Raw genomic sequence first — 64943 nt, 5'->3', positions numbered from 1 at the left:
AGGATCAGCAGAGCCTTGAGCCCAGCTGTCGTCTGTGCCCCAATTCTGGGCTCCGTCTCTCACCTCTGGCTGAGACACCGCATCTTTCCAGAGGTGGCTTTTCCTCCTGCTCACTGGCTAGCCCACCCTGAGGTCTGCTAGCGGTTTCCTCGTGCACATTTGGCTAGGGGAAAATACAACAAAAATACAATAAAATGGTGTATTGAAACGTATGTTACGATGGAGTTTAGAAAGTCTTCTCTGATAAGAGAAAACAGTTTTAGTAGGAAATGTTGAAGATATAAAATCCCTTAGTTTCTCTCAAAGTTTAAACACCGTTTTAAATTTTTTAAAACCCTCCTATCTGTAGCAAATGGCTTCTTACTAGAATGATGTGGTGAAATATCCTGTTTCAGAGCAAAAGGATTTCTAAGAGTGGTTTCCCAGTACCGGATTTTTGCTGAAATCACGGGTTTTCCAGCGCAGCTCACGGTGCTTGCTTTGGTTCTGTGGAAAGTGCAGGCACACGGAATAAGCAACAGGGAGAAGAGAAAAGTCATGGGGCAGAAACTTAATGTTTAAGCTGCTGAAATACAGAGCCTAGCTTTTGCTGTTTGTTGCCTGTCTGTTTTACCTTCTAATTACTTCTTGTCTTTACAGAACACTTTCAACGTGCTGGAAATCTATAATGACCAGGTAATGAGGTCGCTTTGCTTCCGTATTAACAAATCTTAGTTTTCTGTGTACACTGATTTCTTTTTTGCTCATTGTAATTTGAAAATCATCCTTTATGCTCTCTTAACGTGACCCTTCTGGGCATGTTGGCTGAAGTGTGTGGGTGCTGCCTGGACCTAAGAGCATCGTTTTATGTAAACGCCGTGTTCTTTACATAAAGCGAGGCAGTATTATAAAACAAGTAGTTTTGTTTCCTGTAATCTGAGATTACTGTTGGTCCTGTGCACCAGATGTTGCATTCCTAAATAAGATGGAACCCCCACAGGGTCCTCTTTGTCTCGGGTGAATTAACTGTATACTCCAGCACCTTTGAAGAGGTATTTTTTCTTAAAGCAAGTACTATCAAATGAAAGATGGAAGAATACAAATAGAAAACGTGCACGTGTGAAAATGTTGACTGTAAATGCTGACAGTCTTCAAACAGCTTATCTGAGTTTCTTCAAATGCTAACTTTCTTACTGTTTTGAACAAATTTAAGGACAGATTCTTCAACTGTTACTTGTACCAATACCATCGACGTGGTTTTGAGGGTTTTTTTTAAGTTGGTGCTAGCGTAAGGCAGAGTTACCAGGATTTGAGCACCTTCAGTATTCACTTTGACAAAACCCACCTCTGTCTTCTCATCTGTCTGTCTCTCTTTCTCCTAAATTGCTAACCTGCTAAAAAGAGTTAGTTTATAGCCAGATTGCTAAGACACTAGGATTCTTCTTTTATGTTTAAGGACTTTATGGTCATCTTTTCCATGTTAATCCCTATCTCATTTTTGGTAGGGTTTAAAACTAATTTTAAAAACCTCCTTCAAAACCCAATGGCAGGTAATACGTTTGATACGCTCACAGACTGCAGCCGAGACTCCAGCAGACCTCTGTTACGAAGGAACTCTGTCAACCTGACGATACGCTGAAAGGCACACTTTCATAGTTTTTCCCGCTCTGGTCTCGGTGCCAATTGCGGTCAGGTGCTGGGCAAAATGAGAAGAGATACCAGCTCAAAGTGACTGACAGCTGAGGAGGAAGGAAAGGGTGAATGTGCCAATAAGGGAGGGCAGCATATTAAGAGCTTATTCTGTATTCTTATTAACGCACGGCGTATATTTTGACAGCTAAGTTATGTGACGGAGGTAGCTCTTTTTCCTGAGAATTCTGTGTCTCTCTCGTGTGCGTGACTTAATTCAGCTTCTTTCCTTCCCTTTCTCTCCCGGCAATGCAGCACAGAGTTGAAACGTAGAGCGTACAGATGACCCCTGCTGCCAGGCGTTGGTTGTCTCTGCTTCCCGATGCCGGATCCCAGCGACAGTGCCACACAGAGCTATTCCTTCCTGCCCAGGAGCAGTTTGCTTCCCGGCCACTTCCCCAGTCCCTCGTCTCCTTCTGCAAGAGGAGGTTCCCTCTCTCCTCCTGGCCTTTCTGGGGCTCAGAACTGAAAACGGCCCTCTTTGCAGTCCTTCCAGACAGGCTTTCGCTGGGACTCCAGCACTAATTATTCCTTCTTATTCCAGCTCCCCTGAAAAGAGCTCAGGCACTTAGATGTCTGCTGTCCCAACGCGGTTCATGGCTCAGTGACCGCGTGGCTGCAGCTGCCTGGCTACGAGGAGATACCAGGAGCAGAAGACTGAACGTTTCCCGCACCAGTTCAGTCCTGCAAAGAGCTGAATTGCTTTCACGTGCCGATGAACGCAGCCCCCTTGTTGTGTCTGAATTAGGACTCCATCTGACCCGGAGATGAGGCCCATGTGAACCAAGACCCCCAGAAGCCCTGTCTGGGGTGGGCGCTCCCTGACAGCGGCTGCTCTCCCCTTACTGCCTGCTGGCCAGCTGGTGCTCTGCTCTATTAAGGCATCTTAGCAGCACCGCTGCATTTCTGCCTGGCGATACAGGAGTAGTACTTAATATCTGTGACTTGGGATTTTTTTTCAAAGGTGTTCTGTTTGGTTTTTTTCTCCACAGACACATTGCTTTTAGAAACTTGAGAAGAAAAGAAGACAGCTCTGCCTTTGAGAAATGGTCCCTGTCCTCATGTGCAGCACTGGCGTGGGCACATCCAGTTGCTCAGAGTCAGTTCCCTTATCAAGTGATGATCAAGACAAAAGCCCAAACCCAGTGTAAGTAAGGCTATTGCAGGCAGGAGGGAGAAGAGTTTCTGCTGGCTGGGAATGAGTGGCGGATCCGGAGCACACAGGCCACGTGGGAGTCCCGTCCGGAGGAAGCCTGGAAGGAGTGGGAGCACCAGTACGTTGCTGTGGCTCAGGCGAGTTTCCCAGTAACGGGCATTGCGGCCAGATCCATGAACCTCTGGTCTTCTGAGTCTGATGTTTTCCCCTTTTTGTCATCTTTAAGATTTGTTACTCACGCCCCTCTCTGCCCTTCCTTAATAAACCGTGACTCCAGGTCTGGAACTTCTGCCAACAGAAAGGAAGCGTGGCGTCAGTCTTTCAGATCTAATAATTGCTTCCTGATCATGTTTGATAAAATGATGGGGGTTTGATAAAAATTAGGGACTTAATTCTGTCGGGAATGCTGAGCCCTGTGTGGGGTGTATGGCTAACCGGGGTCGTTGAGGTGCTCCCTCTGGATGGTTGTATCGGTCTTGGCTGGCAGCTGGCACAGGCGTTTGGGCACACAGTACCGTACCCTGTTCTGCTGAGGACAGCTTCTTGTTCACCTGCTGCATCAACTGGTTTTCCTGCATTGATCTGCCTGGGGTTTGCTTTGTTAAGACAGTGAAACGAACATAATCAGGCTTCTGTTAATTTTGTGCCTTCTACCTAGGAAGCTGTCGGATACAGTTTTAGAGAACTAATGGTGACAAGGCTTTGCTGGTGTGGTATTGCTTGACTTGTGTGGTGGAGAGAAGCCTTAAATTGGCAGGAGAGAGTCACCAACAAGCCGGGCCTGTTGCACGTGTTGCAAATGCATTTGCAGTTGGGCTTGTCAGGTTGCTCTTTGTCAAAGTATGTTTCAGAATGAGATACGCAAAAGCCGCCTGGACACGGTCGTGGGCAGCCTGCTGTAGGTGACCCTGCCTGAGCAGGGGGGCTGGACCAGAGGACCTCCAGTGATTCTGGAAGGCCTTTCTCTTCATTGTGATGCTGGGATTCTGGAATTCGTGCTGGGATTCTGGAATTCGTGCTGGGAGAGGCGAGCGGTGTGGTGTGCTGGGAGTGCCTTGCTCACCACTGTCTCCCTGTGCTGGGAAGGCTGCGTGTATGTTCTGTCCTGAGACACTCAGCGCCTACGTCTGTCTGTCCAGGTGCACCGAGCAAGGTAAAAAAGAGCGTAAGGTCAGAAGTGCCTTTGGGAACTGCTGCGAGCTTCGCCACGGTAGACGGGGACTGCAACTCTTGAAGGGAAGTATAGTCGTGTTGGGGAATAACCGCAGGAGGTAGCTGGGTAAAGTGGCTCCAGCGTCAAGTTCTGATCTGTGTTGGTTTTGTTTGTTTTTTCATGGAGAGGGATGTCACATCTGTGGTCTGCATCAGACACAGGGTCTTCGCTGTTGGGGGCTGTTGGGGTAGAGAGCTGAAATTCTTTCCTCGTCTCACCTTCTGCTGTAGCTTTGTGCTTGTGGAGCATCTGCACAAACTCGGCAAGACAATCTGTAGGCTGCACTTGAGTGAAAAAAGGCCGATTGTAGGATTCTGGTACAGACCGTCTCTGTCACGCTGGTGGCTTTTTAGACTACAGCTTAGGGCTTGGATGAAATGTAGGGTTTTTGCCTAAACCGCCGGGAGCGGGGAGGCTTTCTGCCTAAGCGGGAAAGACCTGACCCGGTGGTACTCCCTAAATCACCTGCTCACTCACTCGCTAAATCCTCTTTCTGCAGGAGTAAAATCCGGCAAAGTGCAAATTCACTGAACCTGACGACTACGAGAGTGCAGAAAGTGACTTTTCCATCTGCTGCTCCTCCAGTGCTTGTGAGTTGCTTCCTGTTTCTCTGGGGAAAATGTCATGGAACCAGTCACGAACAACAATTCAAAAATTGGTATAACTTTTATAAACCCTTTTATAACCCTTCCCTGAAATCACTTTAGCTTCCACCTCTGGCGGAATGAAAGAACGACGCCTGTCAGCTGCAGCCTTTCCCAGAGAGCTAGGGAGTCTCTCCGTGCAAGAGGGAGTTAAAAGTTGCCTTAAAAGATGCCTGACTGTGTCCTGGGTGGTGTCCTTTCTAAAAGTGAAGGGGTTTTTAGCCCTCCCTGCAAACTGAGTGTGCCGTTTCACCCGGGTATGAGCTAGCAGCCCGGGCTGACTGCCACAAAAAGGAGATGGACAAATTCCCTCTCCTTCTTCCCGATGCGTGGTCCTGCCTCCTTCCTTGTGCCACCTCTTATGCTTGCTGGTTGTCTCTGCAAGGCAGTTGAGCTCTCGAAGCTGGTGGAACACCACCTGCTTTTCTGGGTGAGTTTCCTGCCTGCTCAGGGAGTGAACTTGGCTCCTAAAGTGCTCTAAGGCACTGTTAAGGCAGTGCGAGGTGAGCCACAGGAGTACGGTAGTAGAACAAAGGAGCAGATGGAGAGATGGGAGGCGGCGGCAAGTCCTCTCTTTTGGTGGCAGGGAAGTCAGCATGTTTTGTGAAACCATCTCTTCAGCTGCGGCTGGCCATATTTTTAGCTTTTTCGTCAGTAAGCCCATTGCATTGTTGGCCCTTGAAACGGATTTTCAGGTACTACCGTCAGTCAAAACTGACGTCCCTGAACCCTGACTTGGCTGAATGTGATTCTGCTTGAACATGTAATTTCTCCATGTTTATTCTTCTTGGAGCTTTTTAATGCAAAAATCTATCCTCAGCCTGTGACTCGTGGTACGCTCCTTTCTTTGGAAATAGTTTGGAAGTCGTAAGTACCTAAGGTGAAGACCAATGGTAATTTTGGCTGCTAGAAGACAACTGACAATAAGTAACAAAGGGTAAAGTACGAAATCAAGGGAAAGGACAAATGGAAAGTTGTACCTGTTACTGAGAAGCTTTTTAAAATCTGATTTTTCTCAGCTCCCATCTTCCTAACCTGTGTGAGTAGACTTGAACTCAGTGTATTGGGCTTTTTCCTGTTATTTCTCTGTGGATACGTCTGGGTCACTTTTTGTTGGTGATCTCACAGGCATCAGAAAAGCAAAGGATTCTCCTTCTGCTCTGCCGGGAGAGCAAAAAGTCTCCCGAGTGCCATTATTTGCAAGGAAAAGAGCTAGAGGTGATGTCTAGGGGATTTTTCACTGCATACTGATGAAACTTCTGTCACTCTCAAGAATAGTTCTGGCTGACGTGAGTCTAGTTGTGCAATTTTTTCCTGTATTTACAGCGAAGAATGCGAGACCTAACAGCTGAGGTAACGAGCAGTCTGCTGCAGTTTCCAGAGGTGACTCTTCAGGCACTTGGGGAAGATGAGGGAACCCTCGGCTCTGTGCTGTGCGGGAGGTTTTCTGGAGGTGAGCATTTTCCTTTAAATTTGGTCTCGGTACAAAGCTGTTCTTGCCTGGAGGCTACCTGAAGCCTCAGGTCATCGTATCAGCTGTGTCAGGTTGGTGCTGTTAAGAGGCATCCTGTTTAGAGAGAGAGAACAAAAAGGGTGCTTCAGCGATGACAAATGCTAATATTAAAACGTGAGTATAGTTAAACTTTGAAGTGGACTTTCCAGGTGATGTGACAGTAGAGCTGGGTGCCTATCTGGAGGTCTAGGCTTCTGTTAAGACCAGGTGGAATCTATCTACCTGAGTGTAAATGCAGGAATTGAGCTCATACTTCCTTTGGGCTGGCAGTAGTTCAGTGAAACAAAATGCCTTCGATTCTTCCTCTACGCTCTAAGACTTGTATTCCCATATGCGTTTAGATCATTTCTAGCAAAACCAAGGCGAATATGGTATAAAGGCTGTCGATCAGGACCTTGTCATCTTTATCGCAAACAACCCAGATTCTTCGGTGCGGGAATGACAAGTAGAAATGCAAAATAACAAGGTGGTTAATTTTAGGAGGGATTGCTTGGGGATTTCAACGGGTGATTTTGAATCATTGACTAGAATGAGGTAGGTCGGTCTTCCTCTGCTAGGTACGTTTATTGAAGGAAAGGGGCAGGCACTGTGATTTTTTTTCAGCTGTTTTCAGTCTTCCGTTGGACATTTGCTTCAGTCCTCTTTCTTTTCTCTCACAGGGAGAAACGGCCTGGCGTGGTTGGCACGTGGTCCTCACCTTGAGGTGGTGAACTGTGTGACAGGAGAGCGGCTCTCTGCGTACCGTTTCAGTGGAGTCAATGAACAGCCTCCCACTGTTCGTGTGGTGAAGGAGTTTTCCTGGGAGAAGAGAACTGGACTGCTGGTTGGGTTGGAAGACGCAGAGGGAAGTGTTCTCTGTCTGTACGACCTTGGACTCTCAAGAGTGGTTAAAGCAGTTGTTCTTCCCGGGAGGGTAGGTACTTTTTAATTGGAGAAACGAAGCTTTGATGTTGTTAGGTGCTGCGTAGGCCTGTTTTAGGACAAGCTTTGGAGCGTCTCTTTGTAGGAGGTATTTTTTCTATCGTGCGTTAACATCCTGTCACTTGAGAGTATCCAGTCAAGATGGTGTTGCTGTAAAATCTTGGGCTTAATGTGCCATTATTGTTGGAGTTTACTGAGAGTAAAACAAGTTTTCTGGTTTTATTGTAGAGCACAGAGTTACCTGATTCTCTCCTTCCGCAAAAAGGCATTGAAAAGCACCTTTGTTTGGCCCTAATTGCTTGATTTCCATCAGAAATACCGTCTTTAAAATGGCTCAGAATTCCATAGTTGTGCTGTAAATGACTTCGACACATTGCCTTGAATCTCAGCCTAGCAAGCAGGCTGAGGAGAACACATTTTTCTGTTGACTTAGGAGAGGAAAAAAGAGCCTCTAGTGAGTTATCTGACAGATTGTTGGGAGGTCACCTTTCAGCCTGCAGTCCTTGAATCTCTGCTCTCTGACTAGTGTGTTTGTGTAGATGGGACACACTGGTGTAATGTTGCTGATGTTTTCTGTCTTCTGTAACCCAGAAACTCAAATGATGTGTGTCCCCTAGCCTCTTATCTTAATGTAAACAAGAATCGGTGGCAGTCAATAGAACATCAAGATTCATTTTTATCATCTTAGAATCTGCAACAACTAACTAACTAACTTCTTAGCCAGCTTTCCATCAGGTGCTTTGGTTTGACTTGCTAGAATACAGGTGGAGTTTTGTTTGTTTGTAATGCTACAGTGTGATGACTAGTAGTAAGCATTCGTATTGGGGTGACTGAGAGAGAGAAATACGTGCAGCTTTAGCGCAGGAGTCTTTGTGTGCTCGTGTCTCTGCTCTAGCAGTCAGTGTTGTCCTGGGATGTGCTGCAACGTGTGCTGAAAGGTCTGTCTTCGCCTTGTGAGACAGTTGCGTGCAGACTGCTGGGCACGTGAGAGAGCAGTGTGCGCTTCCTCCTTTAGGTGGAGTCACCTTTTTATCTGAGAAGCTGCTGCTTTAGGCTGGCTTTTAACATTTTTCTCAACATTCGTGAAAGCGCTGGTGTGCATTTAAAGCTTCTTTTCCTTTATGTGGTTGTTACTTTTCTTCTAAATGCGGACTAGTGTGAATTTTACTAAGCTGGTCTCTCCCTTCAACGCTTTCTAAATACGTTTCGCTCCCATGGAAATGGTGTGTCTCCCATGCAACTTGGCCGCTGCCTCGTCTGACTCTCGAGCCCTGATTTATCCTAACGCCCGTTTGTCAAAGAAGGCATAGACTGTATCGCGGTGCTGGTGGGCTGTGAGCGGTGGGAGACCTCGATGTAGTTGTGTTTGTCTGTCTTAAGCCCCTTGAATACGATAAAGTTTCTTGCGTATAACTGATTTTCTGTGTTTTCCTCCAGTTAATTACTGCGAAGTAGGAAATGGAAATTGCTAAGCTGTACTAATAGAATGCCCCATGTAAGTTGAAGTTAAGTCACTTACCCGCAGGAAATCTAGTAAATGGAAGGCAGTAACAGGTTTTTGTACGGGGCTTTTTTGTCTTTGTCTCTTTTCTTGATCTAATTGCAAACAATGCTTTGATGCTCCTGTATTTACTTTTTCTATTGAGCTTGTCAAAGAGCTCAAATAGTAACTTGTAGTTTTCCTGTAGGTAACCGCTATAGAACCCATAGCGAATCACGGAGGACCCAGCGTGAGCACTCAGCACCTCCATCAGAGTCTGCGATGGCTCTTTGGGGTGGCAGCAGTGGCTACAGATGCTGGCCATCTGCTTCTGGTTGACCTTAGTTTGGATGATTGCTCCTGCACTCAGAATGATATCGAAGCATTGGGTAAGCCTGCAGTTTTTCCACATGAATTTAAACGCAAGAAAACTTCTGTCTTCTAACGAAACAGTATGCATCCCACTTTGAAGACCCTTGTGTCAGACATTTCTGACGACTGGTTACAGGTGGCAGTTTGACATCGTATAGTCCTGACCTGATTAAACCTGGGAGCGTCTGACTGCTCCTCGCAGTGTTGTAAATGCCCCCTCCCACCAAGATCCCTGTGCCACTATGATTCTTGCCAGAGAGGTGTAGGAATTTTGCCACGTGAGCCGGTGCGGCCGCCTGGTAGGAAGTTGTGTTGGAGGAGCCCTGTTTCCCGGGAATGCTCTTCTGCTTGTGTTAATTGACTTGGGGCAAATTTTGGGCTTGTTTTTTAAAATAAACCCCACTTACCAACACCCATGCATTTGGATGAATGAAATCTCGAATAGGTGTACTCAGATTGCATACACCGTTTTGGCTATTACAACAGCAGCTTCAGAAATTGGTGCCACTTCAAACACGAGGTGCCACTTCAAACAGTTTCATCACGAGGCCCAAACTCCTGCTTTTCAGAGTCCAGGAAAAATTTGTCTATGAAAGTTACGCTTTTACCTAGCTTTCAAACGTGAGTGAGAATACTTGTCTGATCCGAGAGTTCTTATGTTCTTTGAAGACATAAGTAATGGAAATGGCAAAAAAAAGTGTTGCATAAATGGCTATTTTGCCTGGCACGGTAGCATTAGATGATAGGGGTTGTCACGTCAGTGCCTAAAATGCAGCCTAAATGGCATAACGTATTCATTTATTGCTTGGTTTTGTGTGTGTAGATCTAGAAGTTGTCACTAAAAATCCTGCTGAAGTTGCACAAAGAAGAGAAACTGTGACCAGCGAAGGGAGACATCTCTGTTTTCAACTACAAAATGCTTCCGGAACAGCAGTATCAGCCCTGTGCTACGTAAGCAGAAGCAACCAGCTCGTTGTGGGTTTCTCGGATGGCTACCTGTCGCTCTGGAATATGAAAACTTTGAAGAGAGAGTAAGTAGGCCTTTACACTTGGCCATGCCTGGAGGTGTGGGGCTCTCGATTTGTTGCTTAAGGAAGTATGTGGATGTAAAGAGAACTTTTTCAGGGACTGACATGAGTATGAGTATAATCTTGGCACGTTCAGAAATCCTCTTCTGACGTAACTTTTCAGTCATACCTGGATCAAGTGGTCCGCCTTCTCCCCAGTGGACTAGGATTGTTTTCCTTATTGTGCCTGTGGATTGAGGAATTGTGGGAAGCATGCTTCCTGGGGTTTTCAGAACCGGTTACTGCAACTGGGGCATCCATTGAAAGGCTGAAGTATGTCAGTGATGTGATTTTGGTGCCGATATTCTCTAAAGTGTCCAGGGTGAAACTAGTGAGACATGAAAACTCAATTGCTGACCTGTGCCTGAAAAATGTATTCTTTCCTGCACGTCAGCTTTGGCCGAAAGAGCAATCTCACCTGAGATATTTGGCTAACTTCTGGTCGGGATTCCCTTCAGCAGATCAGCACTGACTCCCCAGAAGCTGTTGGATGCATAAATAGACAGTGGAGGAATAATTAGGTGGCAAGAGTAGAGTGTGGAGGTACAAATAAGGTTCAGAAGTCAGGAAGAACAATGCTTGACGTAGTCCAAGAAACGAGAAACTACCTGTGTTTGGGCCACTAGGCTCACCTTTTGTTTTCTTTTTCGTTTTGCTTTTTTTTTCCCCTAAACCTGTAGGCACCACTCTCAGCTTGAAGGAGGGAGGATTCCTGTCTATGCTGTCACTTTTCAAGAGCCTGAGAATGATCCTCGCAATTGTTGCTACTTGTGGGCTGTTCAGTCTACGCAGGAAAGGTGAATAAAAACTTTGACTATCAGCCACTGAATTAATTCTTTTTTTTTTAAGGATATTTGTTCCCATACAGTTGAACATGTGTATTTGTTGTGTGTCTGCGATTCTTTCCGGTACGGAGGGTGTTAAACTTAGAATGCAATTTTTACAGGATTTACCAGACGTGAAGAGGGACCTACTAGTTCCTGCCTTCTGTCAGAAGGCAAAGCAACAGTGGCCATATTCTTCTGCTCGCATTCTCAAATGGTTTGCTTTTGTTCCTCGATGACCGCTTCATCATTTGTTTGATAGTCACACCGTGGTATTAAAATACCACTAGGAGCAGTTGAGGCTGCAGATCTAGAACACCAGACGTGCCCACACAACAGCCTGCCGCCCCTAAAGGCGGCGGTGACAGTATTGCCGATGGCCTTGTGCCAGCGTCAGCAGTCTGTGGAGCCTTGGTGAGGCAGTGCAGCTCCCCGGGCAGAAGACGATTCAGCAGAAAAGCCAATGGGTTCCTGCTGTTCTGCTGAATCAAATCGGACTTGGAAGGGTGCAGAGTGTGCAAGAGGGGGAGGGGAACTTTGGTGGTAAGGGAAGGGCAGAGAGATCTCTCTCTCTGCATCAGCAAGCGATTCCATCAGCTCAGCTGTTGGTAGAGTGGCAGTCTTTTAAAATTTGACTTCAAAGCAGTTTTGATGGAGAACTCTTCATTGTGAAGAACTATTTCCAACAATTCTTAGTCCATACAACATATTACAGCTTTCCAATTGTACGGTTGGCTTTTGCCCCTGAAGCTGTTAGTGTCAAAACGCCCTCCTTCATGTTTCAGTGGCTAAATGTGGCCGATGATCATGTTTTGGGAAGAGGTGGTGTTCTTTTCAGCAGGAGCATGCTATTAAGAAAACGTCTAGGTCTACTAACACGACGATGAGGACTATCAAGCAGCTTTGTAACCAAATCTCATAATTTATCCCTTTTTCAGTGAAGGTGATGTGGTGAGTTTACACCTGCAGCAGTTAGCGTTTGGTGACAGAAAACGCGTGGCCTCAGGACAAGTCATGTATGAGGTAAGAGGTGCATGCGTGGGAAAAGCAGACAATAGTAATTTTCTCTAAGGGAGTATCAGTTGAGTTACAGGGGTGAGATTTACCATCAACCTTCAGAGCTGGCTGAAAAAATAATCATGTTTTGCTGAGTCTTCTTGGGCACGGCCTTTGTCCATACCTTTTGGAAAGAAGGCGTACCATTTTATACTGCAGTGTCGTGTGTTCCAGCTAGATCCATCTGCAAAGAGCCCGTATAAATGAAATTCCTGAAGAGGACGCGGCTTTTGCAAATAAAATTATTCTGAAATACCAAACGAATGGCATGTAGGAAGAGAAGACTGGGCCTTGAATCGCTTGGTTTAACCAAGCTTCGGACTTGAAGAAGCTTCTGTCTCTCTCCCTTTCTTAAAATACAGTCATACTCTAGTCTTTGCTGATCTTCAGTTTTATATTCTTGGTTTCCCTTAGAGCTTTGTCAGCCGGACTTTTCACATGAAATGCACCTACAGTGTCTCTTCAGTGTTGATCCTGACACTTAGTAGCTGTAAAGATAACTCGTTCTTCTTTTTGGCTGGGTGACCTATTCAATCTACTCTTAAAGCCAGGAAAATATGTAATTTGGTCAGAAGAGTGTACCTAAATGTTAGATCTGGCTCCAAGGAGGATGCGTTCAAAATACAGATGTGAGGTATCCTTGTATCTCAGATAGCTAACAGAGACAAGGCGCATCTGTTAGATGTGTAATTCCATTCAGTTGTACGCCTGGAAGTCTTCCAAAATCTTTTTGAGGGGACAGTAATCTTAGTTCAGAGCAAGTCTTTCCTCCTGATTTGGTACTTTCTCTTGCATATTCTCAATAGCTATGGAACGAAACAGGGGTGACTCTTGTATCGTGGTACTCTGGTTTTTGTAGGGACTGTGCCTTTTGATTTTTTTGGATTAATTTAGATTTTGAGTGTTTTGCTTATGTGTAGGAAAGGTGCTTCCTCATTTGGCACTGTTGCTTTTGCATAGATAGAGGTTAGGTGTTTGGAAAAGGTGGTGTTTCTTTAAAATGCATTATCTGTCACGGTGACCAAGTAGAAGGATCTTCCAGGGATTCATCGCGTGCTGGATGCTATCTCTTTATCTTTGTTGATGTGCGGGACCTGTGCTCCACAGCGGATACTTTTAGTCTCAGAACACTTCCTTGTAGTCACAGATTGGTTAGTACTACATGACTGTCTGCCTGCATGGCTGTCTGAGTCAAGTTTCTTGTCCATCTTCAGGGGTAGAAAATTTAAGTGTCTCCCTTTTGCTAGGCCAAGTTTGAGTAAAGAAGGAGGAATCTACTGTTGATCCTTGTTCATTGGATAGAGTTCACAGGAGCTCAAAAGACTTTTTCAATACAGCAGTGCTTTTTGTTCCAGGAATTAGGTTTGAGGCTATGAAGCAGTGCCTCTTTGACTGTGTGTCATGGTAAGAGTCACAAATAGGACTTATGGAACATGTGGTACTGTGTTTTTCTATATGCGTGTCAAACTCTCGTCTCCATTGCCTTCAAGGCTGGTTTAAGTCTGCTTAAGTAATTAAACAGAAAGGTATGTTTAAGTAATGCTTCCAAAGACCTTTTTTGTACTGTCGCAGCAGTTGCTAAATCTGGTGCATCAAATCACGATCGTAGAGCGCATCTTTACCCTCGTTCTGCACAATGCTTGCGGATGGGCAGAGTATACACTCTCTACTTTGATATCAGAGTTTGAGCAGTGCATCTCGTTTGAAAACTTGTTTTTGTGTTTTGCTAGTCAATGGAGTCATTACTTAACATCTCCCATACAATGGAGTTCCTTAGAATGACTTTGCCCGGCGTGGAAAGTTTAAAATGCACTGCTTTGCTTCAGAAGCATTTTCTTTTTAGTTATGAAAGACTTTTTTTAATTATTTAATTTTTCTTTTTAGACAACCTTCATATTTATTTGTAACACTTCCTGGAATCATTAAGAGAAAGCTCGCCTCTTCTCAGATTAGGTGAATTAGATGTATCCTATGAGATCATACGGGAATGTGTGGTCTCATGCCAGTTCGTTTCAGAGCTCTGCAAGTTTAGGAAACCTGGGTAGAATGTGGCGTTATCAGTTTATGGGTTGTGTGGGTTGGGTTTCTTTTTCCCTCTTTTTTTTTTAATTATAGAGCTGCTATTTGTCCCCAGTACACCCATTCATGTGTTGTATGGTAGACAGTTTGAATGAATGCTGTATTTGGAAAGACGGTATTTCACTTCATGCTTACTTAAAAAATGGCACTATCAGAGGTTCAACACAATCGTGCCGGGGTTTCTGTGTATCTCAAAATTAGTTTGTTTACTGTGTAGTAATTTGTGATGCTAAAAGCCTTGGCCACGTGCACCCCGTGTCCTTTCTGGTTTTCCCTTTTGCTGTTGGCTGTGCTTGGTGAAGGAGCTGAGGGATATTTCACCCGTTAGTCTCTGACAAGATGAGAGGAGGAGCTGTCATAGCTTACGTGGCTTGAAAGAAGATTGCTAATCAGTATGAAGTTCTCACAGTAACTAGAGAGGGGTGCACGGTCACTCTGGTGGTGTGCCCATAGAAAATACCTCTTGACAGCTTTAGCTGCTGGGGCTTCTCTAACTTCATCAGTTCTGCAATCAAGACATGGAGCAAAGAGCTTTGCATGCATGTGTGTTGCATCATTTTAGAGATCTCTTTGTAGCGATATATTTATTTTTATAAAGAACATTCTTGGATGTCGCAAGGAATTCTGCAAAACATGTTTAGATCTGAAGAATGTTAGGGAAATTCTAAATTTTGAAAAAGTGCAAAGCCTTTACAGCCAAACTTACCCGTTACGATTTGACACTGCATTCTCTTGCATGTCAGGCGTAGTTTCTATTTACCATCAGAAATAGGCTCATGCGAAATACACAGTATAATAAGCCTATTCTGTTAGACTGTCTTTCATGTTTAGCCATAATGTATGTTTTTATCTTAGAATGACCTTTGCTCTCTTCTCTGATTTTTTTCCCCCAGGGTTTGCAATACTGTGGCGAAAAGTTCAGTTTAGATCTCACGGGTGGAGTCTTTCCCTTGAGAGGCCAGATGAGTACTAAATTAATCAGCTGCCAGACTGTCGAAAAATTCCGCAGCGACGTTGACGGAGAGGATAGCGTAAATGAAGGTTTGTTCTGATGTCCGTGTTTGGTGATTTTAAAAGAAGTGCTTTTGGAACCTAAGCAACGAATGCTGTTCTGTCCCCACAGTCTGAAAGTCTTGCCTATCTGCATAGACTAGATTGTTGGGATTATTTACGAAGAAAAAATGGATGCTTAAGTTATGTGGGACTTCTTTAAGGGAAAAAGTGGGTTTTATTTTATGCTTGCTGACATGCTATCGCGATGTATGGTGGGGCCGTTTGTATGATGACGGTCAGTCGTTTTACTCCTCCAGCTGCCATCTTTGAACAAGAAGTTCAAACTCTCCATTGCTTAGGAATGTTACCAGAATTTTTTCCCTTCTTCAAACCGATGTCCGCCTCTGCATCCAGATGGTAGCCCGTCACAAGTGCTGTTCCCCAGGGCACTGCACTGGGGCCACTTCTCTTTAGTATCTTGACCAGTGATCTGGACGAGGGGACAAGAAAAAGGGGCAGTGTGACTGAAACCTATCACAGAGATGTTTGCTATTCCGTAATTACTGTAATCACTCTTAGGAAGTGTTGTGTTTCACGAGTGACAGAAGAGAATGAAGCCAAAATAGAAAGTGGTGTTTTAAAACTATCGGATCTATCGTATTTTCTACAAGTCAGAAACAACGTCTTGTCTTTTACAGTCACGTCTCCTGACACCAGTGTCTCAGTCTTCAGTTGGCAAGTGAATACGTACGGTCAGGGAAAACCATCTACTTACCTGGGTGTATTTGACATTAATCGCTGGTATTCTGCTCAAATGCCAGATTCGCTAAGGTAGATTTTTCTTCAGTAGTTTTCCATATGCCTGCCAATAATTCATTTGAATGTCGGCATTTAGCTTACGCGCTTGTTTTCTTTAAGGCCGGAAGAATTCCCTCATGAGTGCCCCTATTTTGCACTGTGGTCGCTGGATACCGTAGCGAGCGTGACTTCTCCGAAGCTCCTTTTGGATATTCTGGTCCATGAGCGGAGTCTAAGTCGGGGAGTTCCTCCTTCTTATCCACCACCTGAGCGGTTTTTTCATCCGGGCAACTATAACTTTGGTAGGTATTTCACTGCTTTTGAGAGTGATAAGCTTAAAATGAGGTCAAATGCCATTCATTGGTTCTCTTGTTCAGTCATTGTTTGTCATTCAAAACCCAACCCAAACCAAAAAAACACCCAGTCCCCCCCAAACCCAACTCTGATCACGTTGTACTGACAAGGTATTTAGTATTGTGAAACATATCTGACAGCCGGCTGAGTTTTGGTGCTTTTGTAATGTAGCCGGTGAAGTGGTGCTGGTTATAGCCTGAAATGACTGTGAACTGAAGCTCAAAGCACTCAGTTATATGTTTCTAGATACCGGTGTGTAAAAAATGTAAACTGGTCATGCCATAACTGTGAGAGTACGGAAGGTTGTCAAACGTTCCCTGTTTCTGCAGATGGTACGTGCTTGCTGACCTCCGGAGTCGTTCACATGACTTGCACCGGCTTCCAGAAGGAGGTGATCTTTTACTGTATCTTTATTGTGAGTGGCAGGAGATGTAGCTTTTCAAAGTTTTCTGTTGCACTGCTTTCCGTGTTAGGGACCGTTTCATGCTCATCCTGCCCGTCCACACGCATAGTTGCAATTGTATCCTGTCGCCAGCTGTATGCAAATGGTAATGTTTTAGGTCCCCTCTTGGGACTGTACAACTGCCGTTCATAGAATCATAGAATCATAGAATTGTTGAGGTTGGAAGGGACCTTTAAGATCATCGAGTCCAACCTTTAGCCTACCCTGACAAGAGCCACTTCTAAACCATGTCCCTCAGTGCCCCATCTACCCTTTTTTTAAACACCTCCAGAGATGGTGAATCCACCACCTCCCTGGGCAGCCTATTCCAATGTTTAATAACCCTTTCAGTGAAAAAATGTCTCCTAATATCTAATCTAAACCTCCCCTGACGTAACTTGAACCCGTTTCCCCTCGTCCTATCACTTGTCACCAGGGAGAAGAGGTCAGCCCCCATCTCTCTACAACCTCCTTTCAGGTAGTTGTAGAGGGTGATAAGGTCTCCCCTCAGCCTCCTCTTTTCCAGGCTAAACAACCCCAGCTCCCTCAGTCGTTCTTCATAAGGTTTGTCCTCCAGGGCCCTCACCAGCTTTGTAGCCCTTCTCTGGACACACTCCAACACCTCAATGGCCCTCTTGTAGCGAGGGGCCCAAAACTGAACGCAGTACTCGAGGTGGGGCCTCACCAGTGCCGAGTACAGGGGGATGATCACTTCCCTAGTCCGGCTCACCACACTATTCCTGATACAGGCTAGGATGCTGTTGTCCTTCTTGGCCACCTGGGCACAGTGCTGGCTCATATTCAGCCGGCTGTCAACCAACACTCCCAAGTCCTTTTCTGTCGAGCTGCGTTCAAACCATTCTGCCCCAATCCTGTAGCGCTGCATGGGGTTGTTGTGACCCAAGTGCAGGACCCGGCACTTGGCCTTGTTGAACCTCATACCATTGGTCTCAGCCCATCGGTCCAGCCTGTCCAGATCCCTCTGCAGAGCCAACCTACCCTCAAGCAGATCAACACGCCCGCCCAGTTTAGTGTCATCTGCGAACTTACTGAGGGTGCATTCAATCCCTTCATCCAGATCATTGATAAAGATATTAAAGAGAAACGGCCCCAGCACCGAACCCTGGGGGACACCACTTGTGACTGGACACCAACTGGATTTAACTCCATTTACCACCACTCTCTGGGCACGGCCATCCAGCCAGTTTTTTACCCAGCGAAGAGTACACCTGTCCAGGCCATGAGCAGCCAGTTTCTCCAGGAGAATGCTGTGGGAAACAGTATCAAAAGCTTTGCAAAAATCCAAGTAGATAACATCCACAGCTTTTCCCTCATCCACTAAGTGGGTCACCTTATCATAGAAGGATATTAGGTTTGATAGGCATGACCTGCCCTTCACAAACCCATGCTGACTGGGCCTGATCACCCTGTTCTCCTGCATGTGCCGTGTAATGGCACTGAGGAGGATCTGTTCCATGACCTTCCCAGGCACCGAGGTCAGACTGACTGGCCTGTAGTTCCCCGGATCCTCCTTCCGGCCCTTCTTGTGGATGGGTGTCACATTTGCTAACCTCCAGTCAGCTGGGACCTCCCCGGTTGTACAGGACTGCTCATAAATGATACCAAGTGGCCTGGCGAGCACCTCCGCCAGCTCTTTCAATACCCTTGGGTGGATCCCATCCGGCCCCATAGATTTGTGCACCTCCGGGTGCTGAAGCAGGTCCCTCACCATTTCCCTTTGGATTAGAGGGGCTTCATTCTGCTCCCAATCCCTGTCTTCTAGTTCAGGGGTCTGGGTGCTCAGGGAACAACTGGTCCTACTGCTGAAGACTGAGGCAAAGACTTCAATAAGTACCTCAGCCTTTTCCTCATGCTTGGTCACTATGTTGCCGGCCCCATCTACTAGAGGACAGAGATAATCCTTAGTCCTCTTCCTACTGCTAATATATTTATAGAAGCTTTTTTTGTTGTCCTTGACAACAGAAGCCAGGTTTAGCTCCAGCTGGGCTTTGGCCCTCCTGATTTTTTCCCTACATAGCTTAACTACCTCTTTGTAGTCGTCTTGAGTGGCCTGTCCTTCCTTCCAGAGGCCATAGATCCTCTTTTTTTCCCGAAGTTGCAACACTAGCTCCCTGTTTAGCCAGGCCGGCCTTTTTCCCCGACGGCTTGTCTTCTGGCACATGGGGACAGCCTGCTCCTGCGCATTGTCTCCTCTTGAAGCACGATCGGGGATTGAATGTCTAGAAAGGAATGCAACGTTGCTCCAGGAGCAAGAACAAAACCACTGCAGAAGGCGGGGAAAGGTGTTACTTCTTTATTGCCCCTCAGTCGAACTGCCTGCATAGTCTTGAGTTAGAGTTTTGATCCCCAATTCTCTTGAAAAAGGAGGGAATGGAGAAAATGAAAAATCACATAACTGTTTGAGGAATGAAAATTTTGTTTTCTCCCAAAACTCGGCCAAATTATAACTTCCGAGCCGCAGCACAGATTGTGACAGATAATTTTGAGTGAAGTTTCAGCTCACTAAATGTTTCCAACATGAATCGGCTTCCATACGAATAGGCATAGAAAGGATCTTCCAAAGCGTGAAGTTGCATGTTAGCTTAGCTTATATAGAATGTATTTTGTGTCAGTGTTGAGGGAAAGAGCAAGGCCTGTGTATAGACAGAGAAGGTAGAAAAGACTTAATTACGCAGATTGCTAACCTAAAGCATCTTAGTGGTTCAGGCTGTCTGACGGTGTCAGTGAACATTTAGATTCTTCCTTTTAGAGGTTATCCAGAAGCGTAGTGACGGAATAACAATGCTGTCTTAATCTGTGGTTTTCGATCGATGTTTCAGACCTTGAATTTTTTGAAGAAATCTGGTCCTTCAATATGGGAAGCCATTCAGGAGAGCTACAATAGGTGTCTTGTAGCTGGCTTGCTGTCTCCAAGACCAGTTGATGTCCAGCCATCCAGTTTGAGTCAGGTGAGTGCCTATGAGGGAATCAAGGGGGAAATACATCCATCTGGTCTGACAGGGCTGGAGGGGCTACAAGACACGATACTCCAATTTGAAATACAGGTGTTGACCTGAGCTAGCAGAAGTAACCGTATCCTTAGATCCAAAGTAGTGACTTTGACTGGGAACAGCCCTAAGAGATCTGTCTTTAGAGACCCCTCTCTTAATTCGGTGCCACACACAGATGCGCACAAGGAAGCGTGCAGTCAGTGCTGGTCATGCCCAACATAACGCATGTGTCCCCCAGAGTAACCCCCATCCCTGTCAGTTTCTCAAAGCAGTGGTTCAGTGCAGTAGCCGACAATGGGGGCGTCTCACTGGGATGCGAGCTCTTGCAGACGTCGGCTTGCTGCACTGTCACTGTACGTGATCATTTGCTTCCAAGGAAGTGGGCTGTGGTAAAGGATTACTGCTGTCAGCTCTCCCTGGCAATTTCTTCACGGCTTGCCCTCGTTTTCCCTTCATCGGTAGGCTTTTCTGCATCCTCTCCGGGCGGATCTTCACCTCTGTAGCCTCTGCCTTGTGCTGCAGTAGCCCAATTTGCTGCTCTGAGACTGCCCTCTTGCAGCTGCAACACCTTAATCACCTTTATCTCATGACACTCGCTACCTTCTATGTGCTTTATGCCACCACAGTGACTTCACTCCCCCTGCCATAGGTTTTCCGTTTGCAATGCACCAACCTTTCCCTGGAGCAATCAGCAGGAAGGGGAGAGCAGCCTTCCCGCTGCCCTCCTCTTCCTGTCTCCTGCATTCGTCACCACATTTGTGGACGTGTGTTAGGACATGAACGCTTCTGCACAGTGTGGTAGCTCAAAGACATTTCTTGGCAAGCTGGCCAATGGTGTGTTTCCTTGTCTGAAACCAGTTTTCAGAAAAAGATGGCAATATCACATGTGTGTTCTACATGTGTAGAAGTCGCTTTGAATGTCATGATTTTGCCTAGAGGGGAAAGATACTTTTGAATGTGTTTAAAAAAACCCACCCAACCAACCAAATCCCATCCCAAAAACCAAAGTAAAAACTTATGAAGGGTCCTCTCACCTGAGAGAAGTACGAGAACACCAGCTGAGATAAGCTACTACTTAGTATCGCGCGTCTGTGCATACCTGTGATTTATCCTTGTAAGGATTACCACTACACTATAATACAGTATTTGAAGAGCCTAACATTTAAGCCATTAGGATGTAAATGTTTCGCTTCTTTTCTGTCACGTTACAAAATTCCAACGTACTGTTTTGGGTGTCAGAACTGCTTCATGTCTTCATGGTCTAGAAAGCTGCTTGGCCGTAGCTTCACTGTTTCCATGCAAACGTTGCACAGTTGTGTTTGTCCTGTCCCCTTCCTGCGTTCCTGATGGCAAACTTATCTGCACAGATGTGTAACGCGTATTAGCAGAGGATGTTTCTGGACGTAGTAAGTCGGAACTCAGTACGTGAAGACTGTAATGCAGAGGCACGCGAAGAAAGATTAGAATTAGGCTGCAGTAAGTTGAAATGTCAGAGGAGAAGTGTGTTAATGTGTTCCTCAGAGCAGTGGGCAGTCCAGCCTGTGGCTGGAATTAAGAGAAAGGACGTGGCATTCCTGGCCTGTGTCCTGATTGACTTTGTGATGTCTGAATGAGTATACAGTTAGAAAGAAACATTTACTGTTGATGGTTCACATGGTGCAAGTAGGTAAGATTCTCATTTGAGTTTGTCTGTTACGTTTAGGAGGAGCAGCTGGAAGCAGTATTGTCAGCTGCTGTCCAGACAGGTTCTGTGGGACTTCTGACTGGATGCATTAAACATTGGATATCTGAAGGTAATACTTGGAACGTTGTTTTTTTACGTGGTACCTCTTTGAGTTGGAGCCTGTTGATTCATTTCTTTTTTGTTCTCTTTGTTTACAGAGCAGCCAAGGTCTGCTGGTAATTTACGGTTTGTTCTTGAGTGGACATGGAACCAAGTGATCTCTACAAAGGAAGAATTTGACCAAATCTGTGAGTACTAGTGTAGTCATTCTGCAAACCTAAAGTCGTTCTTTCTGATTGAGCTTCCTCAGTAATACGCCGCTATAGGATATTGCACGCGGTCCTTGAAGTGCGCCTTGAAACTCTGGAATTGCTCTGTCGGCTAACGATTTAATATTTATTCTTGAAAAGGTGTTCCGCTGTTTGATGGCTCTTGCAACTTCATTGACCCCCAGACATTACGGTCTCTCCAGCGCTGCCAGTTGCTTTTGAGCAACCTTAGCACGGTCTTAAACTGTTTTCTCACAGAAGCACAAGAGCTTACTGGAAAAGGTTTGTAGTAGTGCTACAAAATCTTTGGTATGTTTTATTAAGATTTGGAATTGTGGCAACATGGGCTTTTGTTGTTTTTGAGGATTGGAAGACAGTCATATTTAGCTGGGAGAAGGGGCTTAAAGCTGAGCGCTTGGGACCACCACAAAACACGCATGGAGTTCAGGGCAACAGTTTATGGTGGAGCTCATGCAAGGGGGTGGGGGAGGCTACATCCAGAGAGAAGCTTTGTAGGCAACTGGGCTGAAATTACAGCAACCGAATGTGGTATTGCTGAAAATTATTCCTTTGAGTTCTTCGCTAGCAAGTTCTAGTTGCATGCAGACACCGTGTTGCAAATTGCTAAACAATACGAAGGAAGCGTAAACGAGTAACATGCAAAGTAAGTTACTTGAGTTTCTACAGCTTTTTCTCTTAGAAATGGTTCTTGGCCTATTGAGAAAAGAAAAGAATATCCCTTTGCTATCAGAAGAATCTCTGCTACGTGAGAAACAGATGTCTTATTCCTGCGTGCATTTAGTAGTTCAGGCTTTGGGGTTTTGTTTTTTTTTTATTTTAGCCTTTAGTGAGTTTAGTTCTTTATAGGGGTTGCTTTTTGTTTTGGTGGTGATAGTGGGTTTTTTCTTCAAATAAGAAAGCGATACAGCATGAAAAACGCAAAGAGAAAGATTTCTAATGTGCTATTTTTATACTTTTGGTTTAGTAGGATGAAGGGAGTTTTGTGAAAATGAACAGAATTGCATAACGCTAATCATCTCCTGCCTTTTTTCAGGTTTTGCAGACGTGACAAATAAGCAAGCGGTAACCGGCCTCATTTCTTTGTATGCACGAGTGGTCATCTGGTTCTGTCGATCCGGTCTCCTTCCAGAGGGTTTAGGTAAGCGTGACCTGTCATACGTTTGTAGCAAGGCGACCATCCAGTGAGTGACTCCCACGAACGCATGCTTAGCCATGTTTTTGTAACGGTTTCGTCAGGAAGAAGTCGTGCTGGTTCAGTGGCAGGGTGTGCTGAAGTTCTGTGGGTGAAGTTGAGATTTTGCCTGGTTGTCAAGTACACGGCGTAGAATGAGGCAGGCAGTTTCTTTCCTGGGTGGATTTTAGGAATAGCAATGGACCCCTGACGTCACGGCGCTGCTTGTGTCCACAGCTTGAACTACTTGAGATTTTAAACAAAGTACTATTAAACAACAAGTACCGGAATGCTTGTTTTTACAGTGAGAGCATTACCTGCATGTTTTGAACTTTCTATCAGTTGCTTGAGGAGAAAGTACACCTTGGAAATCCTTCTTTAGTTGGATGGATTAGAAATTCCATTGCCAGCCTTAATTGTCTCACAAACAATTGTTTTAAACAATGGTTTTAAAACCATTCCCTTTGAGAACTGGGTGGTTTTTTTTATAGTGAACTTCAGCTTACCCTACATGTTGTGAATGCTGCGTGAACTGTAACCTTGAAACGGCACTTGGGGCAAGAAGGAATTGAGTCTTGTCTCTTAGAGTTCTTTTAGCAAAGGCAGAAAGAGGATTGGCTTCTTTCAGAGTTGGAGGCTTCTTGATGCTTAGCTTGTACGATCTTCTGTCTCTTTAGGCAAAAATTTTCGTTTACAAGTGTGATATGACTGCTTTAACTTGCTTCTACTTTGTTGCCTGTAGATGACGATACGTGTTTGTCAAGACCTTTCTACAATTATCCTCTGATTGAGAGCTACTATACTGGTCAGCAACAGAAACTTGAGCGTTTATCAAGGTAAGAGCTAGAGGAAGACTCTAGAACACTTCCATGGCAAATTCAGAAGTGGAAGGGAATGGCTTTTATCTCAACAGTTGCATGGGCTATGCGTAATGCCGCTGCCAGCAATACTCTTGACTTCAGTGACACGTGTGTTCTGTTGAACAGAGAGGTTACTTTCCTGTGTTAAAACGGTGCTATCTACCTCTGCTTAGTACCACTGGTTGGTATCATCATTTTTCGGGAGTCTACTTTATTCATTGGCTAATGTGTATAATTTCTGACTACTGAAAAAGGCCATGTGATTAGGACAGGATCAGTCACCTCCAGTTCAGCAAAGCAGGGTGTTCACAGAACAATTGTTTTGGAAGCAGAAGAAAGCGTGTTTTTTAACAAACAATCATCTCCGTCCTTGACTGGTAATAGAGGGTCATAACTGTATTGGCCTAAGTCCCCTTCTCCCAAGTACGTGGTGTGATTTCGTAAGATGGTTGGAGTTACATGGAGTTGGCACGCCTCGCACTCTGCTGGCTGTCGGATAGAAGTCACTTGCTAACGTCAGCTCTCTTTCCTGGACTAGCTGCCTAGCACATAGGCGGCATGCCTTGGATTAGCCGATAATAGGTTTTTCTTTGGAAATTGTACTGAAAACTGAATAAAGAGCTGACCAAGCTTTGGCGATGGCACTGTGACCAAGAGGCTGCAAGGTGAGTTAAGGTGGAAGCTGCAGGGTAAGAGGTATTGACTTCAAAGTTCATCTTCCTTGGCTTACTTCTCAAGTAACTTACATACAGGCTCGTGTGTTCCTTCGAAGCACAGAGCCTCTAGTGTCCTTTTTCTGCTTTGTGCCATCGGGAGATGAAAGGGCAGGGCTGCAGTCAGCAGAAGACTGGAGGAAAGCCGTTACACCGGGAGGCTGGAATTAGTGTTTAACTCTGTCCAAATCCTTGCTACCTTTTGTTCCAGAGGAAAATGGGACTCGGACTGCTTGATGGTTGATGGAATGGTTTCCCAGTTAGGAGACCAAGTGGAGAAGCTGTGGCGGAGAGATGCAGGAGGAACTGGGAAATACCCGCCTGCCAGTTTGCATGTGAGTGTCCTGTTCACTGAGAACAACAACAAACGGCCGCCCTCCCCGCCAAACCCCACCCAAAAGCCAATGATTTAGGGAAGACAGGCGTTTTTCAGAACTTTTAATTTTTCATTTCAGGCACTGCTGGATCTCTATTTGATAGAAAGCATTGAAGAAAACTGCAAACACGCAATTGTATCCTTTCTAGTTATTTTTATTACACCTCCAGGGGATGCACATAAATGTTCTTCAGTGTTGGTCGCCGACCTGTTTCGTAACATTTGTCCTTAGTTTTTCTCCAAATTTAAACACCGTTTAAAATTTTCTAAAACACCCATGATGGGTTATAAAACAATTTCTGTTTCAGAGCAAAAGGATTTCTAAGAGTGGTTTACCAGTACCGGATTTTTGCTGAAATCACGGGTTTTGCAGCGCAGCTCACGGTGCTTGCTTTGGTTCCGTTGAAAGTGCAGGCACACGGAATAAGCAACAGGGAGAAGAGAAAAGTCATGGGGCAGAAACTTAATTTTTAAGCTGCTGAAATACACAGCCTTGCTTTTGCTGTTTGTTGCCTAACCCGCGAGGGGAGCCTAGAGAGCAAGGGGCTTAGAAACGCTTATAGCCCAGAGCTGTCTTGTTAGATGATGTCCCTAAAAACGGACGTCAGAAAGAGAAAATGACGCTACCAATGAGTGACCCGCATACTGGTTTAAATCCAGTTTTAATCATTCGGAGCTGAGCTGTACTGTAAGGATGCCACAATTTACACTGTTTTATAGACGCTGGACATGAGGGAAAAACCCAGCTGTGGAATTTATTTGCTGTAATAATTGAGCGTTGGATGCTCCAATGTTTTGAATGTATTTTCTGCTTCCTACCACTTTTATATTCTTACTTCATTATGTTTTTCTAAAGGTAATGTGATAAACTTTTGGTCTTACAAACTGATTAGCCTTAATGAGATACCTGATGTCAGACAATTTACTTGCTGCTGGATATCAAGCGTTCCTTTCCGAGTGAGACAGAGACTTCAGTCGACTCCTTTGCAACTGCCTTTGGCATGCCTTGGGGACTTGTTAAGCTTGTTGAAGGTTTTTGGCTTCTAGATCACAATGATTACGAAGTAAGTATGGTAGAGTTGAGTTAGAGATACATGGCAGTACAAAGCTATAATCTAGAAAATGATTTTAAAACCCGATCTCTAACTTGTACAGAATTCACTGGCCCTGCTCTTTCATCCCGCTACAATCAAAACCGCGTCATGGCAGCACAAGAGAATTATTCAGTCCCTCCTGTGCCAAGGGGAGCATGGGCAAGCCCTCAGATACATCCAGCTGATGAGGCCACCCACGGCAAGCAGCGGGGAAGTGCAGCTTCTCCTCACTGTGTTGCTCTCCAATAGGTAAAGAAATATACCCCACCATTTTGTCACGCAAATCTTGTGAAAATGGAGAACAAAGAATAGAAATCATCATCCCCTAAGTTTCCTTTAAACTTTGAGTACAAGACTCTTGGGGCATCTCTTTGGTTATGCTATTAACATGCCTTTACGTGTGAAACATTAATTACAGGTGCATGGTGGAGGCTTGGGGTCTGTTGCACCAACATGCCGCTCAGGCAAACTTAGAAGACCTCTTAAAACACATGTACGAAATGTGCCGGGAGATGGGCCTGATGGAAGACTTGCTGAAGCTGCCCTTCACAGACACCGAACAAGTAAGTGGGAGCAAGGAAAAATGTTCATTGTCTCTTTGAAAAGAGAAAAGGCAGAGCCATAACAGATTTTTGGAATGATTTTTTTTTTCTCATAGGAGTGTTTGGAGAAGTTTTTAAGGACCAGTGCTGGTGTTCAGAATCAAGAATTCCTTTTAGTCTACCATCTGCAGCGTGCCAACTACATTGCAGCACTGGAGCTGAATCAATCCATGAATGTCAATCTTATGGTAAGCGTGAACTTGTGTTCTGGATTTGTGACGCGTTTGCTGTTTTCTGGAATCATAGTTTTCCAGTGACTCAAACTTCTAAGGTGGTTTGGAAGTCGTAGGTCCTGCATTTGAAAACTGTCATGCGGCCAGGTGGTGTGCGTAGGTCGCTTTTTCTTGCTTGTTTTAATCTTCACATCATGTTGTCCAGGGTAATTTCCAGTTGTCCCATATATTCAGGGCACTGGCGTTTCAGGAAGAACAAGGGAAAGCCTGCTATGTAGTAAGTCGTTAGCAAATTGCAGGTGATATCAGAAAATTGCAGGTGATAACAGGCGTATCAGAAGAAGGTTCTGCAGAGTGCCAGCATTGTTTTAACTTCAAGTTGTAGGCTCTGTTGCTATTCCAGTCTTCCTTCCACTTTGCTAAAAGTACCAGGTGAAATCGGTGTGTGCGGATGGGTAGAACTTGCCGCTGTTCTGTGCAGTGGAGGTGTTTTCCCACACCCGTAGAGGAAATCTGCTCACTAATGCGAAATAGCACGGAGAGGTCTGTGCAATGAACTTCTTGTAATGAGTTAAGCTTTTGCTTTCCGCTTTTCCTTCATCAGAACGACGGCGATCATCGCTTGACCGACAGAGCAGTTGCCAGAAATTCTCTATTAGCCCAATATGGCAAGATCCTTCCACGAATTGAAAGGCAGCTGGCCGTAGAGAGAGCCAAGCTTTACCATTTGCCTGCACTGGCCTCAAGAGAAGGTAACTTGTAGCGGGGGGAAATAGAGGGGAGAATTCCCTGTCACTTGGATGACACCAGGCTGAAATTTTCCCCCTCTTGCTTTCCAGTCTCAAGACCAAAGCCATTAACTCCAGTAAGAAAACAAGCTAAAGCAGGAAATGTGCGTCGAAGACCAAATTTTCTGGCGAAAATATTGTCCAGAATTAAAGAATCCTGGGCAGGAATGAAGGAGAAAACCGGTTTCTCACAAGGTGGATTTTAAAGATGCTGTCGTTTTTATAGCTGCTAAACGTGCTGTTTCTTCAGCAGGATGTTTCTAAAATTGAGGATGTTTCTAAAATGGGACCTGTTGAGATCCAAACAGGAGAGCAAGCAGTTGGGTTTCAACAGCACCCGCCAGTCCCTCACTAGAGACAGGAACAAGAAGAGACCTTAGATGCATTCACTTATTCAGCTCGTCTCGGCTTTGGGATTTAGGACAACACTGTAGAGAAGACGGGGCTGGACTTGGGAATACGCAAATCCCTCATGGGAGTCAATGGAAAATTTGGGTTGGGAAGAAGGCAGCAGGTCACAAAGCTTCCGCAGTCATTCCCGTAGCAGTGCAGTGAAGGTGTTTCTGCTTTCGTTATAACTGGTGGGTACTGATGTAGATGTAAGCGCCTGGTTTTGGCTTGTGGGCCCTCACTGAATTTAGGACAAACTGCTTACTGCTTTCTTGTTCGTAGATTTGTAAGCATAAAAGGAAAGTTTACGCAGACTAGTATTTCTTGACTTTAGTTTTGAAGCATGGCGTGTTGCTAATAATACATCGCTTTAGCAAGTTTTGACGAGGCGGGAGGCAAGAAAATAAGCTGATTCTATGGAGACTGCTGTTGAGGGGCTGCTTCCTTCTGCCGTTGTTGGCTAGCACTGCAACTTAGAGGGCTGGGCAAAGGTCTTTACACGTGGATTCAATTATCCCGACCATCCGAGTCCCTGGAAATAAGTAACGGTTACTGCTTTTGTTCTCACCGTAAAACCCCGAGTATCTTCACGTGGATCTAGAAGGAACGAATAGTTGCTCAGCACAGGGAACGGGAAAAGACGAGGTGGAGCTATTTAGAATATACTGTGTTGTCTCAGGCAGTCCAAGCGGTTCCTTGAAGTGCAGGGTTGAGCTGTCGGATGTGAGGGCTGGCCAGTTTGACAAAGTGTTGCCGACTGGAACTTTCAGCTTTTCTCTCATCGCTGCCTTTTACCCTGTTAGATGCAGAGTGGGTCGCCGTGTGGGCATTTGTCGTCAGTGCAGGAAGTACTGCAATGGGATGATTTCTGCCAGTTGTGGCTACAGCTCGCATTGTAAAACTGCTCACTTTGTCCAGGAGTGGTGGCAAATCGTAGTCAGGAACAGAAATACCAGAAACGGGGCACGCGATGGCGTACACTGAACACTCTCTTCTCCGTCCCTTAAACACAGAGGCTGTCATCGGTAGCAGAGAGTACACTGTATGTTTCTGACTTTACACCCAGCAGTGATCTGAAAGGAAAAGCGGCATTTCACTGTCCTCAGTTTCATCTGTGTGAGTGTGAAGTCAGTCTGTTTGGTAATGACTATTGCATTAACAGGCTTTTTTTTAACTGTAGGTGGTGGAAGATAGTGCGCTTAAGTCACCAACCTCAGAAGCAGCACCGGCAACGCCAGGATAAAGTGAAGGACATCCGTCGGGCGATCGTCCATACAGCTAGGATTCTCCAGAGTCATAGTCAGCATGTTGTTTGACTGTCAATAAACATTGTTGAATGTGATGCAGCTGAAGGAGACGGAGAGCTTTTTACACCTCAGAGTAATTTTCAGAGACAAGCGTTGTAATAAGGAATGCTCCCCAGCCCTCCTCCTCTCGCTTAGCTTTTGTAGCTGAGCAGACGGCAGAGGGTATGGAACATCCCTTTGGTCAGTTTGGGTCAGCTGTCCTGGCTACGTGCCCTCCCAGGATCTTGTCTTTTTTCCTCCTGAGTCCTTTCTCAGACCCAGCCTTCGCACCGCACCCCTAGCAGCTCGCCTCTGCATCTCCGGGATGATCAGTTCGCCCTCCTCTACGAGCAAAGGAACCCAGAATATCTTCCAGGAAGGAGAACTCGAACCCCACGTGGACTGATGGAGTAAGGTGGGCTGTAGTTAGTGATTTTTCCAGTTAAAGGCTTTACAGACCGTGATTACACTTGCAGTTTTATAGAGTTTGCTCAAACTGCTTACGTTGAGAACTGGAACTGCAAATCAGAATGGCAGACTTGCATTTGGTCTTAAACGGCTATGTTAGGCCTTCTGTAACGTCACCTGCCTGCCTGCAGGAACACTCGGAATTAGGAGAATTTGAGATTTGAGGTTTGTGCGGTGACGTCATCCTGGGAGCTTCGTCCAGTTTTGTATGGACTGTATCTATTTCATTCTTTCCCTTTTTATTTTATTATTAGGATTTCATGAAAGCAGTTTAGTTTCTCCTAAGCTCGTAAATCTCTCTCTACCTCTCCTCCTCCTCTCCGTGTACGAGAGGTTGGGGGGGAGCATCTGTCGCCGGCCATTGGCCAATTCGGCCAAAACCACGACAGATTTATTGGCGCCCGACGTGGGGCACGAACGCAGCTCTGATAGATTGCCTGAATAGTTTGAATTCCAGCTTGTTCAGGGAGAACAGAGAGTTCACAGCATGTCGGTCTTACGTGAAATCTGGTATCGTGCCTTTAGAGAGCTTTGTATGAAGTTAATGGATGCAGTGGGGTTTAAGCGGTCAAATATATTGCATGGCCTGTTTCTCGTTTGTGTTTGGACGCGGTGGTCTAAGCGTGCCACGTTGGCGTGGGTTTGCCTTCAGAGGTATAAAATAATTGCTTGGATAACGGTTCTGCCTGCCTATCTTGGGCATGTCGTGATGGAGGCTTTTCCTAATTACACTTTCGGGATGGATTCTTTTCCTCATTACGCTCTTGGTCGTACCTGGGGAAAGTTGACTTTGCCCTTCGGTGATGATGCCAAAGCGACAGTAACAGAATCGGGATGAGAAACCTTCGGGCCGTTTCGAGAGTGAAGGTTACTTTCATTCGTACGTGATCCTGTTGTCGGTTTTCCCGAGTGTGTTGCAGGGCTGGTTTATTGTTAAATATCGGTGCAGGAGTGAGTATGATGTGACATGTGATGTTGCTACTCAGACCCCGGGGCCAAAGCCGAAGACAGCAGAAACTCGGGCAGCCCTGCCACCGAAAGCTGCAGTAGGAATTCAGACAACCCCCCCACGGAAAGCTACAGCAGAAACTCAAACAACTCAGGTGACTGCCCAAGCCGCAACACAGGCACAAACAACGCCACCGGCCCCGACACCAGCCCGAGCGGCATCGGCTGCCCCCCACCGGCCCCGGCATCGGCCAGGCCCACGGCGGCTGCGCCGCCCAGAGGCCCCGGCGAAAGCCACGCCTCCGCCCATACAGGCCAAAGCCACGGCCCGGCCGTAGGGACACCGCCGCCAGCGGCATGGGCTGCCCCCACACGGGCCCCGGCAAACGCCACGGCTCCGGCCCGGAGGCGGTGGAGAAAATGACTAAGACAATAGCTGAGCAAAATGAGAAAAGTGCGAAACTTCTTCATGAAATGCTTGAAAAAGTGTCTGAGAAGGGGAAAGAATCCCACTCTTCCCCTGAACAGAGCCAGCTTGCAGTCATTAAGAAACAGCGGTAGCGATTCAGCTTTTGGCCACCTCACTTGCTCTTCCTCCCTTGGCGGTACAGTTCTGCTCTGACTTTGCGAGCCTGTCCAGCTTGCTGGTCTCCTGGGCACCGTTTTCCCCACTTCACGGTTCAGTTTTCTATTGGAACCAGAAGAGGGAGGGGCTAGGAAAGGCCAAGTGGGTGCTACTCTTTGCAATGATGGCGTGCTCTCCTGTCATTCCACCTTACGAAACCACGCTCTTACGGTCTTTAGTTCCCCATAGAAGGCAGGAGTGGGTCAGACGACGAGTAAAGAGAACGTCTTGTTTCTGGCCGTGTTTTCCGGTTCCTTCTGGAAAACCGTCTGGGGAGAGTTGCCTCTTAAAATCAGGGCGTGGGGGCGCTCAAAAAGCTCACGCGAATACTGAGTGAGAATGCTTGGGACAGTCTGGTAAGGAACGAAAGCAAAAGGAAGCTTGTTTCTCTATGTTTTCTGCCTTGACCCTATCTTCAAAGAAGCCCATAAATAATTCTTTGGCATCGATTTTGTAATTCCAACATTGCAAAACGTTTTCCTCTACTGAATACTGTTGGTAATCAAAAAATCAATTTGATACTTCTCTTTCTTTTCAGGACCACAAGAAAAGGAGGCTCTTGGTCACCTCCACCGGTGGAAATAAAATTCGTCTCTCCTTTTGGAAGTGCACTGGATAAAGCCATGGATCGTATTGCAAGAATATGCCCGGTGTGCAAATATGTCTGAGGATAACCGAGCAGTTTAATCCCCCATCAGAACTTCCCCTCGTGGAACACTACTCTCAGGCTTGTTATTTCAATAAAATTGTTTGCTGCAATTTCATCAGTTCCCGTGTAACCACTCGTAAATAGCTTTGTTGTTGATTTCTGGTGGGGAAAACAAGCTACGGGCAGAAACCAATCCATAGGGTCTCACGAGTCATTTACTTCTCCGTAGTCTTCCTGGTACAGAACAGGTTTCTTTTTGGCATTGGTGAACTTAATACTGCGAAGCTTAAAGCTTGATGCCGGTGTCTGCCAAGTAGCGAAGGGTTGTTACAAATCTGCTGAGCCGGGGCTTCGTCCTTCCTGGCGGCAGGAGCCCGGCCTGGTGCACCCCAGACCTGGGGGTGTCTCTGTCCCAGACCCTTGGATGCGGCTGCTGCTTTCCCGTTTGCAGGTCAGGCCAGTAGCAAGGCTGAGGGTGCACCACACACATGCACGACAGCAACGCGGCTGGCTACGCAGGCTGCCAGAGACGGGGCCGTGCCTTTACCACCTGCCATCTTGCACTGGGGCAGCTCCCAGAAAGCCGCCTCTCTGGCTTGTTGCAGTTGAAGCTCACGAGTGACACCAGAGGCATGCTGTCACTCTGCAGGTTCCCCCACGCAGCCACATTTGCAGAGCCCCAGAGGATCAGCAGAGCCTTGAGCCCAGCTGTCGTCTGTGCCCCAACTCTGGGCTCCGTCTCTGACCTCTGGCTGAGACACCGCATCTTTCCAGAGATGGCTTTTCCTCCTGCTCACTGGCTAGCCCACCCTGAGGTCTGCTAGCGGTTTCCTCGTGCACATTTGGCTAGGGGAAAATACAACAAAAATACAATAAAATGGTGTATTGAAACGTATGTTACGATGGAGTTTAGAAAGTCTTCTCTGGTAAGAGAAAACAGTTTTAGTAGGAAATGTTGAAGATATAAAATCCCTTAGTTTCTCTTAAAATTTAAACACCGTTTTAAATTTTTTAAAACCCTCCTATCTGTAGCAAATGGCTTCTTACTAGAATGATGTGGTGAAATATCCTGTTTCAGAGCAAAAGGATTTCTAAGAGTGGTTTCCCAGTACCGGATTTTTGCTGAAATCACGGGTTTTCCAGCGCAGCTCACGGTGCTTGCTTTGGTTCTGTTGAAAGTGCAGGCACACGGAATAAGCAACAGGGAGAAGAGAAAAGTCATGGGGCAGAAACTTAATGTTTAAGCTGCTGAAATACAGAGCCTAGCTTTTGCTGTTTGTTGCCTGTCTGTTTTACCTTCTAATTACTTCTTGTCTTTACAGAACACTTTCAACGTGCTGGAAATCTATAATGACCAGGTAATGAGGTCGCTTTGCTTCCGTATTAACAAATCTTAGTTTTCTGTGTACATTGATTTCTTTTTTGCTCATTGTAATTTGAAAATCATCCTTTATGCTCTCTTAACGTGACCCTTCTGGGCATGTTGGCTGAAGTGTGTGGGTGCTGCCTGGACCTAAGAGCATCGTTTTGCTGCTTGAGCCACCCGGCTGCTCTGCCGTAACACTGGCCAAGCTGTTTCATCTCTTGTAGTACATTCCTTCTTTCTCTTTTCTGGGTTGTCCTCCTTTTTTGAAGAAAAAAGGGGGTTAAGAAGGAAGATCCGAGGGCTGGAGCACCTCTCCTATGAAGACAGGCTGAGAGAGTTGGGGTTCTTCAGCCTGCAGAAGAGAAGGCTCTGGGGAGATCTTATAGCAGCCTTCCAGTACCTAAAGGGGGCCTACAGGAAGGATGGGGAGGGACTCTTTATCAGGGAGTGTAGCGATAGGATGAGGGGTAACGGTTTACAGCTGAAGGAGGGTAGATTTAGATGAGATATCAGGCAGAAATTCTTTACTGTCAGGGTGGTGAGGCACTGGAACAGGTTGCCCAGGGAAGCTGTGGATGCCCCTTCCCTGGAAGCGTTCAAGGCCAGGCTGGATGGGGCTTTGAGCAGCCTGGCCTAGTGGGAGGTGTCCCTGCCCAGGGCAGGGGGGTTGGAACTACATGATCTTTAAGGTCCCTTCCAACCCAAACCATTCTATGATTCTAAAAGATTCGTAGCACTATTAATGCATCACTCAAATGGAGACCATTTCTGTTTTCAGAACAGAAACGTGGCTGACACAAAATCGATCTCTCGCTTTCTACGTTAGAGATTGAAACCCCGCTTCTTTTGCAAGAGTTCTCTGCATATTTGGAAAAATTTAACTAAATAGAGATAAATGCAGCTATAAAACTATAAGCACCTGTTTTATATAAACGCCGTGTTGTTTACATAAAGCGAGGCAGTATTATAAAACAAGTAGTTTTGTTTCCTGTAATCCGCGATTACTGTTGGTCCTGTGCACCAGATGTTGCATTCCTAAATAAGATGAAACCCCCACAGGGTCCTCTTTGTCTCGGGTGAATTAACTGTATACTCCAGCACCTTTGAAGAGGTATTTTTTCTTAAAGCAAGTACTATCAAATGAAAGATGGAAGAATACAAATAGAAAACGTGCACGTGTGAAAATGTTGACTGTAAATGCTGACAGTCTTCAAACAGCTTACCTGAGTTTCTTCAAATGCTAACTTTCTTACTGTTTTGAACAAATTTAAGGACAGATTCTTCAACTGTTACTTGTACCAATACCATCGACGTGGTTTTGAGGGTTTTTTTTACATTGGTGCTAGCGTAAGGCAGAGTTACCAGGATTTGAGCACCTTCAGTATTCACTTTGACAAAACCCACCTCTGTCTTCTCATCTGTCTGTCTCTCTTTCTCCTAAATTGCTAACCTGCTAAAAAGAGTTAGTTTATAGCCAGATTGCTAAGACACTAGGATTCTTCTTTTATGTTTAAGGACTTTATGGTCATCTTTTCCATGTTAATCCCTATCTCATTTTTGGTAGGGTTTAAAACTAATTTTAAAAACCTCCTTCAAAACCCAATGGCAGGTAATACGTTTGATACGCTCACAGACTGCAGCCGAGACTCCAGCAGACCTCTGTTACGAAGGAACTCTGTCAACCTGACGATACGCTGAAAGGCACACTTTCATAGTTTTTCCCGCTCTGGTCTCGGTGCCAATTGCGGTCAGGTGCTGGGCAAAATGAGAAGAGATACCAGCTCAAAGTGACTGACAGCTGAGGAGGAAGGAAAGGGTGAATGTGCCAATAAGGGAGGGCAGCATATTAAGAGCTTATTCTGTATTCTTATTAACGCACGGCGTATATTTTGACAGCTAAGTTATGTGACGGAGGTAGCTCTTTTTCCTGAGAATTCTGGGTCTCTCTCGTGTGCGTGACTTAATTCAGCTTCTTTCCTTCCCTTTCTCTCCCGGCAATGCAGCACAGAGTTGAAACGTAGAGCGTACAGATGACCCCTGCTGCCAGGCGTTGGTTGTCTCTGCTTCCCGATGCCGGATCCCAGCGACAGTGCCACACAGAGCTATTCCTTCCTGCCCAGGAGCAGTTTGCTTCCCGGCCACTTCCCCAGTCCCTCGTCTCCTTCTGCAAGAGGAGGTTCCCTCTCTCCTCCTGGCCTTTCTGGGGCTCAGAACTGAAAACGGCCCTCTTTGCAGTCCTTCCAGACAGGCTTTCGCTGGGACTCCAGCACTAATTATTCCTTCTTATTCCAGCTCCCCTGAAAAGAGCTCAGGCACTTAGATGTCTGCTGTCCCAACGCGGTTCATGGCTCCGTGACCGCGTGGCTGCAGCTGCCTGGCTACGAGGAGATATCAGGAGCAGAAGATTGAACGTTTCCCGCACCAGTTCAGTCCTGCAAAGAGCTGAATTGCTTTCACGTGCCGATGAACGCAGCCCCCTTGTTGTGTCTGAATTAGGACTCCATCTGACCCGGAGATGAGGCCCATGTGAACCAAGACCCCCAGAAGCCTTGTCTGGGGTGGGCGCTCCCTGACAGCGGCTGCTCTCCCCTTACTGCCTGCTGGCCAGCTGGTGCTCTGCTCTATTAAGGCATCTTAGCAGCACCGCTGCATTTCTGCCTGGCGATACAGGAGTAGTACTTAATATCTGTGACTTGGGATTTTTTTTCAAAGGTGTTCTGTTTGTTTTTTTTCTCCACAGACACATTGCTTTTAAAAACTTGAGAAGAAAAGAAGACAGCTCTGCCTTTGAGAAATGGTCCCTGTCCTCATGTGCAGCACTGGCGTGGGCACATCCAGTTGCTCAGAGTCAGTTCCCTTATCAAGTGCTGATCAAGACAAAAGCCCAAACCCAGTGTAAGTAAGGCTATTGCAGGCAGGAGGGAGAAGAGTTTCTGCTGGCTGGGAATGAGTGGCGGATCCGGAGCACACAGGCCACGTGGGAGTCCCGTCCGGAGGAAGCCTGGAAGGAGTGGGAGCACCAGTACGTTGCTGTGGCTCAGGCGAGTTTCCCAGTAACGGGCATTGCGGCCAGATCCATGAACCTCTGGTCTTCTGAGTCTGATGTTTTCCCCTTTTTGTCATCTTTAAGATTTGTTACTCACGCCCCTCTCTGCCCTTCCTTAATAAACCGTGACTCCAGGTCTGGAACTTCTGCCAATAGAAAGGAAGCGTGGCGTCAGTCTTTCAGATCTAATAATTGCTTCCTGATCATGTTTGATAAAATGATGGGGGTTTGATAAAAATTAGGGACTTAATTCTGTCGGGAATGCTGAGCCCTGTGTGGGGTGTATGGCTAACCGGGGTCGTTGAGGTGCTCCCTCTGGATGGTTGTATCGGTCTTGGCTGGCAGCTGGCACAGGCGTTTGGGCACACAGTACCGTACCCTGTTCTGCTGAGGACAGCTTCTTGTTCACCTGCTGCATCAACTGGTTTTCCTGCATTGATCTGCCTGGGGTTTGCTTTGTTAAGACAGTGAAACGAACATAATCAGGCTTCTGTTAATTTTGTGCCTTCTACCTAGGAAGCTGTCGGATACAGTTTTAGAGAACTAATGGTGACAAGGCTTTGCTGGTGTGGTATTGCTTGACTTGTGTGGTGGAGAGAAGCCTTAAATTGGCAGGAGAGAGTCACCAACAAGCCGGGCCTGTTGCACGTGTTGCAAATGCATTTGCAGTTGGGCTTGTCAGGTTGCTCTTTGTCAAAGTATGTTTCAGAATGAGATACGCAAAAGCCGCCTGGACACGGTCGTGGGCAGCCTGCTGTAGGTGACCCTGCCTGAGCAGGGGGGCTGGACCAGAGGACCTCCAGTGATTCTGGAAGGCCTTTCTCTTCATTGTGATGCTGGGATTCTGGAATTGGTGCTGGGATTCTGGAATTCGTGCTGGGAGAGGCGAGCGGTGTGGTGTGCTGGGAGTGCCTTGCTCACCACTGTCTCCCTGTGCTGGGAAGGCTGCGTGTATGTTCTGTCCTGAGACACTCAGCGCCTACGTCTGTCTGTCCAGGTGCACCGAGCAAGGTAAAAAAGAGCGTAAGTTCAGAAGTGCCTTTGGGAACTGCTGCGAGCTTCGCCACGGTAGACGGGGACTGCAACTCTTGAAGGGAAGTATAGTCGTGTTGGGGAATAACCGCAGGAGGTAGCTGGGTAAAGTGGCTCCAGCGTCAAGTTCTGATCTGTGTTGGTTTTGTTTGTTTTTTCATGGAGAGGGATGTCACATCTGTGGTCTGCATCAGACACAGGGTCTTCGCTGTTGGGGGCTGTTGGGGTAGAGAGCTGAAATGCTTTCCTCGTCTCACCTTCTGCTGTAGCTTTGTGCTTGTGGAGCATCTGCACAAACTCGGCAAGACAATCTGTAGGCTGCACTTGAGTGAAATAAGGCCGATTGTAGGATTCTGGTACAGACCGTCTCTGTCACGCTGGTGGCTTTTTAGACTACAGCTTAGGGCTTGGATGAAATGTAGGGTTTTTGCCTAAACCGCCGGGAGCGGGGAGGCTTTCTGCCTAAGCGGGAAAGACCTGACCCGGTGGTACTCCCTAAATCACCTGCTCACTCACTCGCTAAATCCTCTTTCTGCAGGAGTAAAATCCGGCAAAGTGCAAATTCACTGAACCTGACGACTACGAGAGTGCAGAAAGTGACTTTTCCATCTGCTGCTCCTCCAGTGCTTGTGAGTTGCTTCCTGTTTCTCTGGGGAAAATGTCATGGAACCAGTCACTAACAACAATTCAAAAATTGGTATAACTTTTATAAATTATTGTAATTCTGTAGTTGTGTCCTTGAGCTGTTTTTTAACAAAGTGGCAGCTGTTTTTCTCAAAAGAACTCAGTTTTTCCTCCATTTCTTCTTCTTCTTTGGCTTCTTCTTCCCACTCTTTGTCCCGTTTCCTTAGAAAATGTCGTCTGAACAGCGTCACACAATGCTGTCCGTTCTCTGATCGCCAAGTAACCCTTCCCTGAAATCACTTTAGCTTCCACCTCTGGCGGAATGAAAGAACGACGCCTGTCAGCTGCAGCCTTTCCCAGAGAGCTAGGGAGTCTCTCCGTGCAAGAGGGAGTTAAAAGTTGCCTTAAAAGATGCCTGACTGTGTCCTGGGTGGTGTCCTTTCTAAAAGTGAAGGGGTTTTTAGCCCTCCCTGCAAACTGAGTGTGCCGTTTCACCCGGGTATGAGCTAGCAGCCCGGGCTGACTGCCACAAAAAGGAGATGGACAAATTCCCTCTCCTTCTTCCCGATGCGTGGTCCTGCCTCCTTCCTTGTGCCACCTCTTATGCTTGCTGGTTGTCTCTGCAAGGCAGTTGAGCTCTCGAAGCTGGTGGAACACCACCTGCTTTTCTGGGTGAGTTTCCTGCCTGCTCAGGGAGTGAACTTGGCTCCTAAAGTGCTCTAAGGCACTGTTAAGGCAGTGCGAGGTGAGCCACAGGAGTACGGTAGTAGAACAAAGGAGCAGATGGAGAGATGGGAGGCGGCGGCAAGTCCTCTCTTTTGGTGGCAGGGAAGTCAGCATGTTTTGTGAAACCATCTCTTCAGCTGCGGCTGGCCATATTTTTAGCTTTTTCGTCAGTAAGCCCATTGCATTGTTGGCCCTTGAAACGGATTTTCAGGTACTACCGTCAGTCAAAACTGACGTCCCTGAACCCTGACTTGGCTGAATGTGATTCTGCTTGAACATGTAATTTCTCCATGTTTATTCTTCTTGGAGCTTTTTAATGCAAAAATCTATCCTCAGCCTGTGACTCGTGGTACGCTCCTTTCTTTGGAAATAGTTTGGAAGTCATAAGTACCTAAGGTGAAGGCCAATGGTAATTTTGGCTGCTAGAAGACAACTGACAATAAGTAACAAAGGGTAAAGTACGAAATCAAGGGAAAGGACAAATGGAAAGTTGTACCTGTTACTGAGAAGCTTTTTAAAATCTGATTTTTCACAGCTCCCATCTTCCTAACCTGTGTGAGTAGACTTGAACTCAGTGTATTGGGCTTTTTCCTGTTATTTCTCTGTGGATACGTCTGGGTCACTTTTTGTTGGTGATCTCACAGGCATCAGAAAAGCAAAGGATTCTCCTTTTGCTCTGCCGGGAGAGCAAAAAGTCTCCCGAGTGCCATTATTTGCAAGGAAAAGAGCTAGAGGTGATGTCTAGGGGATTTTTCACTGCATACTGATGAAACTTCTGTCACTCTCAAGAATATTTCTGGCTGACGTGAGTCTAGTTGTGCAATTTTTTCCTGTATTTACAGCGAAGAATGCAAGACCTAACAGCTGAGGTAACGAGCAGTCTGCTGCAGTTTCCAGAGGTGACTCTTCAGGCACTTGGGGAAGATGAGGGAACCCTCGGCTCTGTGCTGTGCGGGAGGTTTTCTGGAGGTGAGCATTTTCCTTTAAATTTGGTCTCGGTATAAAGCTGTTCTTGCCTGGAGGCTACCTGAAGCCTCAGGTCATCGTATCAGCTGTGTCAGGTTGGTGCTGTTAAGAGGCATCCTGTTTAGAGAGAGAGAACAAAAAGGGTGCTTCAGCGATGACAAATGCTAATATTAAAACGTGAGTATAGTTAAACTTTGAAGTGGACTTTCCAGGTGATGTGACAGTAGAGCTGGGTGCCTATCTGGAGGTCTAGGCTTCTGTTAAGACCAGGTGGAATCTATCTACCTGAGTGTAAATGCAGGAATTGAGCTCATACTTCCTTTGGGCTGGCAGTAGTTCAGTGAAACAAAATGCCTTCGATTCTTCCTCTACGCTCTAAGACTTGTATTCCCATATGCGTTTAGATCATTTCTAGCAAAACCAAGGCGAATATGGTATAAAGGCTGTCGATCAGGACCTTGTCATCTTTATCCCAAACAACCCAGATTCTTCGGTGCGGGAATGACAAGTACAAATGCAAAATAACAAGGTGGTTAATTTTAGGAGGGATTGCTTGGGGATTTCAACGGGTGATTTTGAATCATTGACTAGAATGAGGTAGGTCGGTCTTCCTCTGCTAGGTACGTTTATTGAAGGAAAGGGGCAGGCACTGTGATTTTTTTTCAGCTGTTTTCAGTCTTCCGTTGGACATTTGCTTCAGTCCTCTTTCTTTTCTCTCACAGGGAGAAACGGCCTGGCGTGGTTGGCACGTGGTCCTCACCTTGAGGTGGTGAACTGTGTGACAGGAGAGCGGCTCTCTGCGTACCGTTTCAGTGGAGTCAATGAACAGCCTCCCACTGTTCGTGTGGTGAAGGAGTTTTCCTGGGAGAAGAGAACTGGACTGCTGGTTGGGTTGGAAGACGCAGAGGGAAGTGTTCTCTGTCTGTACGACCTTGGACTCTCAAGAGTGGTTAAAGCAGTTGTTCTTCCCGGGAGGGTAGGTACCTTTTAATTGGAGAAACGAAGCTTTGATGTTGTTAGGTGCTGCGTAGGCCTGTTTTAGGACAAGCTTTGGAGCGTCTCTTTGTAGGAGGTATTTTTTCTATCGTGCGTTAACATCCTGTCACTTGAGAGTATCCAGTCAAGACGGTGTTGCTGTAAAATCTTGGGCTTAATGTGCCATTATTGTTGGAGTTTACTGAGAGTAAAACAAGTTTTCTGGTTTTATTGTAGAGCACAGAGTTACCCGATTCTCTCCTTCCACAAAAAGGCCTTGAAAAGCACCTTTTTTTGGCCCTAATTGCTTGATTTCCATCAGAAATACCGTCTTTAAAATGGCTCAGAATTCCATAGTTGTGCTGTAAGTGGCTTCGACACATTGCCTTGAATCTCAGCCTAGCAAGCAGGCTGAGGAGAACACATTTTTCTGTTGACTTAGGAGAGGAAAAAAGAGCCTCTAGTGAGTTATCTGACAGATTGTTGGGAGGTCACCTTTCAGCCTGCAGTCCTTGAATCTCTGCTCTCTGACTAGTGTGTTTGTGTAGATGGGACACACTGGTGTAATGTTGCTGATGTTTTCTGTCTTCTGTAACCCAGAAACTCAAATGATGTGTGTCCCCTAGCCTCATTATCTTAATGTAAACAAGAATCGGTGGCAGTCAATAGAAGATCAAGATTCATTTTTATCATCTTAGAATCTGCAACAACTAACTAACTAACTTCTTAGCCAGCTTTCCATCAGCTGCTTTGGTTTGACTTGCTAGAATACAGGTGGAGTTTTGTTTGTTTGTAATGCTACAGTGTGATGACTAGTAGTAAGCATTCGTATTGGGGTGACTGAGAGAGAGAAATACGTGCAGCTTTAGCGCAGGAGTCTTTGTGTGCTCGTGTCTCTGCTCTAGCAGTCAGTGTTGTCCTGGGATGTGCTGCAACGTGTGCTGAAAGGTCTGTCTTCGCCTTGTGAGACAGTTGCGTGCAGACTGCTGGGCACGTGAGAGAGCAGTGTGCGCTTCCTCCTTTAGGTGGAGTCACCTTTTTATCTGAGAAGCTGCTGCTTTAGGCTGGCTTTTAACATTTTTCTCAACATTCGTGAAAGCGCTGGTGTGCATTTAAAGCTTCTTTTCCTTTATGTGGTTGTTACTTTTCTTCTAAATGCGGACTAGTGTGAATTTTACTAAGCTGGTCTCTCCCTTCAACGCTTTCTAAATACGTTTCGCTCCCATGGAAATGGTGTGTCTCCCATGCAACTTGGCCGCTGCCTCGTCTGACTCTCGAGCCCTGATTTATCCTAACGCCCGTTTGTCAAAGAAGGCATAGACTGTATCGCGGTGCTGGTGGGCTGTGAGCGGTGGGAGACCTCGATGTAGTTGTGTTTGTCTGTCTTAAGCCCCTTGAATACGATAAAGTTTCTTGCGTATAACTGATTTTCTGTGTTTTCCTCCAGTTAATTACTGCGAAGTAGGAAATGGAAATTGCTAAGCTGTACTAATAGAATGCCCCATGTAAGTTGAAGTTAAGTCACTTACCCGCAGGAAATCTAGTAAATGGAAGGCAGTAACAGGTTTTTGTACGGGGCTTTTTTGTCTTTGTCTCTTTTCTTGATCTAATTGCAAACAATGCTTTGATGCTCCTGTATTTACTTTTTCTATTGAGCTTGTCAAAGAGCTCAAATAGTAACTTGTAGTTTTCCTGTAGGTAACCGCTATAGAACCCATAGCGAATCACGGAGGACCCAGCGTGAGCACTCAGCACCTCCATCAGAGTCTGCGATGGCTCTTTGGGGTGGCAGCAGTGGCTACAGATGCTGGCCATCTGCTTCTGGTTGACCTTAGTTTGGATGATTGCTCCTGCACTCAGAACGATATCGAAGCATTGGGTAAGCCTGCAGTTTTTCCACATGAATTTAAACGCAAGAAAACTTCTGTCTTCTAACGAAACAGTATGCATCCCACTTTGAAGACCCTTGTGTCAGACATTTCTGACGACTGGTTACAGGTGGCAGTTTGACATCGTATAGTCCTGACCTGATTAAACCTGGGAGCGTCTGACTGCTCCTCGCAGTGTTGTAAATGCCCCCTCCCGCCAAGATCCCTGTGCCACTATGATTCTTGCCAGAGAGGTGTAGGAATTTTGCCACGTGAGCCGGTGCGGCCGCCTGGTAGGAAGTTGTGTTGGAGGAGCCCTGTTTCCCGGGAATGCTCTTCTGCTTGTGTTAATTGACTTGGGGCAAATTTTGGGCTTGTTTTTTAAAATAAACCCCACTTACCAACACCCATGCATTTGGATGAATGAAATCTCGAATAGGTGTACTCAGATTGCATACACCGTTTTGGCTATTACAACAGCAGCTTCAGCAATTGGTGCCACTTCAAACAGTTTCATCACGAGGCACAAACTCCTGATTTTCAGAGTCCAGGAAGAATTTGTCTATGAAGGTTACGCTTTTACCTAGCTTTCAAACGTGAGTGAGAATACTTGTCTGATCCGAGAGTTCTTATGTTGTTCAAAGACATACATAATGGAAATGGCAAAAAAAAGTGTTGCGTAAATGGCTATTTTGCCTGGCACGGTAGCATTAGATGATAGGGGTTGTCACGTCAGTGCCTAAAATGCAGCCTAAATGGCATAACGTATTCATTTATTGCTTGGTTTTGTGTGTGTAGATCTAGAAGTTGTCACTAAAAATCCTGCTGAAGTTGCACAAAGAAGAGAAACTGTGACCAGCGAAGGGAGACATCTCTGTTTTCAACTACAAAATGCTTCCGGAACAGCAGTATCAGCCCTGTGCTACATAAGCAGAAGCAACCAGCTCGTTGTGGGTTTCTCGGATGGCTACCTGTCGCTCTGGAATATGAAAACTTTGAAGAGAGAGTAAGTAGGCCTTTACACTTGGCCATGCCTGGAGGTGCGGGGCTCTCGATTTGTTGCTTAAGGAAGTATGTGGATGTAAAGAGAACTTTTTCAGGGACTGACATGAGTATGAGTATAATCTTGGCACGTTCAGAAATCCTCTTCTGACATAACTTTTCAGTCATACCTGGATGAAGTGGTCCGCCTTCTCCCCAGTGGACTAGGATTGTTTTCCTTATTGTGCCTGTGGATTGAGGAATTGTGGGAAGCATGCTTCCTGGGGTTTTCAGAACCGGTTACTGCAACTGGGGCATCCATTGAAAGGCTGAAGTATGTCAGTGATGTGATTTTGGTGCCGATATTCTCTAAAGTGTCCAGGGTGAAACTAGTGAGACATGAAAACTCAATAGCTGACCTGTGCCTGAAAAATGTATTCTTTCCTGCATGTCAGCTTTGGCCGAAAGAGCAATCTCACCTGAAATATTTGGCTAACTTCTGGTTGGGATTCCCTTCAGCAGATCTGCACTGACTCCCCAGAAGCTGTTGGATGCATAAATAGACAGTGGAGGAATAATTAGGTGGCAAGAGTAGAGTGTGGAGGTACAAGTAAGGTTCAGAAGTCAGGAAGAACAATGCTTGACGTAGTCCAAGAAACGAGAAACTACCTGTGTTTGGGCCACTAGGCTCACCTTTTTTTTTCTTTTTCGTTTTGCTTTTTTTTTCCCCTAAACCTGTAGGCACCACTCTCAGCTTGAAGGAGGGAGGATTCCTGTCTATGCTGTCACTTTTCAAGAGCCTGAGAATGATCCTCGCAATTGTTGCTACTTGTGGGCTGTTCAGTCTACGCAGGAAAGGTGAATAAAAACTTTAACTCTCAGCCACTGAATTAATTCTTTTTTTTTTTAAGGATATTTGTTCCCATACAGTTGAACATGTGTATTTGTTGTGTGTCTGCGATTCTTTCCGGTACGGAAGGTGTTAAACTTAGAATGCAATTTTTACAGGATTTACCAGACGTGAAGAGGGACCTACTAGTTCCTGCCTTCTGTCAGAAGGCACAGCAACAGTGGCCATATTCTTCTGCTCGCATTCTCAAATGGTTTGCTTTTGTTCCTCGATGACCGCTTCATCATTTGTTTGATAGTCACACCGTGGTATTAAAATACCACTAGGAGCAGTTGAGGCTGCAGATCTAGAACACCAGACGTGCCCACACAACAGCCTGCCGCCCCTAAAGGCGGCGGTGACAGTATTGCCGATGGCCTTGTGCCAGCGTCAGCAGTCTGTGGAGCCTTGGTGAGGCAGTGCAGCTCCCCGGGCAGAAAACGATTCAGCAGAAAAGCCAATGGGTTCCTGCTGTTCTGCTGAATCAAATCGGACTTGGAAGGGTGCAGAGTGTGCAAGAGGGGGAGGGGAACTTTGGTGGTAAGGGAAGGGCAGAGAGATCTCTCTCTCTGCATCAGCAAGCGATTCCATCAGCTCAGCTGTTGGTAGAGTGGCAGTCTTTTAAAATTTGACTTCAAAGCAGTTTTGATGGAGAACTCTTCATTGTGAAGAACTATTTCCAACAATTCTTAGTCCATACAACATATTACAGCTTTCCAATTGTACGGTTGGCTTTTGCCCCTGAAGCTGTTAGTGTCAAAACGCCCTCCTTCATGTTTCAGTGGCTAAATGTGGCCGATGATCATGTTTTGGGAAGAGGTGGTGTTCTTTTCAGCAGGAGCATGCTATTAAGAAAATGTCTAGGTCTACTAACACGACGATGAGGACTATAAAGCAGCTTTGTAACCAAATTTCATAATTTATCCCTTTTTCAGTGAAGGTGATGTGGTGAGTTTACACCTGCTGCAGTTAGCGTTTGGTGACAGAAAACGCGTGGCCTCAGGACAAGTCATGTATGAGGTAAGAGGTGCATGCGTGGGAAAAGCAGACAATAGTAATTTTCTCTAAGGGAGTATCAGTTGAGTTACAGGGGTGAGATTTACCATCAAACTTCAGAGCTGGCTGAAAAAATAATCATGTTTTGCTGAGTCTTCTTGGGCACGGCCTTTGTCCATACCTTTTGGAAAGAAGGCGTAGCATTTTATACTGCAGTGTCGTGTGTTCCAGCTAGATTCATCTGCGAAGAGCCCGTATAAATGAAATTCCTGAAGAGGACGCGGCTTTTGCAAATAAAATTATTCTGAAATACCAAACGAATGGCATGTAGGAAGAGAAGATTGGGCCTTGAATCGCTTGGTTTAACCAAGCTTCGGACTTGAATAAGCTTCTGTCTCTCTCCCTTTCTTAAAATACAGTCATACTCTAGTCTTTGCTGATCTTCAGTTTTATATTCTTGGTTTCCCTTAGAGCTTTGTCAGCCGGACTTCTCACATGAAATGCACCTACAGTGTCTCTTCAGTGTTGATCCTGACACTTAGTAGCTGTAAAGATAACTCGTTCTTCTTTTTGGCTGGGTGACCTATTCAATCTACTCTTAAAGCCAGGAAAATATGTAATTTGGTCAGAAGAGTGTACCTAAATGTTAGATCTGGCTCCAAGGAGGATGCGTTTAAAATACAGATGTGAGGTATCCTTGTATCTCAGATAGCTAACAGAGACAAGGCGCATCTGTTAGATGTGTAATTCCATTCAGTTGTACGCCTGGAAGTCTTCCAAAATCTTTTTGAGGGGACAGTAATCTTAGTTCAGAGCAAGTCTTTCCTCCTGATTTGGTACTTTCTCTTGCATATTCTCAATAGCTATGGAACGAAACAGGGGTGACTCTTGTATCGTGGTACTCTGGTTTTTGTAGGGACTGTGCCTTTTGATTTTTTTGGATTAATTTAGATTTTGAGTGTTTTGCTTATGTGTAGGAAAGGTGCTTCCTCATTTGCCACTGTTGCTTTTGCATAGATAGAGGTTAGGTGTTTGGAAAAGGTGGTGTTTCTTTAAAATGCATTATCTGTCACGGTGACCAAGTAGAAGGATCTTCCAGGGATTCATCGCGTGCTGGATGCTATCTCTTTATCTTTGTTGATGTGCGGGACCTGTGCTCCACAGCGGATACTTTTAGTCTCAGAACACTTCCTTGTAGTCACAGATTGGTTAGTACTACATGACTGTCTGCCTGCATGGCTGTCTGAGTCAAGTTTCTTGTCCATCTTCAGGGGTAGAAAATTTAAGTGTCTCCCGTTTGCTAGGCCAAGTTTGAGTAAAGAAGGAGGAATCTACTGTTGATCCTTGTTCACTGGATAGAGTTCATAGGAGCTCAAAAGACTTTTTCAATACAGCAGTGCTTTTTGTTCCAGGAATTAGGTTTGAGGCTATGAAGCAGTGCCTCTTTGACTGTGTGTCATGGTAAGAGTCACAAATAGGACTTATGGAACATGTGGTACTGTGTTTTTCTATATGCGTGTCAAACTCTCGTCTCCATTGCCTTCAAGGCTGGTTTAAGTCTGCTTAAGTAATTAAACAGAAAGGTATGTTTAAGTAATGCTTCCAAAGACCTTTTTTGTACTGTCGCAGCAGTTGCTAAATCTGGTGCATCAAATCACGATCGTAGAGCGCATCTTTACCCTCGTTCTGCACAATGCTTGCGGATGGGCAGAGTATACACTCTCTACTTTGATATCAGAGTTTGACCAGTGTATGTATGTAATGTATGTTTTTATCTTAGAATGACCTTTGCTCTCTTCTCTGATTTTTTCCCCAGGGTTTGGAATACCGTGGCGAAAAGTTCAGTTTAGATCTCACGGGTGGAGTCTTTCCCTTGAGAGGCCAGTTGAGTACTAAATTAATCAGCTGCCAGACTGTCGAAAAATTCCGCAGCGACGTTGACGGAAAGGATAGCGTAAATGAAGGTTTGTTCTGATGTCCGTGTTTGGTGATTTTAAAAGAAGTGCTTTTGGAACCTAAGCAACGAATGCTGTTCTGTCCCCACAGTCTGAAAGTCTTGCCTAGCTGCATAGACTAGATTGTTGGGATTATTTACGAAGAAAAAATGGATGCTTAAGTTATGTGGGACTTCTTTAAGGGAAAAAGTGGGTTTTATTTTATGCTTGCTGACATGCTATCGCGATGTATGGTGGGGCCGTTTGTATGATGATGGTCAGTCGTTTTACTCCTCCAGCTGCCATCTTTGAACAAGAAGTTCAAACTCTCCATTGCTTAGGAATGTTACCAGAATTTTTTCCCTTCTTCAAACCGATGTCCGCCTCTGCATCCAGATGGTAGCCCGTCACAAGTGCTGTTCCCCAGGGCACTGCACTGGGGCCACTTCTCTTTAGTATCTTGACCAGTGATCTGGACGAGGGGACAAGAAAAAGGGGCAGTGTGACTGAAACCTATCACAGAGATGTTTGCTATTCCGTAATTACTGTAATCACTCTTAGGAAGTGTTGTGTTTCACGAGTGACAGAAGAGAATGAAGCCAAAATAGAAAGTGGTGTTTTAAAACTATCGGATCTATCGTATTTTCTACAAGTCAGAAACAACGTCTTGTCTTTTACAGTCACGTCTCCTGACACCAGTGTCTCAGTCTTCAGTTGGCAAGTGAATACGTACGGTCAGGGAAAACCATCTACTTACCTGGGTGTATTTGACATTAATCGCTGGTATTCTGCTCAAATGCCAGATTCGCTAAGGTAGATTTTTCTTCAGTAGTTTTCCATATGCCTGCCAATAATTCATTTGAATGTCGGCATTTAGCTTACGCGCTTGTTTTCTTTAAGGCCGGAAGAATTCCCTCATGAGTGCCCCTATTTTGCACTGTGGTCGCTGGATACTGTAGTGAGCGTGACTTCTCCGAAGCTCCTTTTGGATATTCTGGTCCATGAGCGGAGTCTAAGTCGGGGAGTTCCTCCTTCTTATCCACCACCTGAGCGGTTTTTTCATCCAGGCAACTATAACTTTGGTAGGTATTTCACTGCTTTTGAGAGTGATAAGCTTAAAATGAGGTCAAATGCCATTCATTGGTTCTCTTGTTCAGTCATTGTTTGTCATTCAAAACCCAACCCAAACCAAAAAAACACCCAGTCCCCCCCAAACCCAACTCTGATCACGTTGTACTGACAAGGTATTTACTATTGTGAAACATAGCTGACAGCCGGCTGAGTTTTGGTGCTTTTGTAATGTAGCTGGTGAAGTGGTGCTGGTTATAGCCTGAAATGACTGTGAACTGAAGCTCAAAGCACTCAGTTATATGTTTCTAGATACCGGTGTGTAAAAAATGTAAACTGGTCATGCCATAACTGTGAGAGTACGGAAGGTTGTCAAACGTTGCCTGTTTCTGCAGATGGTACGTGCTTGCTGACCTCCGGAGTCGTTCACATGACTTGCACCGGCTTCCAGAAGGAGGTGATCTTTTACTGTATCTTTATTGCGAGTGGCAGGAGATGTAGCTTTTCTAAGTTTTCTGTTGCACTGCTTTCCGTGTTAGGGACCGTTTCATGCTCATCCTGCCCGTCCACACGCATAGTTGCAATTGTATCCTGTCGCCAGTTGTATGCAAATGGTAATGTTTTAGGTCCCCTCTTGGGACTGTACAACTGCCGTTGTCTCCTCTTGAGGCACGATCGGGGATTGAACGTCTAGAAAGGAATGGAACGTTGCTCCAGGAGCAAGAACAAAACCACTGTAGAAGGCGGGGAAAGGTGTTACTTCTTTATTGCCCCTCAGTCGAACTGCCTGCATAGTCTTGAGTTAGAGTTTTGATCCCCAATTCTCTTGAAAAAGGAGGGAATGGAGAAAATGAAAAATGACATAACTGTTTGAGGAGTGAAAATTTTGTTTTCTCCCAAACTCGGCCAAATTATAACTTCTGAGCCACGGCACAGATTGTGACAGATAATTTTGAGTGAAGTTTCAGCTCACTAAATGTTTCCAACATGAATCGGCTTCCATACGAATAGGCATAGAAAGGATCTTCCAAAGCGTGAAGTTGCATGTTAGCTGAGCTTATATAGAATGTATTTTGTGTCAGTGTTGAGGGAAAGAGCAAGGCCTGTGTATAGACAGAGAAGGTAGAAAAGACTTAATTACGCAGATTGCTAACCTAAAGCATCTTAGTGGTTCAGGCTGTCTGACGGTGTCAGTGAACATTTAGATTCTTCCTTTTAGAGGTTATCCAGAAGCGTAGTGACGGAATAACAATGCTGTCTTAATCTGTCGTTTTCGATCGATGTTTCAGACCTTGAATTTTTTGAAGAAATCTGGCCCTTCAATATGGGAAGCCATTCAGGAGAGCTACAATAGGTGTCTTGTAGCTGGCTTGCTGTCTCCAAGACCAGTTGATGTCCAGCCATCCAGTTTGAGTCAGGTGAGTGCCTATGAGGGAATCAAGGGGGAAATACATCCATCTGGTCTGACAGGGCTGGAGGGGCTACAAGACACGATACTCCAATTTGAAATACAGGTGTTGACCTGAGCTAGCAGAAGTAACCGTATCCTTAGATCCAAAGTAGTGACTTTGACTGGGAACAGCCCTAAGAGATCTGTCTTTAGAGACCCCTCTCTTAATTCGGTGCCACACACAGATGCGCACAAGGAAGCGTGCAGTCAGTGCTGGTCATGCCCAACATAACGCATGTGTCCCCCAGAGTAACCCCCATCCCTGTCAGTTTCTCAAAGCAGTGGTTCAGTGCAGTAGCCGACGATGGGGGCGTCTCCCTGGGATGCGAGCTCTTGCAGACGTCGGCTTGCTGCACTGTCACTGTACGTGATCATTTGCTTCCAAGGAAGTGGGCTGTGGTAAAGGATTACTGCTGTCAGCTCTCCCTGGCAATTTCTTCACGGCTTGCCCTCGTTTTCCCTTCATCGGTAGGCTTTTCTGCATCCTCTCCGGGCGGATCTTCACCTCTGTAGCCTCTGCCTTGTGCTGCAGTAGCCCAATTTGCTGCTCTGAGACTGCCCTCTTGCAGCTGCAACACCTTAATCACCTTTATCTCATGACACTCGCTACCTTCTATGTGCTTTATGCCACCACAGTGACTTCACTCCCCCTGCCATAGGTTTTCCATTTGCAATGCACCAACCTTTCCCTGGAGCGATCAGCAGGAAGGGGAGAGCAGCCTTCCCGCTGCCCTCCTCTTCCTGTCTCCTGCATTCGTCACCACATTTGTGGACGTGTGTTAGGACATGAATGCTTCTGCACAGTGTGGTAGCTCAAAGACATTTCTTGGCAAGCTGGCCAATGGTGTGTTTCCTTGTCTGAAACCAGTTTTCAGAAAAAGATGGCAATATCACATGTGTGTTCTACATGTGTAGAAGTCGCTTTGAATGTCATGATTTTGCCTAGAGGGGAAAGATACTTTTGAATGTGTTTAAAAAAACCCACCCAACCAACCAAATCCCATCCCAAAAACCAAAGTAAAAACTTATGAAGGGTCCTCTCACCTGAGAGAAGTACGAGAACACCAGCTGAGATAAGCTACTACTTAATATCGCGCGTCTGTGCATACCTGTGATTTATCCTTGTAAGGATTACCACTACACTATAATACAGTATTTGAAGAGCCTAACATTTAAACCATTAGGATGTAAATGTTTTGCTTCTTTTCTGTCACGTTACAAAATTCCAACGTACTGTTTTGGGTGTCAGAACTGCTTCATGTCTTCATGGTCTAGAAAGCTGCTTGGCCGTAGCTTCACTGTTTCCATGCAAACGTTGCACAGTTGTGTTTGTCCTGTCCCCTTCCTGCGTTCCTGATGGCAAACTTATCTGCACAGATGTGTAACGCGTATTAGCAGAGGATGTTTCTGGACGTAGTAAGCTGGAACTCAGTACGTGAAGACTGTAATGCAGAGGCACGCGAAGAAAGATTAGAATTAGGCTGCAGTAAGTTGAAATGTCAGAGGAGAAGTGTGTTAATGTGTTCCTCAGAGCAGTGGGCAGTCCAGCCTGTGGCTGGAATTAAGAGAAAGGACGTGGCATTCCTGGCCTGTGTCCTGATTGACTTTGTGATGTCTGAATGAGTATACAGTTAGAAAGAAACATTTACTGTTGATGGTTCACATGGTGCAAGTAGGTAAGATTCTCATTTGAGTTTGTCTGTTACGTTTAGGAGGAGCAGCTGGAAGCAGTATTGTCAGCTGCTGTCCAGACAGGTTCTGTGGGACTTCTGACTGGATGCATTAAACATTGGATATCTGAAGGTAATACTTGGAACGTTGTTTTTTTACGTGGTACCTCTTTGAGTTGGAGCCTGTTGATTCATTTCTTTTTTGTTCTCTTTGTTTAAAGAGCAGCCAAGGTCTGCTGGTAATTTACGGTTTGTTCTTGAGTGGACATGGAACCAAGTGATCTCTACAAAGGAAGAATTTGACCAAATCTGTGAGTACTAGTGTAGTCATTCCGCAAACCTAAAGTCGTTCTTTCTGATTGAGCTTCCTCAGTAATACGCCGCTATAGGATATTGCACGCGGTCCTTGAAGTGCGCCTTGAAACTCTGGAATTGCTCTGTCGGCTAACGATTTAATATTTATTCTTGAAAAGGTGTTCCGCTGTTTGATGGCTCTTGCAACTTCATTGACCCCCAGACATTACGGTCTCTCCAGCGCTGCCAGTTGCTTTTGAGCAACCTTAGCACGGTCTTAAACTGTTTTCTCACAGAAGCACAAGAGCTTACTGAAAAAGGTTTGTAGTAGTGCTACAAAATCTTTGGTATGTTTTATTAAGATTTGGAATTGTGGCAACATGGGCTTTTGTTGTTTTTGAGGATTGGAAGACAGTCACATTTAGCTGGGAGAAGGGGCTTAAAGCTGAGCGCTTGGGACCACCACAAAACACGCATGGAGTTCAGGGCAACAGTTTATGGTGGAGCTCATGCAAGGGGGTGGGGGAGGCTACATTCAGAGAGAAGCTTAGTAGGCAACTGGGCTGAAATTACAGCAACCGAATGTGGTATTGCTGAAAATTATTCCTTTGAGTTCTTAGCTAGCAAGTTCTAGTTGCATGCAGACACCGTGTTGCAAATTGCTAAACAATACGAAGGAAGCGTAAACGAGTAACATGCAAAGTAAGTTACTTGAGTTTCTACAGCTTTTTCTCTTAGAAATGGTTCTTGGCCTATTGAGAAAAGAAAAGAATATCCCTTTGCTATCAGAAGAATCTCTGCTACGTGAGAAACAGATGTCTTATTCCTGCGTGCATTTAGTAGTTCAGGCTTTGGGGTTTTTGTTTTTTTTTTTTTTTTTTATTTTAGCCTTTAGTGAGTTTAGTTCTTTATAGGGGTTGCTTTTTGTCTTGGTGGTGATAGTGGTTTTTTTCTTCAAATAAGAAAGCGATACAGCATGAAAAACGCAAAGAGAAAGATTTCTAATGTGCTATTTTTATACTTTTGGTTTAGTAGGATGAAGGGAGTTTTGTGAAAATGAACAGAATTGCATAACGCTAATCATCTCCTGCCTTTGTTCAGGTTTTGCAGACGTGACAAATAAGCAAGCGGTAACCGGCCTCATTTCTTTGTATGCACGAGTGGTCATCTGGTTCTGTCGATCCGGTCTCCTTCCAGAGGGTTTAGGTAAGCGTGACCTGTCATACGTTTGTAGCAAGGCGACCATCCAGTGAGTGACTCCCACGAACGCATGCTTAGCCGTGTTTTTGTAACGGTTTCGTCAGGAAGAAGTCGTGCTGGTTCAGTGGCAGGGTATGCTGAAGTTCTGTGGGTGAAGTTGAGATTTTGCTGGGTTGTCAAGTACACGGCGTAGAATGAGGCAGGCAGTTTCTTTCCTGGGTGGATTTTAAGAATAGCAATGGACCCCTGACGTCAAGGCGCTGCTTGTGTCCACAGCTTGAACTACTTGAGATTTTAAACAAAGTACTATTAAACAACAAGTACCGGAATGCTTGTTTTTACAGTGAGAGCATTACCTGCATGTTTTGAACTTTCTATCAGTTGCTTGAGGAGAAAGTACACCTTGGAAATCCTTCTTTAGTTGGATGGATTAGAAATTCCATTGTCAGCATTAATTGTCTCACAGATGCTCACGCGGCACGTTTAGAAACCATTCCCTTTGAGAACTGGGTGGGTTTTTTTATAGTGAACTTCAGCTTACCCTACATGTTGTGAATGCTGCGTGAACTGTAACCTTGAAACGGCACTTGGGGCAAGAAGGAATTGAGTCTTGTCTCTTAGAGTTCTTTTAGCAAAGGCAGAAAGAGGATTGGCTTCTTTCAGAGTTGGAGGCTTCTTGATGCTTAGCTTGTACGATCTTCTGTCTCTTTAGGCAAAAATTTTCGTTTACAAGTGTGATATGACTGCTTTAACTTGCTTCTACTTTGTTGCCTGTAGATGACGATACGCGTTTGTCGAGACCTTTCTACAATTATCCTCTGATTGAGAGCTACTATACTGGTCAGCGACAGAAACTTGAGCGTTTATCAAGGTAAGAGCTAGAGGAAGACTCTGGAACACTTCCACGGCAAATTCAGAAGTGGAAGGGAATGGCTTTTATCTCAACAGTTGCATGGGCTATGCGTAATGCCGCTGCCAGCAATACTCTTGACTTCAGTGACACGTGTGTTCTGTTGAACAGAGAGGTTACTTTCCTGTGTTAAAACGTTGCTATCTACCTCTGCTTAGTACCACTGGTTGGTATCATCATTTTCCGGGAGTCTATTTTATTAATTGGCTAATGTGTATAATTTCTGACTACTGAAAAAGGCCATGTGATTAGGGCAGGATCAGTCACCTCCATATGACCATATGACCGATTATGACCACATGACCAATAGAGGGTCATAACTTTGTTGGCCTAAGTCCCCTTCTCACAAGTACGTGGTGTGATTTCGTAAGATGGTTGGAGTTACATGGAGTTGGCACGCCTCGCACTCTGCTGGCTGTCGGATAGAAGTCACTTGCTAACGTCAGCTCTCTTTCCTGGACTAGCTGCCTAGCACATAGGCGGCATGCCTTGGATTAGCCGATAATAGGTTTTTCTTTGGAAATTGTACTGAAAACTGAATAAAGAGCTGACCAAGCTTCGGCGATGGCACTGTGACCAAGAGGCTGCAAGGTGAGTTAAGGTGGAAGCTGCAGGGTAGGAGGTATTGACTTCAAAGTTCATCTTCCTTGGCTTACTTCTCAAGTAACTTACATACAGGCTCGTGTGTTCCTTCGAAGCGCAGAGCCTCTAGTGTCCTTTTTCTGCTTTGTGCCATCGGGAGATGAAAGGGCAGGGCTGCAGTCAGCAGAAGACTGGAGGAAAGCCGTTACACCGGGAGGCTGGAATTAGTGTTTAACTCTGTCCAAATCCTTGCTACCTTTTGTTCCAGAGGAAAATGGGACTCGGACTGCTTGATGGTTGATGGAATGGTTTCCCAGTTAGGAGACCAAGTGGAGAAGCTGTGGCGGAGAGATGCAGGAGGAACTGGGAAATACCCGCCTGCCAGTTTGCATGTGAGTGTCCTGTTCACTGAGAACAACAACAAACGGCCGCCCTCCCCGCCAAACCCCACCCAAAAGCCAATGATTTAGGGAAGACAGGCGTTTTTTCAGAACTTTTAATTTTTCATTTCAGGCACTGCTGGATCTCTATTTGCTAGAAAACATTGAAGAAAACTGCAAACACGCAATTGTATCCTTTCTAGTTATTTTTATTACACCTCCAGGGGATGCACATAAATGTTCTTCAGTGTTGGTCGCCGACCTGTTTCATGACATTTTTTCATTTATGCTTCAAAGACGATGCAAGTGAAAACATTTAGTTTAGCGTTAAGTTGTAGACAGAAGCGCTGTTGTATTTCTTTGTACTGTGGATTTTTGATGACTTTTTTCTTAAACGTTTTGTTGCAAAAGACTTCTCCGATAGGGAGAAAACAGTTTTAGTAATAAGGGTTGAAGATATAAAATGTCCTTAGTTTTTCTCCAAATTTAAACACCTTTTAAAATTTTCTAAAACACCCATGATGGGTTATAAAACAATTTCTGTTTCAGAGCCAAAGGATTTCTAAGAGTGGTTTACCAGTACCGGATTTTTGCTGAAATCACGGGTTTTCCAGTGCAGCTCACGGTGCTTGCTTTGGTTCCGTTGAAAGTGCAGGCACACGGAATAAGCAACAGGGAGAAGAGAAAAGTCATGGGGCAGAAACTTAATTTTTAAGCTGCTGAAATACACAGCCTTGCTTTTGCTGTTTGTTGCCTAACCCGCGAGGGGAGCCTAGAGAGCAAGGGGCTTAGAAACGCTTATAGCCCAGAGCTGTCTCGTTAGATGATGTCCCTAAAAACGGACGTCAGAAAGAGAAAATGACGCTACCAATGAGTGACCCGCATACTGGTTTAAATCCAGTTTTAATCATTCGGAGCTGAGCTGTACTGTAAGGATGCCACAATTTACACTGTTTTATAGACGCTGGACATGAGGGAAAAACCCAACTGTGGAATTTATTTGCTGTAATAATTGAGCGTTGGATGCTCCAATGTTTTGAATGTATTTTCTGCTTCCTACCACTTTTATATTCTTACTTCATTATGTTTTTCTAAAGGTAATGTGATAAAGTTTTGGTCTTACAAACTGATTAGCCTTAATGAGATACCTGATGTCAGACAATTTACTTGCTGCTGGATATCAAGCGTTCCTTTCCGAGTGAGACAGAGACTTCAGTCGACTCCTTTGCAACTGCCTTTGGCATGCCTTGGGGACTTGTTAAGCTTGTTGAAGGTTTTTGGCTTCTAGATCACAATGATTACGAAGTAAGTATGGTAGAGTTGAGTTAGACATACATGGCAGTACAAAGCTATAATCTAGAAAATGATTTTAAAACCCGATCTCTAACTTGTACAGAATTCACTGGCCCTGCTCTTTCATCCCGCTACAATCAAAACCGCGTCATGGCAGCACAAGAGAATTATTCAGTCCCTCCTGTGCCAAGGGGAGCATGGGCAAGCCCTCAGATACATCCAGCTGATGAGGCCACCCACGGCAAGCAGCGGGGAAGTGCAGCTTCTCCTCACTGTGTTGCTCTCCAATAGGTAAAGAAATACACCCCACCATTTTGTCACGCAAATCTTGTGAAAATGGAGAACAAAGAATAGAAATCATCATCCCCTAAGTTTCCTTTAAACTTTGAGTACAAGACTCTTGGGGCATCTCTTTGGTTATGCTATTAACATGCCTTTACGTCTGAAACATTAATTACAGGTGCATGGTGGAGGCTTGGGGTCTGTTGCACCAACATGCCGCTCAGGCAAACTTAGAAGACCTCTTAAAACACATGTACGAAATGTGCCGGGAGATGGGCCTGATGGAAGACTTGCTGAAGCTGCCTTTCACAGACACCGAACAAGTAAGTGGGAGCAAGGAAAAATGTTAATCGTCTCTTTGAAAAGAGAAAAGGCAGAGCCATAACAGATTTTTGGAATGATTTTTTTTTTCTCATAGGAGTGTTTGGAGAAGTTTTTAAGGACCAGTGCTGGTGTTCAGAATCAAGAATTCCTTTTAGTCTACCATCTGCAGCGTGCCAACTACATTGCAGCACTGGAGCTGAATCAATCCATGAATGTCAATCTTATGGTAAGCGTGAACTTGTGTTCTGGATTTGTGACGCGTTTGCTGTTTTCTGGAATCATAGTTTTCCAGTGACTCAAACTTCTAAGGTGGTTTGGAAGTCGTAGGTCCTGCATTTGAAAACTGTCATGCGGCCAGGTGGTGTGCGTAGGTCGCTTTTTCTTGCTTGTTTTAATCTTCACATCATGTTGTCCAGGGTAATTTCCAGTTGTCCCGTATATTCAGGGCACTGGCGTTTCAGGAAGAACAAGGGAAAGCCTGCTATGTAGTAAGTCGTTTGCAAATTGCAGGTGATATCAGAAAATTGCAGGTGATAACAGGCGTATCAGAAGAAGGTTCTGCAGAGTGCCAGCATTGTTTTAACTTCAAGTTGTAGGCTCTGTTGCTATTCCAGTCTTCCTTCCACTTTGCTAAAAGTACCAGGTGAAATCGGTGTGTGCGGATGGGTAGAACTTGCCGCTGTTCTGTGCAGTGGAGGTGTTTTCCCACACCCGTAGAGGAAATCTGCTCACTAATGCGAAATAGCACGGAGAGGTCTGTGCAAGGAACTTCTTGTAATTAGTTAAGCTTTTGCTTTCCGCTTTTCCTTCATCAGAACGACGGCGATCATCGCTTGACCGACAGAGCAGTTGCCAGAAATTCTCTATTAGCCCAATATGGCAAGATCCTTCCACGAATTGAAAGGCAGCTGGCCGTAGAGAGAGCCAAGCTTTACCATTTGCCTGCACTGGCCTCAAGAGAAGGTAACTTGTAGCGGGGGGAAATAGAGGGGAGAATTCCCTGTCACTTGGATGACACCAAGCTGAAATTTTCCCCCTCTTGCTTTCCAGTCTCAAGACCAAAGCCATTAACTCCAGTAAGAAAACAAGCTAAAGCAGGAAATGTGCGTCGAAGACCAAATTTTCTGGCGAAAATATTGTCCAGAATTAAAGAATCCTGGGCAGGAATGAAGGAGAAAACCGGTTTCTCACAAGGTGGATTTTAAAGATGCTGTCGTTTTTATAGCTGCTAAACGTGCTGTTTCTTCAGCAGGATGTTTCTAAAATTGAGGATGTTTCTAAAATGGGACCTGTTGAGATCCAAACAGGAGAGCAAGCAGTTGGGTTTCAACAGCACCCGCCAGTCCCTCACTAGAGACAGGAACAAGAAGAGACCTTAGATGCATTCACTTATTCAGCTCGTCTCGGCTTTGGGATTTAGGACAACACTGTAGAGAAGACGGGGCTGGACTTGGGAATACGCAAATCCCTCATGGGAGTCAATGGAAAATTTGGGTTGGGAAGAAGGCAGCAGGTCACAAAGCTTCCGCAGTCATTCCCGTAGCAGTGCAGTGAAGGTGTTTCTGCTTTCGTTATAACTGGTGGGTACTGATGTAGATGTAAGCGCCTGGTTTTGGCTTGTGGGCCCTCACTGAATTTAGGACAAACTGCTTACTGCTTTCTTGTTCGTAGATTTGTAAGCATAAAAGGAAAGTTTACGCAGACTAGTATTTCTTGACTTTAGTTTTGAAGCATGGCGTGTTGCTAATAATATATCGCTTTAGCAAGTTTTGACGAGGCGGGAGGCAAGAAAATAAGCTGATTCTATGGAGACTGCTGTTGAGGGGCTGCTTCCTTCTGCCGTTGTTGGCTAGCACTGCAACTTAGAGGGCTGGGCAAAGGTCTTTACACGTGGATTCAATTATCCCGACCATCCGAGTCCCTGGAAATAAGTAACGGTTACTGCTTTTGTTCTCACCGTAAAACCCCGAGTATCTTCACGTGGATCTAGAAGGAACGAATACTTGCTCAGCACAGGGAACGGGAAAAGACGAGGTGGAGCTATTTAGAATATACTGTGTTGTCTCAGGCAGTCCAAGCGGTTCCTTGAAGTGCAGGGTTGAGCTGTCGGATGTGAGGGCTGGCCAGTTTGACAAAGTGTTGCCGACTGGAACTTTCAGCTTTTCTCTCATCGTTGCCTTTTACCCTGTTAGATGCAGAGTGGGTCGCCGTGTGGGCATTTGTCGTCAGTGCAGGAAGTACTGCAATGGGATGATTTCTGCCAGTTGTGGCTACAGCTCGCATTGTAAAACTGCTCACTTTGTCCAGGAGTGGTGGCAAATCGTAGTCAGGAACAGAAATACCAGAAACGGGGCACGCGATGGCGTACACTGAACACTCTCTTCTCCGTCCCTTAAACACAGAGGCTGTCATCGGTAGCAGAGAGTACACTGTATGTTTCTGACTTTACACCCAGCAGTGATCTGAAAGGAAAAGCGGCATTTCACTGTCCTCAGTTTCATCTGTGTGAGTGTGAAGTCAGTCTGTTTGGTAATGACTATTGCATTAACAGGCTTTTTTTTAACTGTAGGTGGTGGAAGATAGTGCGCTTAAGTCACCAACCTCAGAAGCAGCACCGGCAACGCCAGGATAAAGTGAAGGACATCCATCGGGCGATCGTCCATACAGCTAGGATTCTCCAGAGTCATAGTCAGCATGTTGTTTGACTGTCAATAAACATTGTTGAATGTGATGCAGCTGAAGGAGACGGAGAGCTTTTTACACCTCAGAGTAATTTTCAGAGACAAGCGTTGTAATAAGGAATGCCCCCCAGCCCTCCTCCTCTCGCTTAGCTTTTGTAGCTGAGCAGACGGCAGAGGGTATGGAACATCCCTTTGGTCAGTTTGGGTCAGCTGTCCTGGCTACGTGCCCTCCCAGGATCTTGTCTTTTTTCCTCCTGAGTCCTTTCTCAGACCCAGCCTTCGCACCGCACCCCTAGCAGCTCCCTCTGCATCTCCGGGATGATCAGTTCGCCCTCCTCTACGAGCAGAAGAACCCAGAATATCTTCCAGGAAGGAGAACTCGAACCCCACATGGACTGATGGAGTAAGGTGGGCTGTAGTTAGTGATTTTTCCAGTTAAAGGCTTTACAGACCGTGATTACACTTGCAGTTTTATAGAGTTTGCTCAAACTGCTTACGTTGAGAACTAGAACTGCAAATCAGAATGGCAGACTTGCATTTGGTCTTAAACAGCTATGTTAGGCCTTCTGTAACGTCACCTGCCTGCCTGCAGGAACACTCGGAATTAGGAGAATTTGAGATTTGAGGTTTGTGCGGTGACGTCATCCTGGGAGCTTCGTCCAGTTTTGTATGGACTGTATCTATTTCATTCTTTCCCTTTTTATTTTATTATTAGGATTTCATGAAAGCAGTTTAGTTTCTCCTAAGCTCGTAAATCTCTCTCTACCTCTCCTCCTCCTCTCCGTGTACGAGAGGTTGGGGGGGAGCATCTGTCGCCGGCCATTGGCCAATTCGGCCAAAACCACGACAGATTTATTGGCGCCCGACGTGGGGCACGAACGCAGCTCTGATAGATTGCCTGAATAGTTTGAATTCCAGCTTGTTCAGGGAGAACAGAGAGTTCACAGCATGTCGGTCTTACGTGAAATCTGGTATCGTGCCTTTAGAGAGCTTTGTATGAAGTTAATGGATGCAGTGGGGTTTAAGCGGTCAAATATATTGCATGGCCTGTTTCTCGTTTGTGTTTGGACGCGGTGGTCTAAGCGTGCCACGTTGGCGTGGGTTTGCCTTCAGAGGTATAAAATAATTGCTTGGATAACGGTTCTGCCTGCCTATCTTGGGCATGTCGTGATGGAGGCTTTTCCTAATTACACTTTCGGGATGGATTCTTTTCCTCATTACGCTCTTGGTCGTACCTGGGGAAAGTTGACTTTGCCCTTCGGTGATGATGCCAAAGCGACAGTAACAGAATCGGGATGAGAAACCTTCGGGCCGTTTCGAGAGTGAAGGTTACTTTCATTCGTACGTGATCCTGTTGTCGGTTTTCCCGAGTGTGTTGCAGGGCTGGTTTATTGTTAAATATCGGTGCAGGAGTGAGTATGATGTGACATGTGATGTTGCTACTCAGACCCCGGGGCCAAAGCCAAAGACAGCAGAAACTCGGGCAGCCCTGCCACCGAAAGCTGCAGTAGGAATTCAGACAACCCCCCCACGGAAAGCTACAGCAGAAACTCAAACAACTCAGGTGACTGCCCAAGCCGCAACACAGGCACAAACAACGCCACCGGCCCCGACACCAGCCCGAGCGGCATCGGCTGCCCCCCACCGGCCCCGGCATCGGCCAGGCCCACGGCGGCTGCGCCGCCCAGAGGCCCCGGCGAAAGCCACGCCTCCGCCCATACAGGCCAAAGCCACGGCCCGGCCGTAGGGACACCGCCGCCAGCGGCATGGGCTGCCCCCACACGGGCCCCGGCAAACGCCACGGCTCCGGCCCGGAGGCGGTGGAGAAAATGACTAAGACAATAGCTGAGCAAAATGAGAAAAGTGCGAAACTTCTTCATGAAATGCTTGAAAAAGTGTCTGAGAAGGGGAAAGAATCCCACTCTTCCCCTGAACAGAGCCAGCTTGCAGTCATTAAGAAACAGCGGTAGCGATTCAGCTTTTGGCCACCTCACTTGCTCTTCCTCACTTGGCGGTACAGTTCTGCTCTGACTTTGCGAGCCTGTCCAGCTTGCTGGTCTCCTGGGCACCGTTTTCCCCACTTCACGGTTCAGTTTTCTATTGGAACCAGAAGAGGGAGGGGCTAGGAAAGGCCAAGTGGGTGCTACTCTTTGCAATGATGGCGTGCTCTCCTGTCATTCCACCTTACGAAACCACGCTCTTACGGTCTTTAGTTCCCCATAGAAGGCAGGAGTGGGTCAGACGACGAGTAAAGAGAACGTCTTGTTTCTGGCCGTGTTTTCCGGTTCCTTCTGGAAAACCGTCTGGGGAGAGTTGCCTCTTAAAATCAGGGCGTGGGGGCGCTCAAAAAGCTCACGCGAATACTGAGTGAGAATGCTTGGGACAGTCTGGTAAGGAACGAAAGCAAAAGGAAGCTTGTTTCTCTATGTTTTCTGCCTTGACCCTATCTTCAAAGAAGCCCATAAATAATTCTTTGGCATCGATTTTGTAATTCCAACATTGCAAAACGTTTTCCTCTACTGAATACTGTTGGTAATCAAAAAATCAATTTGATACTTCTCTTTCTTTTCAGGACCACAAGAAAAGGAGGCTCTTGGTCACCTCCACCGGTGGAAATAAAATTCGTCTCTCCTTTTGGAAGTGCACTGGATAAAGCCATGCATCGTATTGCAAGAATATGCCCGGTGTGCAAATATGTCTGAGGATAACCGAGCAGTTTAATCCCCCATCAGAACTTCCCCTCGTGGAACACTACTCTCAGGCTTGTTATTTCAATAAAATTGTTTGCTGCAATTTCATCAGTTCCCATGTAACCACTCGTAAATAGCTTTGTTGTTGATTTCTGGTGGGGAAAACAAGCTACGGGCAGAAACCAATCCATAGGGTCTCACGAGTCGTTTACTTCTTCTCCGTAGTCTTCCTGGTACAGAACAGGTTTCTTTTTGGCGTTGGTGAACTTAATACTGCGAAGCTTAAAGCTTGATGCCGGTGTCTGCCAAGTAGCGAAGGGTTGTTACAAATCTGCTGAGCCGGGGCTTCGTCCTTCCTGGCGGCAGGAGCCCGGCCTGGTGCACCCCAGACCTGGGGGTGTCTCTGTCCCAGACCCTTGGATGCGGCTGCTGCTTTCCCGTTTGCAGGTCAGGCCAGTAGCAAGGCTGAGGGTGCACCACACACATGCACGACAGCAACGCGGCTGGCTACGCAGGCTGCCAGAGACGGGGCCGTGCCTTTACCACCTGCCATCTTGCACTGGGGCAGCTCACAGAAAGCCGCCTCTCTGGCTTGTTGCAGTTGAAGCTCACGAGTGACACCAGAGGCATGCTGTCACTCTGCAGGTTCCCCCACGCAGCCACATTTGCAGAGCCCCAGAGGATCAGCAGAGCCTTGAGCCCAGCTGTCGTCTGTGCCCCAATTCTGGGCTCCGTCTCTCACCTCTGGCTGAGACACCGCATCTTTCCAGAGATGGCTTTTCCTCCTGCTCACTGGCTAGCCCACCCTGAGGTCTGCTAGCGGTTTCCTCGTGCACATTTGGCTAGGGGAAAATACAACAAAAATACAATAAAATGGTGTATTGAAACGTATGTTACGATGGAGTTTAGAAAGTCTTCTCTGATAAAACAGTTTTAGTAGGAAATGTTGAAAATATCCCTTAGTTTCTCTCAAAGTTTAAACACTGTTTTAATTTTTTTAAAACCCTCCTATCTGTAGCAAATGGCTTCTTACTAGAATGATGTGGTGAAATATCCTGTTTCAGAGCAAAAGGATTTCTAAGAGTGGTTTACCAGTACCGGATTTTTGCTGAAATCACGGGTTTTCCCGCGCAGCTCCTGGCTATACAGGAGTAGTACTTAATATCTGTGACTTGGGATTTTTTTTCAAAGGTGTTCTGTTTGGTTTTTTTCTCCACAGACACATTGCTTTTAAAAACTTGAGAAGAAAAGAAGACAGCTCTGCCTTTGAGAAATGGTCCCTGTCCTCATGTGCAGCACTGGCGTGGGCACATCCAGTTGCTCAGAGTCAGTTCCCTTATCAAGTGCTGATCAAGACAAAAGCCCAAACCCAGTGTAAGTAAGGCTATTGCAGGCAGGAGGGAGAAGAGTTTCTGCTGGCTGGGAATGAGTGGCGGATCCGGAGCACACAGGCCACGTGGGAGTCCCGTCCGGAGGAAGCCTGGAAGGAGTGGGAGCACCAGCACATTGCTGTGGCCCAGGCGAGTTTCCCAGTAACGGGCATTGCGGCCAGATCCATGAACCTCTGGTCTTCTGAGTCTGATGTTTTCCCCTTTTTGTCATCTTTAAGATTTGTTACTCACGCCCCTCTCTGCCCTTCCTTAATAAACCGTGACTCCAGGTCTGGAACTTCTGCCAATAGAAAGGAAGCGTGGCGTCAGTCTTTCAGATCTAATAATTGCTTCCTGATCATGTTTGATAAAATGATGGGGGTTTGATAAAAATTAGGGACTTAATTCTGTCGGGAATGCTGAGCCCTGTGTGGGGTGTATGGCTAACCGGGGTCGTTCAGGTGCTCCCTCTGGATGGTTGTATCGGTCTTGGCTGGCAGCTGGCACAGGCGTTTGGGCACACAGTACCGTACCCTGTTCTGCTGAGGACAGCTTCTTGTTCACCTGCTGCATCAACTGGTTTTCCTGCATTGATCTGCCTGGGGTTTGCTTTGTTAAGACAGTGAAACGAACATAATCAGGCTTCTGTTAATTTTGTGCCTTCTACCTAGGAAGCTGTCGGATACAGTTTTAGAGAACTAATGGTGACAAGGCTTTGCTGGTGTGGTATTGCTTGACTTGTGTGGTGGAGAGAAGCCTTAAATTGGCAGGAGAGAGTCACCAACAAGCCGGGCCTGTTGCACGTGTTGCAAATGCATTTGCAGTTGGGCTTGTCAGGTTGCTCTTTGTCAAAGTATGTTTCAGAATGAGATACGCAAAAGCCGCCTGGACACGGTCGTGGGCAGCCTGCTGTAGGTGACCCTGCCTGAGCAGGGGGGCTGGACCAGAGGACCTCCAGTGATTCTGGAAGGCCTTTCTCTTCATTGTGTGGAATTCGTGCTGGGATTCTGGAATTCGTGCTGGGAGAGGCGAGCGGTGTGGTGTGCTGGGAGTGCCTTGCTCACCACTGTCTCCCTGTGCTGGGAAGGCTGCGTGTATGTTCTGTCCTGAGACACTCAGCGCCTACGTCTGTCTGTCCAGGTGCACCGAGCAAGGTAAAAAAGAGCGTAAGGTCAGAAGTGCCTTTGGGAACTGCTGCGAGCTTCGCCACGGTAGACGGGGACTGCAACTCTTGAAGGGAAGTATAGTCGTGTTGGGGAATAACCGCAGGAGGTAGCTGGGTAAAGTGGCTCCAGCGTCAAGTTCTGATCTGTGTTGGTTTTGTTTGTTTTTTCATGGAGAGGGATGTCACATCTGTGGTCTGCATCAGACACAGGGTCTTCGCTGTTGGGGGCTGTTGGGGTAGAGAGCTGAAATGCTTTCCTCGTCTCACCTTCTGCTGTAGCTTTGTGCTTGTGGAGCATCTGCACAAACTCGGCAAGACAATCTGTAGGCTGCACTTGAGTGAAATAAGGCCGATTGTAGGATTCTGGTACAGACCGTCTCTGTCACGCTGGTGGCTTTTTAGACTACAGCTTAGGGCTTGGATGAAATGTAGGG

The 64943-nt window shown here is 45.9% G+C and overlaps 2 protein-coding genes across 2 annotated transcripts; both read left to right on the top strand.

Annotated features, from left to right (window-relative positions):
- Positions 1-6013: 6013 nt before the first annotated feature.
- Positions 6014-27317, top strand: LOC134513843 (protein ELYS-like; the record flags this gene model as incomplete). The annotated part of the gene is made up of 23 exons (XM_063331028.1): positions 6014-6134; positions 6854-7107; positions 8804-8984; positions 9791-9998; positions 10715-10831; positions 11797-11881; positions 14887-15034; positions 15685-15817; positions 15905-16086; positions 16468-16529; positions 19421-19549; positions 21294-21384; positions 21473-21562; positions 21725-21865; positions 22638-22742; positions 23518-23611; positions 24560-24683; positions 24804-24860; positions 25642-25788; positions 25880-26067; positions 26237-26381; positions 26477-26608; positions 27198-27317. Coding segments are annotated over exons 1-23 (3054 nt in total), but the record flags the coding sequence as incomplete, so codon positions are not given.
- A 12072-nt stretch (positions 27318-39389) lies between these two features.
- Positions 39390-59691, top strand: LOC134512957 (protein ELYS-like). The gene is made up of 25 exons (XM_063328884.1): positions 39390-39510; positions 40230-40483; positions 42181-42361; positions 43149-43356; positions 44073-44189; positions 45156-45240; positions 47033-47180; positions 47831-47963; positions 48051-48232; positions 48614-48675; positions 49508-49636; positions 51381-51471; positions 51560-51649; positions 51812-51952; positions 52734-52838; positions 53610-53703; positions 54593-54716; positions 54838-54894; positions 55863-56009; positions 56101-56288; positions 56458-56602; positions 56698-56829; positions 57419-57566; positions 57654-57790; positions 59581-59691. Exons 1-25 carry the CDS (start codon positions 39390-39392, stop codon positions 59689-59691), a joined length of 3330 nt encoding a protein of 1109 aa, XP_063184954.1.
- Positions 59692-64943: the final 5252 nt, after the last annotated feature.

Source organism: Chroicocephalus ridibundus, chromosome 3 (assembly GCF_963924245.1).
Source record: "Chroicocephalus ridibundus chromosome 3, bChrRid1.1, whole genome shotgun sequence".
Lineage (NCBI taxonomy): Eukaryota > Metazoa > Chordata > Aves > Charadriiformes > Laridae > Chroicocephalus > Chroicocephalus ridibundus.
The sequence above is the reverse complement of the archived record's forward strand: the minus strand, read 5'-3'. Positions and strand labels throughout refer to the sequence as shown.

What these genes read in the sequence shown, in the direction of transcription:
- LOC134512957 (XM_063328884.1), top strand. Translation starts at nt 39,390, where the DNA reads ATGCAAGACCTAACAGCTGAGGTAACGAGCAGTCTGCTGCAGTTTCCA. An exon ending in GCACCGGCTTCCAGAAGGAG is followed by an intron (nt 48,676 to 49,507) that starts GTGATCTTTTAC and finishes TCGATGTTTCAG; the next exon opens with ACCTTGAATTTTTTGAAGAA. An exon ending in AAAACTGCAAACACGCAATT is followed by an intron (nt 54,895 to 55,862) that starts GTATCCTTTCTA and finishes ACCTGATGTCAG; the next exon opens with ACAATTTACTTGCTGCTGGA.